This window comes from Solanum stenotomum, chromosome 1, assembly GCF_019186545.1.
Source record: "Solanum stenotomum isolate F172 chromosome 1, ASM1918654v1, whole genome shotgun sequence".
NCBI classification, from domain to species: Eukaryota; Viridiplantae; Streptophyta; class Magnoliopsida; order Solanales; family Solanaceae; genus Solanum; species Solanum stenotomum.
Genome location: NC_064282.1, coordinates 14294956 through 14360392, shown reverse-complemented (window position 1 = coordinate 14360392; position 65437 = coordinate 14294956). Strand labels below are relative to the sequence as shown.

Sequence of the window (65437 nt, the reverse complement as noted above, 5' to 3'; positions counted from 1 at the left end):
ATTTAAAATCAATCAATTAGTACAAATATCAAGTGCACGCTACATATGGTATTGATCTTCATTATACTATGAGAGGGAGAAGTTAATTAGAATTGTTTGATTTCTTCGAAGAACATTATTTCACTACACATAAATTAGGGTAAAATTATTTTTATTAGCATCAGGTGTTTTTAACATATGCATTTTTATTATTCAATAATAATTCATATTAATTATTTTTAAATTATAAAATTAATACATTTTAAATATCCGCGCAACGCACGGGCACGTATACTAGTTATAATAAAAGAAGTCAAAAAATAATTTATGTATAAAAAAGATTAAAATATGCTTTAACTTTGCTAGAAGAATCATATATACCCCTAAATAATTTTTAAGAAAATTAAAAGTCAAAAATATAAATTTAAAACTAAATTTTTCACTTCCATTAAATGAAGAGTATATGTGAGCTCATTTTGTAACGGTAGGGGTATATGTGAGCCGTTTGTATAACGGTAAGGGTATATACGAGTCACTTTCATAATGAGGGGTATATCAGTTCCAAATGGCAAAGTTGAGGGGTATATCATGCCTTTTTCCCTTTAAATTATATTGATGGGTAAGTTATCTTATTAGAAACTTTCTAGTATCTTTTAATTATGATGTAAGTTTTGAAAAATTATTTAAATTATATTGATGGGTAAGTTATCTTATTAGAAACTTTTTAGTATCTTTTAATTATGATGAAAGTTTTGAAAAAAATCTAAATATTCATTTGCTCATATATTATTTGTATTCATTCACTTTATTGTATCAATTGTTATCAGTTTGTATCACTTATATCAATTTTGATGGATACAATCACGATAGATTATATGCGTTTACTTAATTTTGCTTGGTACACTAAAAGTGAAAAACAAAAGTCATGTGTACAGTGATACAAACAACAAAAATACATTATATCATCAAGACAAAGTGTAAAAATACAGTGATTGCCGAGAAATCTCACCTTCATGTTATGAAAATCTAAGTGAAATACAAATATACAACAAAGATCTGCAAAAAGTTTTGAGGTGAAAAATTAAAACAAAAAATGACAGAAGTACAAAAATTTGTCAAAAAAATTCTCTTTCAAAATACATAAATAAAATCTAACATACAAAAAAATTAGAACGAAAAAGGCGAGAGGCAACCGGAGAGAAGAGACGAGAGAATAAAGTAGAGTTATGAATAGTAAATATGATGTACTCCCTCCGTTTAAAAAAGAATAACCTTCTTATCTTTTTAATCTGTTTTAAAAGGAATGATCACTTTTCTTTTTTGGCTATATTTTAATTTCAATTTTCCACGTGGCATTTTAAAGCCACAAATGTAAAGAGTATTTTAGTACATTTGACATAACTTTAATTTAAAATCACAAAATTGAAAAGTTTTATTTATTTTATTTAACTTCGTGTCAAGTCAAACAATGTCATTTTTTTTTCTAAACAAAGAAAATATATATGTAAAATTCCCAATGTAATATGGAAGCTCAGATCCGAAACAATACAGCCCAATGAGGTGTAAAAATCCAAAACTTTAACCTTAGATCCAATTGAGTCCATATCCTAACCAATTGTGAAAGTTTGCACAACAAATATTTACATGTATACGCAAAACTATACAAATAGTTATACACTTTGTCCGTGTCAAAGAGAACAATTTAATAAGATATGAGAATGAAAATTGTACTAAATATATGATGAGCGCATTATATTTTGTGAAAAATTTTAACGGAAGCAATTTTTTGCAAATCCGCCAAGACTTGTAAATAATTTAACAATATATGAAAATAAAGATAGTTTATATACTAGTGTCAAAGTTATGAGACACCCCTCACAACTTGTAAATAATTGAATGCATACATGTTCAACCAATTTAGAAAAAATTATGAATAATTTAACATGATAGAAGAATAAACATTATACTAAAGTTATGACATATTCGTCCCAACTTATTGAAGCGTGATTTTTCATTCTTCCGTGGTTCAATATCACGGCCATTTTCTCTCAAATTCCTAAAATTGGAAAAATGAATAAATACTGACCACTAAATGATCATATTTCTACAAATCATTTCGTCAATTTTATGTTTTAACTTTTCAAGTATCAATATCAAACCATGATTACTATTTACTAATAATAAAAATTACGCAAATGACCCTTTTTAAATATCGTTTGAATTTTATGCCTATTCTTAGAAAATTATGTAGTATAACTCGTGTTGTACGAACTAAACATTATATTATCGATTAAGATCTACAGAATCTTAAATTATAATCTAATATCTTCTCGTGGAATATTTAATTCGCTCAAAGAGACTTCTACCATGTTGTTTAAAAGATTAAAAAAAATGAGTTTCATTTATTAAAAATCTAAACAATTGTCTGAAACAAGGAAAACGGGCGAAAATTTCTCCAATTTGTGGGTTAATTATTATATTGGAAAAGTCTCAAATCATGATTTAAAATTTCCTAATTATGTTTTTGGAGAATTTGAAATTTTATCTCATCGTGATATGAAATTATGAAATAAAACACATATCCGAACGCTTACTTAAAGAAAAGGAGAAACCCTTACACTTGAGCATGTACACACACCCATCCACATGCTATTGTAAATTTGTACTTAAGGTAGCTAGGAATGTCTTTATTACAATGCTCAAACCAGCAATAAATGTTTTTTGGGACACCTACATTGTTGGTGACAAAAAAAAAATTCAATAATATTGTACACTTGGGCACATGGTCTGTCAAATCCCACATGGGGGCTCTTTGTAAGAGATTGATGATTACTTATTTTTCTATTTTCTCTTCACATGATGGATTTTTATTTTCATGTCAGGCGATAAATAGTGTACCATAACTTACGGATATTATTGTCCTCAAGTCCTTACCCTTGGACACTTGTTGATTTACTTTAAAAACGTTATTGTTTTCAATGGGAACATGGAACATGCAACATGCAACACTTTTCACATTCTAAAACCAATAATTTAGTCTATATATGTGTATAAGTATATAGATTACACTTTGCTTTTTGGTAGTATTATTATATATAGAACGGTCTTCTAGATGCATGAATAATGTCATACATTATATATGTTACATGTGTATTATATATAGACTATAATTACGCTGAGTTTATTATCATATGAAAAACAAAATACTTGAATTAATTAATTGGTTGAGAGAAATTTTTATATGAATAAACTAAGTTCCACATATGATCAGATAAGTATGAGACAACTTAGAAGGAAAAATATATCATGTACATGCAGATCCAGAATATTTACACATCTATGATCTATACCAATACTATACAGTGATATGATTAATTATATATCTACCATCTAATTTATGAAGAGAGCGCGGCGGTTTTATAAAGTGATTTAGAAAATAAAAATATAGTAACTCTGCCTAAACTACTAAATCAACCTCTAAACTCTTGTATTCAAGTGATTCAAAATATATACGTACGTTAAAAGTAAAAATATTATCTTAGATAATAGTGTAATTCTTTAGCGAGGATATTCGGTGAACACTCTTCGGCCCCTAAATCCACCCCAATATTTTAATATATATAATTAGCTAGTAGAGATTATGGTATAAACGAAATGAAAAGTATATTTTCAATTCTAATTAGAAGAGTATGTAATTCGAATTTTGATACTAATAAAATCGCCTTAAATAAGAGTATTTTACTTGTCAAAGGTGGGATTTGCAATATGCATGGGCGAATTGAATTAATGTAGAGCCAAAATCAGTAACGTAAATATGGATATGAGCAATAAGATAAAATAAAGGGAAAAATGACAAATATGTCCCCAAACTATCATAAATGGTATGTCAATACCCTTCGTTATACTTTAAGGTTGTATATACCCTTACCATCAATATTTTGGATTGTGTTTACCCTTGCGACTAACGGTTGAACATGTGGCTTCATCTCAACGACTAACCCAATTTTTATTTATTTTTACCCAAAATTAAAAAAACCCGCCCCATTTTTATATTAAACCCACCCGAAATCTTTTTTGAAATAATTTGAATAGCCGCCATCTCCGGCCCTACTCCGCCGTGAGGGGACACTTGTGTTATAATACAGTTAGAGAGAGAGGGGAGATGGAGCACCAGGACAATCAATCTGAGAATGACCCTAATGCTAAGGAGTTAGAGAATATGAAGAAGAGATTGAGGATGAAGCATGTGCTCTTCGCGAAATGCAGGCTAAGGTCGAGAAGGAAATGAGCTCTGCACAAGGTTTTACTCATTTGGCAGTATTTTTCAAATGCTTTGCACTACTCACATGTCTAGAAACTCCAATCCTAACTTAAATTAAGAAATACACCTGGATTTCCCACCCTCTTATCTTCTATATCAAGAAATTTTGGTTTATTCAAACGGCTTGAACTTCGGCAGACCACTACTGGTCGTCGACGACAGTTTCCCGGCGCTTTTAACGGAGCAAGGTCAATGCCAAGTTGGGCGCCTCTCCAAGGTGGACACAACCCACAAAAAATCACTGCATTTCATCAAGAGCAACGCAACGAATCACATTTCTAATGATTCAAATGTTTGTGTGTGAACTTCGGAGAAGAAGGCGGCGACTGCGACGGTGGCCAATCACAAAATTAACTTGATGGTTTTGTGCACAATCATCCATGAACTCTAAAACACAAAAAGAATGGCTAATGTCAGTGAAATTGTTTATTTGTGCAACAATTTTTTGAGAATTATAGAAGAGAAGAAGATGAACAATTAGTATTGTTTGAAGGGAATTGTTATGAAAGATGGGTTTTCATTCGGGTTATGGATGGGTTAGGGAGGATGGGTGGGTTTTTTTTAATTTCGGATAAAAAAATAATAAATATTAGGTAAATTATTGAGATGTAGCCACATGTCCAGCCGTTAGTCTCAAAGGTATACACAACCTAAAATATTGACGGTAAGGGTAAATACAACTTTAAAATATAACGAAGGGTAGAGGGTATATTTGTCCTTTTTCCCTAAAATAAAATTGATCAAAACTGAGAGTAAACAAGTAAGAATATTTGAGATGGAGAAATATGCTCTCTCTGGGTCATTTTTACTAAAATAATTATTATTTCTAAAAAATTAAGATATGCTTATGTACATTCTTTCCAATTTGTTCTTAGTAATAATTATTAGTATTAAAAATAATAATTGACAATTTATTATAAAATCTAAGTGAAAATATGTGCACCTACTTTTAATATTGTGTAATTGTTTAGATGGCCCAAGAGGAAGAGGATTGTTCCACCGCAATGCACGGGTGCCGCAATTTGCTCGTAACTTGGAAAGATTGACATCTGCATAATTGCTCTCACAAATCATTAACTATAAGTAAATGGTAACCAACTGTAAGTTCAACCCTTAATATCAAAGTATTCTATAACGAAAAAAAAAAAAAAGGCTCTTATAGCTAACTTAATTTAATTCGAATCTACTAGTATAACGTTAAGAATTGGAGATCCAGAGATTTTCAAGTTTTAACTGTACATCATTTAATTGCAGTATAGTACCTAGTGGGACTTGTTTATTTTATCAACAAAACAGACATAATATAATTTGTCGTCAACATCCCTTCCAGCTGAAAACCATTAAATCTCATGAGTCACTTTCATTATAGAAATTTTGAATTCAGATTTCAGGTCATGTGAAAAATTGCTAACATTCGCCTTTCATTGTACTCGGTGGTGAGATAGTATCAAAAAATAATAGGAGTGATAGAATATAAAATGAAATAAAAGCAGGTAACGCAAATAAATTGGAACATTAAATCTCAATTACACACGGTATTGTGATTTAGTGAGGAAAAAAAAAAGTTCTACTATTTCTTTTTGCCAAACAATTATTTGAGTTTTCCTGTTTCTGTACGACTTTGCATTATGGCACACTATCAATGTAGCCAATAACTGCGCAACCAGAGTAGCTCACCAATTGTAACGTAAAATGTCACTCCTACTCTCAAATTTAGTCCATAAAATTGCATACGATTACATTAGGCCATAAATTTTCATGTTACTGCAATTCTTTACCTATTTGAAGTTTCCGTATTGGAGTCTTTTCATAAAAATATACCAACTGACATTGGACGAAATCATCTGCAGAAATTCCAAGGAAATCAAAACAAATTAAAAATATATAAGTTTAAGCAGCGCCGCACATTTTGCAGCTACTATCAAAACAGAGTGTTTTGAGTTACAAATTACTACTCACAAATCTACACTAATTCTCACGACATACTTGTCTCTTAACCCTCCTGTATTACAACATTAATTTAGCACATAATACAAACACACAAACATCTAATCATCTTCTCCTAATCCAAAGAAATCATCAAACATAATAAGAAACTGGGGAATTTTTTGATGTGTAGTAAATTTAAGCACAGCCACGAGGAGCAAAGCCTAAACGAGAACCAGCAAGATCAAACACTACCCTGAAACCTTGCTGTTGAATGTTTCCGATAATCGACAATCCACTCATTGTACCTGCAAATGCAAAGCAGAATGTCCCATCACTGTCCACCGGAATCAAGTAATTCGACGCCGGCAATGACACGTCAGCTCCACGGAAATGCATAACCACAGTCGGCACCTTCACTTCCGTTTTCCCTGACAGATCGAAGCACGTATCGAACAATGAGAAATCTGGTGCTCTCTTCAGATCTCTAGCACCCATTCTGAAAGCGTCCCTTAGTGCTACGTAAGCGGGTCGGGTCAATCGAGTCACTGAAGTTCCTGAATCAACTATGACACCACCATCACCGGCGGCGTCTAGCTTGAAAAGCGACGGCCTAATGGCAGGAACCCTAGCGCCGCCGACGCTGATTCCGGTTAGCTCCACGTAGTAAAACGTGTCTAGTTTTGGGTTATTCACCAGTGGGGTAAACACGGCGGTTCTAGAAACCGCTGATTCGCCGAAGACTAGATAGGATGGTCTAGAGGAAGCGGACCGGTCGACAAGGCAGTAGGAGAATTTCCGGCCGAATCTCCGACCAGCTTGAATCGGGAATGATAGTCTTCCCCGGCCGAGACCTAGTAAACCGGCGGCTCCAACGAATAAACCTTCGTTATCGTGGCCGCATCCAAGGGCCACGTTGTTGACACGTGTCCCCCTGAAAGTTAACGTTTCAGTTGAAAAATCACCGACGGTGAAAGAACCGTCTCCGTAAGAAACCTGATAAAGACACTTTTTACGGTTACAGCTAGCAGAATCCAACCGGCGACACAAAGGCGACCCACATGCAACACCAAGGAAGGAAGACGATTTGCTCGGGTCAAAAACCGGGTCGGATTGAGTGTAGCATTTCTTACAAGGCGAACACTGGATCCAAACGACGTCACTTCCCGTATCCAACACCATATAAACATACTTAGGCGGAGTACCAACACCGATTCGCGTGAAGTACTCTCCACTCCCCTGAGACAGTCCAGAAACAACAGAACTAGAGAAATCCCTACCACCAGCATGGGGCTTTCCGGCGCGGCGGCCAACGGTGGCGTTAGCAGCGGCGAGGTCAGAAATTGCCTTAGCTCTATAGGCGTCGCGTTGAAGACGGAGCTTAAACAGAGCATGTGGTGTAGCATTGAAGGATGAAGGAGATACTAAGTCTACATGATGCAACTGTAGAGAGAGAGTATTATCCGGATCCAGGTCGGAGCCATCGCCGGAAAGTAGTTGAGCATCTAAATCTAAGGATTGAAGTTGAGTTAGTGGGAGGGAATGTAAGAGTAATGTTTGGTATTGAAGGGAAGTGGAAGAGACATAAATGGCAAAGAGAGAAAGGAAAAGGAAGGAAAGGGAAATGGTTTTTCCTTCCATTTTTTGTTAACAGAAAAACAGGGGAAGTGAGAGTGGGAAAGGAGGGGGTTGCATTGGGAGTATAAATAATGGTGACAGAGACGGTAGATATTTGCTCTCTCGTGGGTGTCAACTGTACGTAGCGGTGATGTACGAAAAGAGTGAAAAAAAAAAGAAAAAAAGGTTGTTTGTTGTTCGGAGTTATACTTTGGATATTTATTTATTTTAACGAGAACGAAAGTAATAAAAATATCTTAAGCTAAAGTCTAAAGATATATATGCATCTTTCTTCCTGTAAAGTGCATCTGTCTTCCTCTTCTACTTAATTAACACGTCCTCTTTATTTGTACTCCTACATTTTAATTTATTTTTGATTCGTTAAATTTTTCTTATTCTTTTTAACTTTTTTATGATATATTTAACATCATAAAATTAGTATTTTATTAATCACAATTTATATAAGTTAATTTAATGTTGATATAAAATTTAAAAGATATTTGAAATTTATTGTTTAAAAAAAAGTTATAAATATATATATGAGTAAAAATTATTTCATTAATGATAAAATAAATATTATTTTAAATTTCTATTATTACTAAATATAGAAAGTAAGTCACTTAGAACGGAACAAAAAGAAAGTACTAATAGATTATGAGTATATAATTGAACATTATCTGATCGGTCGACGAGAGGCTTGGGAGATTAGAAAGGATTATGTTCTTATCACTTAGGTCTACCAATGAATAGTAATTTGGTAGTCTCAAGATGACTTTTTTCTCTCTTTATAGTCTGTCCTAAAAAAAATATAATAATTTAACTATAAAATATTTATTTTACTCTTAATGAAATAATTTATAATTATATAATTTTTTATCATTTATTTTGAACCACAAATTTTAAAAGTCATTCTTTTTTTCTTAAAATTTTATGTCAAATTAAATTACTGCACATAAAATGTGACGGAGGGAGTGCCAATTTAGGAGTCACAATATCCTACAGACTACAAGTACTGACACGGCGACACTTGTGCCTGCCGTAAAAAAGATTTCTTAATTTTTTTATATAATAAAAGGTACAAAATTAATTTTTTTAAAATTATAAGTGACCTCAAAATCTAATCCTCCGGAAGTTCTTGTTTGGAACCAAGTTCTGAAATATTCTTGGTAAATTATATTTGAGTGATATTATTAGCAAAGTTTTATTATGTGTTTGATCTTAAATTTTTCAAAAAATATATGATTATCTTAAAATATATATATATATCCATAAACTCTGAAAATTATTAAAAACACCTATAAATTTATATTATTATTTTATAATGAATATTTTCTGTTAAAAAATAGGAAAAATTACTTAACTACACACCATTTATTATGTTATTTTCCTATTTTTTCCTACCATTTTAAAAAAATATCAAAAATTCCTTCTTTTCCTCCCATCAACCCCTTTTCCAGATACATTAATTTGAAATTTCATACCCATGATTTTCCTTCCTTTTTTTACGCCACAAATCTCTCCATAAATACATCAATTAATCTATTTTTGAATTTCAAATATTTTCTATTTTCAATTAATGATTTCAAATTATTCAAGAGGTATATTTATTTCCATCACTTTAATTTTTGATTTCTTTTATTATTATTTTTTTTAAAATCATCTTAAAATATAAAAATAAAATTACCTCCGCCCCTGTCCCCATTGAAATCTTATTGAACCTTTGCAATTTTAGTTAATCATATCGTCGTTGAAAATTTTTCTTGAAAAATATTTCTACTGTTGAAAAACGTTCAAAAAAAAAGAAGAAAAAGTTAGATCTGCCATTGCACGGCCATTGCTATAAAAGATACAGATTTTTAATGTATCTCATTTATTTTGAGTCTTAAATTAGTCTTTGTTAGTTTTATCATTAATCTGATACATCACTGCTACAATAACCTTTGTTTTATGCAGTGTATCATTTTCATATTTATGGTATTGATACATAATTCTATTGTTGTTGAATCTTCGATCAGTGTTTATCATGTTTAATATAAATGTACTTGATACATAAAATTTGTGTTATGTATCACACAACAGAAAAAGAAGATAATTTGGAACAATTACATGTATAATGTATTTTTAAATTTTAAGTTATAGTATTTCTCAAACAAAATAAGATACATAAATAATATTATATCACGTACATGACAATAACTAAAACAAAGATACATAAGTAATATTATATCAATACCTTAAATATGAACATTATACATTACATAAAACAAAGGTTAATATGATACATAACAATTACCAAACAATATGTATAGATCTCAAACCTAAAATCTTATGGGAAACACTTTCTTATTTAATGTATCTAGTAGATATACAACACTTATTAATTTAAATTGAAAGGATCTTCATGATGTATCTTCTCAAAATTTTCGATAATTCTGAATCAAAATTGAAAGGATCTTCAATGAACTAGGAGAATAATTTTGAAACTCAAATTTTTCAACAATTTTGAATCAAAATTGAAAGGATCTTCAATGAACTGGGAGAAGAATTTTGAATCTCAATTTTTTTGACAAAATTGAATCAAGATCGAAAGGATATTCGATAAACTTGAAGATTCACAAAAGAAATCGTTTATCCAACAACAATTCCATTACTTTTGTATCTTTCATAACTCACCTCACTTATCCAAAATTTCGACAAATTTTTTTATGAAACAGAGAGAACGATGAACAAGGAGAAGAAATATAATTTTTGAATTTTTTGGTTAGTTATACTATATGATTAATTTTTGACAATAATGTGGAATGGAATAGTGCAATTTATGAGATCTTAAATTTAATTTTCAGTCCCCCCCCTCCCCCCCTTTAATTAGTGCAACAGATGGATACTATGGGATCTTAATTTGATTTTTCAGCTTTTTTTCTTAATAAATGCAACAGATTGATACATAATGTATCAACAATAATGTATTCGGATCCATAATTATGTATCCGAAATGTCTAAAAAACATGATATTTGTGTAATTAGAAAAGTAATAGGGATAAAAGGTAATTAAGGTTTTACACTATGGAATTTATGTAAGTTATACAAAAAAATAACCTTATAATATAATGGAAAAATTACTTATATACACACATTTACTTACCTTAATATCCATTTATCCCTACCTTTTTTTAAAATTTCAAAAATCCCTTATTCCCCCAATTCATAAAATCTTCCGGATACATAAATATTTCACTCCTATTTTCACCCTATACCCACGTTTCTCACTCCCCATTTCACTCCTCCATTTTATTCCTTAACTCTTTCCACTTCTTTAGAAGTTACAAATTTCAAATTCTTTTTGATTTTCAGAAGGTGTCTCTCTCAAGTTTATCAATAAATCTATTTTTGAATTTCAAATCTTTTCTATTTCCAATTAACGATTTCAAATTATTCAAGAGGTAGATTTCTTTCCATCACTTCAATTTTCGATTTCTTTTATTATAATTTTTTCATCTTAAAAAATAAAAATAAAATTACATTCGCCCCCTGCCCTCATTGAAATCTTATTGAACCTTTGTAATTTTAGTTAATCATATTGTCGTGGAAAATTTTTCTTCAAAAATATTTATTTTCTTTTAATGTTTCTACTATTGAAAAACGTCAAAAAAAAAAGTTGGATCTGCCATAGCACGGCCATCACTATCAAAGATACAAATTTTTAATGTATCTCGTTTATTTTGAGTTTTAAATTAGTCTTTGTTAGTGTTATCATTGATCTGATAGATCACTGCTACAATAACCTTTGTTTTATGTAATGTATAATGTTCATATTTAAAGTATTGATACATAACTCTAATGTTGGTGAATCTTTGATTAGTGTTTATCATGTTGAATATAAATGTACTTGATACATAAACTTTGTATTATTTATCACACACACAAAAAAAGCTATTTTGGAACAATTACATGTATAATGTGTTTTTTTTTATTTTAAAATATAGTATTTCTCAAACAAAATAAGATATATAAATAATAATGTATCATACACTAATTTTTTAGTTATGATACGTTAATTCAAATTTATACTAAATGTATCTGATACATAACAATAACCAAACAATAATGTATCGATCTCAAACTTAAAATCTTGTGGGCAACACTTTCTTATTTAATGTATCCAGTAGAAATACAATACTTATCAATTTAAATTGAAAGGATCTTCATGATCTCAAACAAAATAAGATACATAAATAATAATGTATCATGCACTAATTTTTTAGTTATGATACGTAAATTTGAATGTATAAATGTATCTAATACATAACAATTACCAAATCGTAATGTATCGGTCTCAAACCTAAAATCTTATGGGCAACACTTTCTTATTTAATGTATCTAGTAGAAATACAACACTTATCAATTTAAATTGAAAGGATCTTCATGATGTATCTTCTCAAAATTTTCGATAATTTTGAATCAAAATTGAAAAAATCTTCAATGAACGAGGAGAATAATTTTGAAACTCAAATTTTTCAACAATTTTGAATCAAAACAAAAAGGATCTTCAATGAACTGGAGAACAATTTTGAATCTCAAAATTTTCGACAATTTTGAATCAAAATCAAAAGGATATTCGATGAACTTGAAGATTCACAAAAGAAATTGTTCGTCCAACAACAATTCCATCACTTTTGTAGCCTTCATAACTCACCTCGCTTATCCAAAATTTCAACAAAAAAATTTATGAAACAGAGAGAACGATGAACAAGAAGAAGAAATTTAATTTTTGAATTTTTTTATTTGTTACACTATAGGATTGTGAATTATTGACAATAATTTGGAATGAAATAACGTAATTTATGGGATCTTAATTTGATTTTCAGCTTTTTTCCCCCCTTAATTAGTGCAACAAATGGATACTATGAGTCATGAGATCTTAATTTGATTTTTCAGTTTTTTTTCCCCTTAATAAGTGCAACAGATTGATATCTAATGTATCAACAATCATGTATCCGGATCCTTAATTATGTACCCGAAATGCCTAAAAAATATGAGATTTATGTAATTACAAAAATAATAGGGATAGAAGGTAATTTAGGTTTTACAGTATGGTATTTATGTAAGTTATACTATAATGGATTAATAACAATCAACAATAACAAAATAACAGTACATGCAAAACAATACATTAATCGCATACTCAAACTTGTCATTGATTCAGTTATAATTATAACCCATTAAACACAAATTGTTCTTTAATCTCAATTTTATCACTCAAATTAGAACTCAAACTTTTCCGAAAGAGGTAATAACAAATATTAGTTGAAATTGATAAATAATAAATATTTTTTTACAACTTAACCCAAATACTAATTTTTTTTCAAGTTATATAACCAAACACCACTTTCCAATTTCCCCCCAAATATTTATGGGGTCAAACGAATTATTAGTACACCTATTCATTCAATTAAGCATAATCAATTGTGTCCTGGGCAGCAATAATAATTTTCATAAGATTTTGCCAAATGGGACGATTAACCTTGCCCGTCATTTCTATTCTTACAAAAAAATATTCTATCCGTCTCATATTATTTATTATTTTCTTTTTTATACATATATTTCTTGATAAATCATAAGTAATAAAGGTATTTATAGTTTTATACTAATTTAGTCTATTTTAATATATTTTATTTATATGTTTTATCCATCATACCAAAATTAAAATTAGAGGAATATTTTTTGGAACTTTCCGATATTTATACTTTCAAAAAAAAAAATTAAGAGCAAAATAGGAAAAATTAATCAAGGAACAATAAATAAGTACTTTGGGACAAATGTTTTTACTACTTCTTCCGTCCTTTTGTTTTACTTGTCAAACCAATAAGGAACAATAATTTTTCACAATTTTATTATATCATTGTTTAAATATAATAAATTCAATATTTGAGAAATGACTATAATAAATAGCCTAATAAAAATAAATTAGGAGTAAACGAGAAATTATATTTGATTTTAAAATGAACAAGTAAAAATAGACGGAAGAATATGAAATGTCATCTTCTAAACGATTATATATTCATTCAAATTCATCTTGCACGTGCAAGAATCAAAGTCCAATTTCTCTTATTCAAGCTAGCTAGCTTAGCTTCTTCCTCCAATTTCTCTTATTCATGATTTTGTCAATAGTATATCTACTTATTCAATTTTATATTAATCATAGATATTAGCTAATTAACTACAAATTTTTTAAAAAACACGTTTATATATATAATGCAATAATCTTTACGTTAAACCACCAAGTGTTGGATGGCCTTCAACGAGTACTCCTCACTCCTCAGTATATCTATGCAAATTCCGTTTGTCCCATCTTTTTCAGGCACATAACATAAGAATCCATTTGTATTTCTTCATCAAAATGTTAATAAAAAATAAACAGATTCTCAAATTTTAACTTTTTGTATACATTCATTGAATATAAATAACTTTTTCTTGTACTACCTATTGTACCTAAGTATAATAATAGGATACCCGTTTTTTCTTCATTTATGTAACTTCTAACCGTACCTCCATAACCCCGCCTTCAATTCTTTGACTAAGTGGTTACTACTGTATTTTTTTGAGTACTGCATAACATGGTTTTTAGGGAAAAAGGACAAATATATCTTCGAACTATCGTAAATGGTATACATATACCCTCCGTCATACTTTTGGGACATTGGTGCCCCTGCCGTCTAAAATCTAGAGCATATATGCCCTTCACTCTAACGGAAGACTAAATAGGGACACGTGGCGCAATCTTATCCGTCGATAAATGTCGGATCGGTGGATAAAATTATGACACGTGTATGTCCGTTAGTATAAAGGATATATATGCTCTAGTTTTTGGACGACAGGGGCACCAATGTCCCAAAAGTATGACGAAGGGTATTTGCATATCATTTACGATAGTTCGGGGGTATATTTGTCCTTTTTCCCTTGTTTTTATATATAACAGTAGCTCCAATTATCGATGATCGCTTATGAATTTAAAGACATGTTGCTATATGATGAAATTGATAGACACACTAATTTTAGGAAGCAATACTAATAGATCTCGATTCGTCTCAATATATGTGAATTGGGTAGGCGAGTAAAGAGCAACATCACATCTCATAAAACTACTTTCTCTGTCCCTAATTACTTGTCCACTTCTTCTTTTTTAATTGTCCCTAATTACTTGTCCATTTTAAAAAATCAAGAAAGAACAAAATATTTTTATCTATTATACCCTCAATTAAATTCTTTGAAAAAAGTAGAACTTCTTCAAAATCTTAAGTTTTTAATTCATCCACTTCATAATTAATAGGAGTAAAATAGTAAATTTACTATATCGGTAATTATTTTCTTAATAGATGTATCAATTCAAAAGTAGACCAGCAATTAGGGACACAGGGAGTACTTACTAACCGATACCTCGAAAGGCATAAATGCGCTGTCCTTTTAGACCAAATATTGCAATTTCGATGGACAAAATCCAAGCGTGTGGACATTTTCACTTATAATAATTATTACTCATATCACAATTTCAATATAGGTTAGGTTNTAATAGGGGTAAAATAGTAAATTCACTATATTGATAATTATTTTCTTAATAGGTGTGTCAATTCAAAAGTAGACCAGCAATTAGGGACACAGGGAGCACTTACTAACCGATACCTCGAAAGGCATAAATGCGCTGTCCTTTTAGACCAAATATTGCAATTTCGATGGAACAAAATCCAAGCGTGTGGACATTTTCACTTATAATAATTATTACTCATATCACAATTTCAATATAGGTTAGGTTAGTTTGGTAGATCTCTCAATTAAGTTTGTGCAGTAACATTTATAGATTGATAGCTTTGTTCTATACTCCATAAAAAATCATAGATATGCCTAACTTGATAAATAGTTTGACGAAGATATTTATCATTTTATGTTCCATTTCCATAGTAAAATAAAATTAAGCGTGTTGGAATAAAAATACAACACATGAATTTGTATAATATATTTCAATGTACCACCAAAAGTTTTAAATTTGAGCTATATAATTACTATATTATAAATGTTTTTTAGTGGCAATTAATTTATGGCATTAGCTTAACGTTGCTAAATATATATTTTTAGAGGCAATTAACACTCTTTGTAAATATCCCTAAAGCTTATAGCGACATTGAATTCAATGACAATTAACTAATGCAGGTAAAAACTTTAGCAATCTTTGTTAATATAACTATTGCCGTTAAAAGCTCTTTTTGTTGTGAACTAAGTATTACTAATTCTGTATTAATTTATGTGACATCATTTCACCGAAAACGGTTTTTAAAAAATAAAAAAAGACTTTATTAGGATTACCAAATTGTCCTTATTAAACACTTTAATGCTTAATTTTAGTTGATTTTTCTTCACAATAAAATGTTTAGTGGAATTCAATAGCAATAAAATGGGGATAGTGTTTACATAAATTTAGACAAAAAATATTATAAACACCGAAAATAGAAAAAATCTTTTTTGCCAGAAAATTTGACCAGAATGGTAAAGTAACATATTTCACACTATTTTATTTTACCTTTTTGAACATTTTTACCCTTTTAACTTTAATACCTTTTAATTAAAAATAAAAAAAAAATCAATTTATTTTAAAATAAAAAAATATTATAAACTTTTTAATTTTCTGGCAATTTAGCATTATCCCCAAAAATATATCAAAAAGCTCTCAATTTTCGAGGCTCTAATTAAAAACTTTGTGGTTAGGTAGGGAGGCACTTGATATTGGTCAATTAGCAAGAAAACAAAACCCAATTCAAGAAAAATAAGCATGATGGAAAGTTGATAATACTACTAATTTGCTACACCTTAATTATCAATTAAGAATAGTTTTAATTAATTTGTTCACTAAACAGGGTGGACCCCTTAGCATATATTATGTTCACAAAAAGAGAAAAAGGTAGCACTAGACAATAATGGCAAAAGGATTCTTCACCGCAAAGTATAGAATAATTAATTGCACATCACAAACATACCAAACAATATTACATCCCTAAAGGCTTCGATATCTCATCCAACAATAAAGAGTACTCCTCTAAATATAAATCAAGATATTTTATAAAGGTAATAGACATTCCTAAAAATACGATTATTTTTTAACGAATCATGTGTCTTAAAATAATTATTAATATTAAAAATACGCTTAAACATATATTTTGAAATGATCTAAGTATATTTAAATCCAAATTTATCTCACAAAATTACAGACTCGAACACTCACGACTCACCTTTCTACTCTCTCTATTGACATCTCAGAGTGTCAACTCCTTGCAAGCAACCTCGACAGAAAAGACAACGACAAAAGAAATCGTATTCCACATTATTCTTTTAATCATCTCCCTTGAGATACAACAATAATGTGATATGGTATAAGTTAGGTATCAAATTTACCCCAAAAATGAAGGTCCATCAGACATGTCTAGACTTTGTGCTAAGAATATATTCATTGATGATTTAATTAGTTTGTTGTACATCAAATTTCCACTTGCTATATTTTTACACACTTCTACTCTCTAAAAGGGATTTTTTTAGGTGATTTAAAACGTTGTTAAGAAAATAGAATAAGCAAACCAAAATTAGTTTTGAATTGGATGAATTTGATTAAATATGACCCATTGCTTAATCATCCAACTTGACCCATCCTATTTGACTCATTAATAAATTAGTTTTGACCTTACAAATTTACTCTAGCACACCTATTTTCATTATATCAAAAATAATTATTAGCGTAAATTAATTAATAATAATAACTTTATTGTCTTTAAAAATGTATTTTTAGCGGCAATTAGCACTATTTGTTAATGTCCCTAAAGCCTTTAGCGATATTGAATTCAATGACGATTAACTAATGTCGGCAAAGGAGGTAGCCCTCTTTGTTATTATATATATTTATTGCTGCTCAAAAGTGTTTTTATTGTAGTTATTGTAACACCCTTGGGCCTTGGCATCATATATATGTTGCCAAAGAAGTAGTACTATAAAATATGGCCAGCATCATAAGTTATCAAGTTAAGTATTTTCTCCTGGGAAAAAAATATCTCATTATATTAAACCAATTTATAGCAGCATGATATACATTGGGATTCTATTTTTTGGTCTTCAATAGTTGAAAATGAAAGGACATAACAAAGAAAAACCAGAAAAGGAAAAGCAATATAACTTTGTGAAGCTTCTGCCGAAGAGCAAAGTATCTGATTCTCTGAAGAAATATGGAGAGCTAAAATTAATTAATTGGATCGCCTTTGTCAAAAAACTATAGTTATATGCAAATAGCACGATAAAGATGATATATACTTTAAATATATACACAAACTATTAAACCCCTTACTCGTGACATATATTTATATATATATATGACTTAAAATTATTCTTTGTGTTAGGTTGGAATACCTAATACACAACGACATTTCTTGAATTCTAATATAACTTTATTAAAATTTTTGACTCTGCCACTAAGTGTCATGTTAATTTCTTTGGCTTGCTTTCGTAATTTATTATAGTTCTTATTTTCCTCACCCTTTACTAATAACTTTTTGATTTGGTACTTTATTCATGTAGATACATTTCTAGAATCTAAAATATAAATTAAACAGGGATATGCAAAAAAAAGTTTGTCAAAGAAAGGTGTATAAACATTAACACATGCAGATAAAAAAACAAATTGTGTTTATGACCCACTTTTCCACTTGCCATGTGACAAATTACATAGTACAAATGTACTGAACTCTATTTATTTTCTATATTTAATTAAAATATAAAAAAGTTATGATTGTATGAATTGAAAGTAGCATCTGCATATAGTGGACTTGTCTTTTTAACAATTGGATAGAATGTCATTATTTGTCTCTCCACTATATATAATTCCCCACTACTCATGCTCGTACGCACGAAGTTAGACTCTAAGTTACTCGTTCGACTAAATTTAATAACTTTGATTTAAAATTTATATATATATATATATATATATAAACTTTCAATTTTGATTTCGTCTCAACGTTATTCTGCACTGAGGATATATATGCTTTGAATAGTCCTTGCCTTGCACATGTCATGAACAAACTTTACTCCAGCAAGTCTACAACGCCTATTGCTCTCAAAGCTGCTTGTTTTATTTCAACACTAATATCCTTTAATCTGAACAAGAAAATAAAAGAAAAAATATTTAGAGAATTTGAGTTTGCCCTTTGTTTTTCAGAAAATAAAAGTTCAAAATGACAAAACGTCAAGACAAATTGTGTCATTGAAAACGCACTGAATATTATTTCTGAAAAAATTATGCAAAATAGCAAACATTTAGTCTATATTAGGTACTATAGCTACGTTTAAGAAAATTGTAATTTGCGGCTACGGTTTCTCTAATTTTTGCTATTCGCCTGATTTGTATACGATTTATGAAAAATTCATAATAAATTACCTTGTTTGTATACTGGTAAACGAAATGTAGAAACGGAGATCTGAAAATTTTCTAAATGTATAAATATAGACAAGCGAAATATACAAACCGCAACCTTCATAGCAAACAAAACTATAGTTATGAAACACAATTATCGAAACTATAATTGTAGAGCCTTATTATGTCTATTATGTTTGCTATTTCTAGAATTTTCTCACTATATCTCTCAAGGTCAACTCTCCCCTAATTCTGGGCCTTAGCCCAAATCTCTTTAAAAGGCTTCGAGCTTATCGGGCTGGTTCTTGTGCTCAGACTCTTCCCTACCTGGGCCTTAGCCCAAATATCTTTAAAAGTCTTCGAGCTTATCGGGCTGGTTTTTGGCATAAGACTTGGCCTACCTATTTTCGCATCCTAATATTCTACAAAATGTGCCTCGCTGAACATTAATTCGATTGCTAATGGAAAATATTAATGATCAACCGATTTGAAGGAAAATCATGCAATACAAATACAATGATGGGAAAATTACTTATATACACACATTTACTTATCTTAATATCCGTTTATCCTTATCTTTTTAAAAAATTTCAAAAATCCCTTAATTCTCTCAATTTATAAAATCTTCCAGATACATAAATATTTCACTCCTATTTTCAGCCTACACCCACATTTCCGACTCCCCGTTTCACTCCTTCATTTTATCCTTAAATTCTCTCCACTTCTTAGCAGTTAGAAATTTCAAATTCATTTTGATTTTCAGAAGGTGTCTCTCTCAAGTTTAGCAATTAATCTATTTTTGAATTTCAAATCTTTTCTATTTCCAATTAATGATTTCAAATTATTCAAGAGGTAGATTTCTTTTCATCACTTCAATTTTTGATTTATTATGATTTTTTAAATAAAAATAAAATTACCTCCTCCCCCTTCCCTCATTGAAATCTTATTGAACCTTTGCAATTTTAGTTAATCATATTCTTTTAATGTTCCTACTATTGAAAAACGTCCATAAAAAATAGAAGAAAAAAGTTGGATCCGCCATTGCACGGCCATAACTATCAAAGATACAGACTTTTAATGTATCTCGTTTATTTTGAGTCTTAAATTAGTCTTTGTTAGTGTTATCATTGATCTGATACATCACTGCTACAATAACCTTTGTTTTATGTAATGTATAATGTTCATATTTAAGGTATTGATACATAAATCTAATGTTGGTGAATCTTTGATTAGTGTTTATCATGTTCAATATAAATTTACTTGATACATAAACTTTGTGTTATTTATCATACAAAAAAAAAACTATTTTGGAACAATTACATGTATAATGATTTTTTTTTATTTTAAAATATAATATTTCTCAAACAAAATAAGATACATAAATAATAATGTATCATACACTAGTTTTTTAGTTATGATACGTAAATTCAAATTTATACTAAATATATCTGATACATAACAATTATCAAACAATAATATATCGATCTCAAACTTAAAATCTTATAGGCAACACTTTCTTATTTATTATATCTAGTAAAAATATAACACTTATCAATTTAAATTGAAAGGATATTCATGATCTTAAATAAAATAAGATACATAAAATAATAATGTATCATGCATTAATTTTTTAGTTATTATACGTAAATTCGAATTTACACTAAATGTATATGATACATAACAATTACCGAATAATAATGTATCGATCTCAAACCTAAAATCTTATGGGCAACACTTTCTTATTTAATGCATCTAGTAAAATACAACACTTATCAATTTAAATTGAAATGATCTTCATGATGTATCTTCTCAAAATTTTTGATAATTTTGAATCAAAATTGAAAGAACCTTCAATGAACTAGGAGAATAATTTTGAAACTCAAAATTTTCAACAATTTTGAATCAAAACTGAAAGGATCTTTAATGAATTGGAGAAAAAATTTGAATCTAAAAATTTTCGACAATCATGAATCAAAATCGAAAGGATATTCGATGAACTTGAAGATTCACAAAAGAAATCATTTTTCCAACAACAATTCCATCACTTTTGTATCCTTCATAACTCGCCTCGCATATCCNCCCCCCCCCCCCCCTCTTAATTAGTGCAATAGATGGATATTATGAGATTTTAATTTGATTTTCAGCTTTTTTTTGCCTTAATAAGTGCAATAGAGTGATACATAATGTATCAACAATAATGTATTCGGATCCTTAATAATGTATCCAAAATGCCTAAAAAATATGGGATTTATGTAATTACAAAAATAATAGGGATAGAAGGTAATTTAGATTTTACACTATGGTATTTATGTAAGTTATACTTGGACAACAATGTTATGAGGTACAAAAGTATAAGTACCAAATGGTTAGTCAGCACATCATCTTGGCATTTTCTTATAACCTTCATGGGCTCTCATTTCTTGCTTTTCTTATTGGGTTTGGCAATCACTATCACATAAATTTGCCTTCATTTATAAGAATGGATGAACAAAAATTATTACAAGAACACACATACTATAAATTTAAACATGGACTAAATTTATGCATGCGTTACTATAAATTTTCTTGTATAAATTATAGGAACCACATATTATAAGTAGTAAATAACATCCTATCCCTTCTAGTTTTCTATTTATCAAAAATCCCTTAAAAATGATGTTTGCGGGATACATAGCGTTGTGCACGGCATACATTAGGTTTGATATATTCCACATAGCGGGATACATAGCGTTGTGCACATGATACATTAGGTTTGATACATTTCACATAGCGGGATACATAGCGTTGTGCACGGGATACATGCAGGATACATAGCGTCGTGCACGGGATACATAGCGTTGTGCACGGGATACATAGGTAAATAAGGGATTTTTGAAAATTTTAAAATAAGTAGGGGTAAATGGATATTAAGGTAAGTAAAGGAGCGTAGTTAAGTAATTTGTCCAATTTTCTTTATTTTCACACGGTGTCTAGGAGTCCATATTGCAGCCCCACAAAATTTGGATTTCGCACTGCAGGGCCCATTTAGGTGCATTTTTGAACCCGAGACCTCTGGTTAAGGTGAAACACCACTGCACCACAACCCATGTTAGTATAGTTACTATACTTGAGTGAAGAATAATTAACAAGTAAAATAGAAGATTTATATCAAAATTATTTCTCCTTAGAAGTTTATAGTCGATTAGTCTCTCCTCGGCTCTACTATATCGAAATTCTTAAAATGGTTAAGAAAACCTGAACATTTAGAATCCAGGTGAATTCATTTATTTTTCTTCATCTATTTTCTCTTTGTTCAATACATTGTCAAACAAACATACTCCTTCCATCTCTATTCGATACATTTTCATGAATTAAATTATTATATAACTTACGAGAATTTAACTTCATCTAAGTATTTAGATTTTTAATATCTTATGTGATAATATTCTCTACAAAATTTCTTTTAAACACTCACTTAACATTATTGGTAGTCAAAATATAGCTTAAACTAAAACAAATTTATATCATCAAATTGGTTCCATGGTCTAGCGGTTAGGACATTGGACTCTGAATCCAGTAACCCGAGTTCAAGTCTCGGTGGAACCTATCATTTTTTTGTATTTTCTAATCCCAAATTCACTAAAAATAAAAGGTTTTACTAGCTCCATTATTAATATTTTTTCGATAAAATTAACCATACATATAGTTCGAAGAAATCAATCATAGTAAGTCTATGCACAAAATTAATTGATACATAATGAGTTTCCACCTATCCAACATATAGATGCATCTCGTCATAATTACAGAGGCTCGCGATCTAACCAAAATAAAAAGCCCTCTCTAATTTATTTATTATTTCTGTTAGTTCTCAAGACACTCCCTGTTAGAATATTTGATTTTCATGTTTATTGATGCAAATTTCGTCAATATGAGTTTTTCTCAAAACTTTATCGAATTTTTACTTTTGAAAAATGAAAACTAATCAATTGTAAAAATAAATAAAATATAATAATTTATAATAGTTCTTATCTATGACGTATAATAGATTCTCAAAGGAAAAGTACTACTTAAAGGAAACATGATTGATATCCACTCAAATGCGCGTTGATTTCGGCTATAATAATCAACTAGAGAATCATTATCAATAAGACTTATTTGTGTAGTGTATAATTCTTTGCTCTTTTAGTTTTTATGTAAAGCCAAAAAATTATATTAATTACTTGCATTTACTCCTTGTATAAGTTGATAGTATGGTTGATTTATTCTTACTTCACATGTGAGACACTTATTTTAAGGAGTAGTGGAGATTGTGCCTTCCTTAATCAGTAATTTTTTGTTTGAATTCCAAGTATAGATAAACTCTTAGTAGTGAAAGTTTTCCTCTGAATCGGGTCTTACACGGCTCAAATTCAAATTAGTTGGACTCTAATGTTTTTTTTGGTTGGGAAACTTACATAAATATACTATATTAAAAAAATATTTACCATTTATAGAAATAATACTTTTTTTCACTTGATCACTTGTAATACATTTCTAATACAATTTTAATACATATTACAAAGAACAATTTATTATTCACTTATAATACAAGTTTTATTGATGGATAATACATTTATCACACATTTTAATATACTTATAATATAATGTGTCAATTTCTTTCAAATAAGCATAATATATTTTAAAAAAGACAGTTATAATACATATATATTGCATACATGATTCACTTTTAATACATATTGTAGATTTAACATAGTATTACCATGCATTGCTATAAATGGTAATAAATAAATAAAATATCGTTAAAATCAGTAATTATTTATTAAAAGGTACACATCCAAATAATTTTTCCTTTTTTAAAAAAAAAATCCAAAATATAATTGACATTTTCCTTCCCTTAGCGTTAAATTTGTGACACAATACTCTCTATAAATTATAATATTATTTATTCATTTAGACTAGTTTAAATTAAATGAACTAAAAGTAATTGGGTCTTTTTCTTGACTTGTCTGCCTACCTATTTGACAAAAACAATTCATTTTCCTAATTCTTTCTCATCCAAACAACAATAAAACGTTTTGTTTTCCGTCCAAAATAATAACACGTTAATGATAATTTCTTTGAATATAAGTCTTGTAGAAATTGTATTGTATTGGAATCACCGCCGTGATTATACTCTAATATAATAAGTTACTATAAGTTAAGGTACCAAATTACATGTGGCAGGACGTGATTTTTTCTAATAGTATTCTACCGCTATTAATGAAAATTTTGATTATGTTATTGATAATATTTTTATTTTTTTAAATGATGCGTTGTGAAAACATTCTTTATTTTCTTTTTATTTCTTTGTTTAAACACGTGTGTCTATAAAATATGTGAACAATTTTCTGTGATCCTCATCCATAGCCATTGGCTCCTCTTTAGTTTCTTGCCCTACCTAAAAGTATTGTTCATCTTTATCCGTATGGTATTGATTTGATATATCTTTTAATGGATAATAAAAAAACTGATAAGCTATGTATATCATTTTTAAATATAATAAATTTAATGTTTTGAATTTTTTTTAAGTTAATAATAAAAATAAATTAGTATTTAAGTAATAAAATATGAATATATATTTTAATATAGTGGATGAAGAAAGTAGTATCTGGCTAATAATACACTTTTTATTAGAGAGAAAATATTTGCTTACAAAATTTGTTTTTTTTTCCAACAAAATAAATTGATTCCTAGAATTTTAAGTGCTAAAAAGAAACTGCTGTTTTTACTAGTTTATTCTTAGTTAAACAATGTGTCAATTTCTTACCAAAAAGCATAATATATTTTTAAAAATAGTTACAATACATATATAGTGCATATATAATTTACTTTTAATATATATTGCAAATTTAACATAGTATTACTATGCATTGCTATAAATGATAATAAATAAAAAGTATCGCTAAAATCAATAATTATTTATTAAAAGGTACCATCCAAGTAATTTTTTTATTTTATTTTTTTTAAAAAAAGGTCCAAAATCTAATTGACATTTTCCTTTTCTGAGTGTTAAATTTGTGATACAATACTCTCTATAAATTATAATATTATTTATTCATTTAGACTAGTTTAAATTAAATGAACTAAAAGTAACTGGGTCTTTTTCTTGACTTGTCTGCCTACCTATTTGACAAGAACAATTCATTTTCTTAATTCTTTCTCATCCAAACAACAAATAAAACGTTTCGTTTTCTGTCCAAAATAATAACACGTTAATGATAATTTCTTGGAATAAGTCTTGTAGAAATTGTATTGTATTGGAATCACCGCCGCATGATTATACTCTTATAAATTACTCCGTCCCTAATTACTTGTCCACTTTTAAATTGATATACTTATTAAGAAAATAATGATTGAATATAGTAATTTTATCATTTTACCCCTATTAATTATGAAGTGAATGAATTAAAAACTTAGGAGTTTCAAGAAATTCTACATTTTTTAAAGTAATTAATTGAGGGTATAATAGGTAACAAAAAATTGTTCATTCTTGATTTGTCAAAATAGACAAGTAGTTAAAGACAACTAAAAAATAAAAAGTAAACAAGTAATTAGGAATAGAGGGAGTATAAGTTAAGGTACCAAATCACATGTGGCAGGACGTGATTTTTTTTAATAGTATTCTACCACTATTAATGAAAAATTTGATTCTGATTGATATTATGTTGTTTTTTTTTAAATGATGCGTAGTGAAAACATTCTTTATTTTCTTTTTATTTATTTATTTAAACGCGTGTCTGTACAATATGTGAACAATTTTCTATGATCCTCATCCATAGCCATTGGCTCCTCTTTAGTTTCTTGCCCTACCTAAAATTATTGTTCATCTTTATCCTACGATATTGATTTGATATATCTTTTAATGGATAATAAATAAAATGATAAGCTATGTGTATATTATTTTTAAATATAATAAATTTAATGTTTCAAATTTTTTTTATAGTTAATAATAAAAATAAATTAGTATTTAAGTAATAAAATATGAATATATATTTTAATATAGTGGATGAAGAAAGTAGTATCTGGCTAATAATACACTTTTTATTAGAGAGAAAATATTTGCTTACAAGATTTGTTTTTTTTTTCAACAAAATAGATTGATTCCTAGAATTTTAAGTGCTAAAAAGAAACTGCTGTTTTTACTAGTTTATTCTTAGTTAAACAGTATCTAATCTCCCATCACAACTTATTTATCTTGAATTCGATATACAGTTATTTAAAATTATTTACTTATCATTTTAGAAATTTAAGATAAAATTGATTATGTTTTCATTACTTGTACTAGTAACTGTTCACTACAAACACCTTAAAGATAACACATAAAAGAGTAAATATGAGTATTTTAAAATATAAATAAGAGTAGAATAGTTTAATTTTTTTTATAATTAATTATTTCTTAAGTGATGGATAAAAGAGAATCACACCAAATCGCTTGAGACGGTGGGAGTTTTTCAGTTTCCTTTAACACAACAAATAGTTTCTTGTTCAAATAAAAATCTACCCATCTAATTAAATAAGGTTAAAATATTTATTTTTGAAATAATATATTTTTTTTATTACTTGAAACACCACTAATTTTAAATGAAAATAAGAAGGCAAAAACATTACCTACTATGAACATGATGGGTAGTGTGAATTGACATGTTTTTCAAATAAAACTGTGACTTAAAGGAGCTTTAAAATAGTCCACACGCATTTGACACCAACTTGTTGTTGGTAACTGTTGTACTTCACAGTACTATAACTTCCTCTACAAGAATGTTCTCATCATTAGTTCCAACCTTTTTTTTTTTTTTTCTTCAGCCAAGTTCATGTCTCTCTCCTTTTAGATGATGGTAATTGTCGATACTGATTGATGATTAGTATGGTAATAATAATTAGCCGAGAAGATTGTAAATAATGGTTAATGAAGATGATAACGTCCAACTAAGTAGATTTAGGAAAGATATAGCAAAACTAAATAAAGAGTAGTACTCCATATAGGTTACACTAGTAATAATGGTGGTGATTATCGTTACATGATTATTATAGGAATAATCTGAAAATTATAAATGGTGATTAATATTGATGGTAAGTGGTAAAGGCCATTTTTTTGTAATTAGTTGAGGATGATCGTACTGATGAAAATGGATGGATTGTGATAAAACACCAATTTTGCGAATGAATTACATCTTAATAATATTTTAAATTTATAAATCGAGTTCAAAATGATTACGATTAAACATAACCAAAAAAAAGAAGGCAATTACATAGCTCTCAATATACATTTTCCCATAAACGGCTCTACCACCACACAAGAGATCAAGAAGATGTTTGTGAAAAAGAATGTCACAACACTGAAACTTTTAAGACAGCTTTGAATGATTTCTGCATCAGCTCGTACCTTAATATTCTCAAACAGGATCTTACATCTTTTTTNGTGATTAATATTGATGGTAAGTGATAAAGGCCATTTTTTTTTTTTGTAATTAGCTGAGGATGATCATACTGATGAAAATGGATGGATTGTGATAAAACACCAATTTTTCGAATGAATTACATCTTAATAATATTTTAAATTTATAAATCGAGATCTAAATGATTACGATTAAACATACCAAAAAAAAAAAAAAAAGGCAATTACATAGCTCTCAATATACATTTTCCCATAAACGGCTCTACCACCACACAAGAGATCAAGAAGATGTTTGTGAAAAAGAATGTCACAACACTGAAACTTTTAAGACAGCTTTGAATGATTTCTGCATCAGCTCGTACCTTAATATTCTCAAACAGGATCTTACATCTTTTTTTCGGTGTGTGTGTTTGTTTTTTTCCTTTTTCCTATTACAAATTCTTTGTTTACTAAATTGCTTATCTTTTTGGAACTTTACTATATGTTGCTTTCTGAAAAATATGTTTACAGATACCTCAACAACCTTCGTGGCCAAAAGCACTAAAGAAAAAAAAATCCATCTTTATCTTCTTCTTTTTTTTCTGTAGTGGCGTAGCCAAAAATCTGACTAAGAGTGCTAAAACTTTTCAAGTAAATATAAGTTGTTTGACAAAAAATAGTAGCAACTAAAGTTAGAAAAAAAAATTGAACTATATGCGTTAATACTGCATAAAATTAAGTAGCAAGATCCAAATTCCAAATTTTGTTAGAAAAAGCAAGTAGAGAGGAAAAAAAGAGTAGTACTATTATTAATGATGAACATGTACTAATTGTTGGTGTAGGCCCACTGCACTGCAGACCCCATATGCCATATTCAAAACGTTGTGGTCACTTTCTTCTCTTTGAAAATTATTTTTTCCCACTTTGCCACGACTACCAACTCTATCCTTCACATGTTTTTGTCATGATCAATAAATAACAACAATTACTCTACAACAAACATATAACCACACTTTACTCTATCCAAATAAAGGGGAGAAAATTCTTCCAACTGCTACCTTTTACACTACAATTATATTTTTCCAGTACAATTCTTCAACTAACAAAGTCATATCATTTTCATGCATGTATCATCAACTAAGATCAATAAACCCCAAAACGATAAACTAGGATTCTCAACAAGGAAGGGGAAAACATAGATTACATCAAGAATTCTAATAAATTTAGGTACTATATAGTACCTTCTTTCGTGCATCTTGGATCTTCGATGATATAAATGATGAACAGTATGCTAATGGTAGTTAAGCTTGCAATTAATTAATCTTAGCCTTCATTATGATAGAAAATGTGTACTATAGACAGTCACGGAAAATTTGCTACTACTTTGTCCATAGATAGTTATTTTCCACCTATCTTGAACTGATGTATACGAAATTTTCTGCAGAAAATAAAATAAAAACTACGATATGGATTCTTCACTACATTTATATCCCTAACAACTGGAGTATATATATATATATATAAAAAAAAAAACATGATACTGTTATTGCCCTACCGGTGAAAGTTGCCTTAACGAGTTTGATTCACTGGAAAATGCAGCCAGCAACTTTTCTTTAGTCAGCTGATCAGATCCACTAGACTTGAGGACAAATGTGTGATACACAGTACCATTCCCCGCGGAAAGTTTTGATTCAACAACGTTGATTTGTGCCTCTTTGAATATTTGGATGACTCGAGATAGTGGATGGGTTTCCAGTGAGCAGCTCACCCTTACAATGACTTCATCATTGGCAGCTTCTATGTTGATGTTGGGTCCTCGGATTTGAATATCTGAACTCGGGCTGTCTTCTGAAGCGATTGCATCCCTTGAAGTGTTTCCTAGTGTCAGCTCCCTCTCAGATTCCATATCTCTAAGTTTTTTCTGCAGCTCAGTTATGTAAGCAATGGCATCCCCTAAGAGGGAAGCTTTGTCCATCTTGGAGATATTCGGAACAACAGCTCGTAAGGCATAGAACCGCTGGTTCAATTTTTCCCTCCGCTGCCTCTCCGCCTCTACATGATTGAGAGGCTCTTCCCTTCCGTTGGCTGGCTTTCTTCCACGTTTTCGAGGCCTCTTTTCATCCACTGGGCCTGCACGGTCTTCCTTGCACGGAGCTTCAACATCTGAATGTTCAGACTCAACAGTGTGTGCTGGCGAAACAATGGGTCTCGAGGTTGCTCCGGTGAAATCAATTTGCATTCTAGCAGCTGGCTTTTGATGTTGGAAGTTGTTCAAGCGGAATTCTTCCCTTCCACCATTGATTAGGTTGTGTCCTGGGGTTGGAGGACCATAGAGCTCCACAGGTTTTCCCGGCTTCACATTACTGAATTGAGCCCAAGAAGCAGGATTTAAACCATTCCGTGCGTTCACAAATGGCATTCTGTTACCATTTTGGTAGGTGTCCCATGGCCTCTCCTCCGCTTTCCTAACAGCAAGTTTTTCCCTAAAGTGAGTACCCGAATTCAAATCATGCCCAAATAGCTTAGGATTTCCGTCTGTTCGTTCAGTAACAACACCTGAGTTGGAAAGGCGGGGATTGTTTCCCTCTTTTTTCTCAGGTACAACTGCTATACCTGCTGCTTGCTTATCCCTAACAAGTGACAAAAACGACGAGAAGCAAGATTTTATATTCTGTAATAGCTCCAAACTTTCCGGAATTGATCTCACTGACCCCAATTCCACAACTCCTACATCAGTTGGAATCAAAACAATAGTTTGCATACCAGCAGACTTAGCTAACAAAGATCTAGCACAATACTCTAGATTAGATGTCAATGCATCTGATAACCACAAATGCTTACCTGATCCAAAACACTTCCCCGGACCTCCCTCTCCTCGAGGGAACGAAAAATACATCGAGGCAAGGAAGAACATTTCAGTATCAGTAACTCTATCTAATCCAAAAGCATAGTTATCTTCATCTGTTCCACCAAATAACATATGCAACTTTTGAAGTACCCTCTTCCTCATCCTTTGTTGACCCTCATCGTCGAGGCGTAGATTGAAAATCCTTTTAACTTCACGCTCCTCTCCTTCCTTAGGCTCTCTGCAACACCCATCCCCCCACCCTAGCACCAATTCCCCTGACTTAGACCGCGAAATTTGCCAAAAGATGGCATAATTCCAGCTAAAGTTAGCGGCGTTTGGGCATTCCACGAGATCTGAAAGCTTATTCTGCAAATTCTGATCATTCCCTATTGCCATTAAAGAACATTCTGCTGAAACAGAGCCAGACATCAAATATTCAAAAGCTTCCTTTCCTAAAACAGCCGCCACCGTAGCTTTATCCTCACCACTCCACAACATATTCCCAGTAACCATATCTATCTACCTAGTAAAATAAAATCCCTTCAACTACAAAACACCCAAAAAAAAAAAGATTCCAAATTTTATATTCCTAAGATGAAACAAGAACTAAAAAGACAATTCTTTTTCTTTTTTTTTTTTTCTCCAAAGCTTCAACCTTTAACACATTTTACAACACCAATTAACCAATCTAAAATAAACCCATCTTAACTTGATTCAAAACAATTGATCTTCTTCTTTTTATTGAAAACCCAATTGTCCATACCTCAAATTTCAGATCTCAAAAGCTTGAAAATCTAAAGGGTATCAGTAACTATCAGAAAATACCCAGAAAAGAAACAAACTTTGACATAAAAATGCATATATATGGACAAAAAAAGAAACAAAGATTGGTTAAAAGCAGCAAACAAATACACACCAGTAACTCTGCACTGCAGTTGCAGTTAAGAAACAGAAACAAGCAAAACTTTTGAGCTCTGCAACAAAACTGATGTTTTCAATTGGGAGAATTATTATAGTTTTTTCTCAATAAAGAGAGATTTGTGGTTTTCTCAGGAAAAAAAATGAAAGATGATGTTTTCTCTATTTTGTTGCAAAGTAAAAGAGAGAGAAGTTAAGGGGAGGCAAAGTTTTTGGGTTTGTTCTAAATCCCAACTGTATGTATGTGATAGAGTTTAAATGTTTAAAAATCGTTAACCGTGGTTGGGTTAAATACGAACATGCTTTTTCGTGATTGGGGAACAGTCGCCATTGAGTACTTTTATTTACGGTTTTCTTCTTTGTTGGAAAAATCTTTTGGCTAGAAAATTTAGTTAAAATTTGATCAGAATGATATTTTAGTTATGTTATTTTATCTTTTTTAACTTTAACACATTAAGTAAAAAATAGAAAAAAGATTAGTTTATTTTAAAATTAAAAAAATATTATAGTTTTTTAATTTTCTGGTCAAATTTTTTGGCTATTTAACACTTCCCTTATTTATTTTTAATTTTTGTAAATGGAAATTTAACTTTGACACGTGGTTAAGAAAGGATGAAAAAACATGTGCACACTTTAAATAGCACCTATCTAGATTTTTGTGCGTTTGGTTGAGAGTTTTTTTCCTTTTAGGTTGGTCAAATTTTTTATGTATAAAATACTTCTTCCGTTCATTTTTATTTTATTGCCGGTTGATTTAGCACAGTTATTAATAATTGATATAGGTTACACTATATCCTATTAAATGATATTTAGTATTAGGTTTTGAAAAATAATTTGATAATAAATATTTAATATTAAGGTTAAAACATGAAAAAACAATTTATTTATTTTTAGATATTGTCAAAAGTGACCAGTATTTAAATAAAAATATATTTTAAGAATAAGTGACAAATAAAAGAGAATCGAGATTGTACATTTTCTTTAGGAAAATAGAGTAATTTTTTTTTTAAAGTATGAGAAAAAGTGAGGGAAAATAATTGTGTCCTACCCTCTTTGACCCGTGATGCAGAATTAGAATTTTCATTCGGATAGTTCATAGATATGTAGAAATATGTATTAAAAAATTTACATATATATAATTAAAATTATATATATCCATGAGTAATTTTATGAGCTGTCTTTATCAAACTTCATATTCACCATTACCCTCGTAACCTCTATCCTACCACCCCACACTCCTTTCATAATATTATCTACGTTATAAATAAATATTTTTAAAATAATAAATTGTTTTATTAAGTAACAAAATAAAAAATAAGTATGATATTCATTTATTTTTCTATAAAAAATTTTAACCATACCAAAACACTCCTAATATAATACTTCTCTCTATTTATGATAAGCACGAGTCACCATCACTATCAACTCTCTCCATCTCAAAATGTTTATTCACTTCTCGAAATAATCATATCATTAACTTTGTAAAATGGAATGAAAAATCACATGCGTCCTCATTATGGATTACTATCAGATCTGATCTGATAGTATTTCCCTATTTGAATTAAATCACAAATTGCCCCTCTTATATCTATAATTTTAATCCAATTCTGCTAATCCATATTCTCATCTTTAGCTAATCATGATCAGTTGATGACTAGTACTTCCTTTGTTCAATTTATTTATCATATTTATTAAATATAATTAGTTTAAAATACTTATTGATTTAAAAAAAATACTCCCTTCATTTCAAATTAATTAAATTATTGAGGTGTTTCACACCCTTTAAGAAAAGAAGATTAAGACATAAATTAGGCATAACTTTCCATTTTTACCCTTATTAATTATTGTCAAATTTATGATTCAAATAACTAAACATTAATTAATAATTAATACCAATACTAACTAATGAAGGGTAAAATTGGAAGAATATTTTAAAAGTAGTCTTGAAATTTGAACAATTAAGTTAATTTGAAAAAAAAATAAAAAAGTCAACAATTCAATTAATTTGAAATGAAAGGAGTAGAGAAGAATTAACTATTTTTTTTTCACTTTTATAGTTGGTTTAATAAATGTGGAGAGTTATTTAAATTAGGGAAAAAGGTCTGAAAAATACTTCAACTTTGATCGAAATTGTTGTTACGATACCAAACTTTGAAAAGGACCTTTTACCCCCTGTACTATTTAATAGTGTATTTTAAAGGTATATATGTGTCTACGTGGACATCATAAATATTTCATCATTTTAAATAGTAATGTATCCACGTGGAGATATATATATCTTTAAAATACACTATTAAATAGTACAGGGGTAAAAGGTCCTCCATAATCTTAAAATAATAAAATAAAATTAATGAGTTATAAAACATAAAAACATATTTTAAAGCTGACAAAAAAGTGTGTATTAAATATAAATAAAAGAAACATAAGAATTAAAATAGTACTCTATAATTTATTTAGCTATGACAGTTGGTCAAATAGACCATCGATAAGTAAAAGCCAAGCAAATTAGGACGGATGAACGAATATTATTGTCGACAATTCCGATAATAAGTAATGACATGCATGCGTAATTTTATAGAAAAATTATAAATATAAAGTATAATAATTTAGTGCTTTTTTGTTTGATACCGCAAACGGACCTAAACTTTTCTTTAATTTCACTTTTATTTATTATAAATAATAACATATTTCATACAATTTTATAAATTAGTCTAAAGATGGTAAATATATATAGATTTTATTTTTATCTTTTAAGATATAGAAATTGTTTCAGATAGACTAACACTTTATTTATTAATTAATTTTTTTTATAATATTTTCATTCCTCAATGAGCAAGAAAGTGATAATATCATGTGAATATATGATGAAGTAAAAAGGGCTAAAGTGAAAAGCAAATCCTAGGTAACAAAAGAAAGGGATTAATATTAATTAGGCATTTGATTTTTTCCAACACACCAGTAGGCCAAATTGAGTAGAATCTAAGGCTCCTGTAACTTTTTATTCCTAAACCAATGTGCTTCATTAAGATGTGGGGCTACCCTAATCACTATTCTTTTTATTACTATAATATAACAATATTATAAATTAACCTATAGTTTTCAGTCATGCAAGAATGTGGACCCCATGTGGGTCCCACTTGTTAAGTTCATAATTCATGTAAGATTTGTGTATTTTCAGAAAGAAAAAAAAATTACAGTAATATTTTGTCAAAGGGAAAAAGTTTAAACTTACTCATCTGTTATTAAAAAAAAGGGGAATTACTTAATTTTGTCTTCCATTATTTTATTTTTTATCTATTATAACTTTGGTAAATCTAAAATAGTTCAGTTTCAAATAGTACAAGAACAAATTTGATTATTTTGATGTTAAAAAGTTTTCTAAAAAAATAAAAATTATTACAATAAATTTATGTCGTGAAATTATAATTCTTAACTAATCTTGAATACGATACATATATCTTTACATTTTTATCATTAATAACTCGAACTCACAATCTTAAGATTGAAAGTAAGGGTGTTTATAACAAAGTCTCTCTTGTCCCCTTATAAAAATATTAAACTGCAATTGCAACTTTAATCATGGCTAATATAGCTCAGTTAATTTCGGTGGTTGTGAAAATGGATTAGAGCTATAATACAAACGTGATTACGTAAGTGGTAATCAGGGATTAGTAGTGGGATTATAATGGTGATTGATTAAATACGAAAAAACGTGAACAATCTGAACAGGAAGAAACTCGTGAAAATGTAGATGAGACTATTTCATGACATGTGACCCAAAAATAAACTTGTAAGACTAAAGTTGCTTTCTATCATCTCAATTCTCAATCAAAACAATTACAATATTTTCTGCTTTTATCCTATTTCGTACAAATTTATATTACTTCCGTCCATTTCATTTGTCATATTTAAATAAATAGATAGATATTTATATTTATCTAAATTGAAAAATTAAGATATAAATAACTATTTAGCTTTTTAGCTATCTATATTACTAAAATTTATAAGAAAAGATGTGTCAAATTTATATTGAAAATGTAAAAGTAAACGGAGTGAATATTTTTTTTTGGGTGTTGAGAGTCAAATAAAAAAATTGCGGCATTCCAATTAAATGTACACCGTTTCGTCTAAGTACGACTACACACTAGGCTTGACTTTTAAGTCAGATTTGTAATGTTGATATATATATATTTTTTGTACATACAATGCTAATTTAATATTTACATATTCGGATCTCATTTTTTAATTTAAAAGTTGGAATAAATTAGCTTGCACATTTTTTTTCTCTGCCACTCAAATCTCTATTTGAGTGCGATTTCTATCTTTTAATTGCTGACTCGACTTGATATCTTATTACTAATTACTTTACTACTACATATAAGTAATTAAAACCACATATGTCTTCGACGACGTTGGTGCTTTTAGTCATTAGATTTTAATAAAGGATAATTTGGTCATTTGACATTAAATTATTACTTTAAATATTTTATATGTATTTAGAAATTATCCAAAAGATATTATAAATCATAATAACGAGAAATAACGAGTTAAAATATCTAAATACAAATATTAAAAATTGGTCTAGCTCCCAAAATTCCATCAACATTGCATAAATTAAAATAAAGATAGTAACACAAATTATGTGAAAATTACAAATTATTATAAATCAACAACTTAAATATTTTAAAATCTAATAAGAAATTGGTTATTCTCGAGTATGTATCTGTACCACATCGAGACCAAAAAATAATATAAAACTTTATTCAACTTCATGTCACAACTTCTAACTTATTCAACCTTTAATTTTATAATGTGTTTATAAAAATGAAAACGAATATGAAAGAAACGAAAAAATAATAATCAGAGTTTATTTTTAAATATATTTTTATACATTAAATTAATAAATATAAAACATATTTTTACCCAACTCTATGTACCAAAAAGGAAGTAGCAGTGCAGTAAGTAGTTTTGGGGGTGTGGATAAACTCACGTGAAAAGTGGAGAAAAATGCGTCACGCAGCGCCTGCTTGGCCGTCACGCCTTTTGGGTTTTTCTTTTATGACTACATTTCACCAAATAATTATTCCTTTGTCCCCTAATAATTATGAAGTAATGTTTTTAAAAAGTTTTATCTTTTTAAAAATAATTAATTGAGGATATAATATGTAAAAAAATTTGTCTTTTTTTAATTTATTAAAATAAACAAATAATTAGAAATAATTATAAAAAAATAAATAAATAATTAGGGACAGAATACTTTACTAGTACTACTTATTTAATATTCTTGTGCAAAAAAGAAACTCAACACGTTCACCACAGTACTATACTACTAATTCCTCTTTACGTGGCACTCATTCAACGAACTCACTAACACGTGGCCTCATCTCAATCACCTCGAATTCGACCAACAAATAAACCACAAAAGTAAACCAGCACCTAGAATCTTTTATATATTTAATACAATTTAATTCCATATATATATATATTAAAAGGATGAGACATGAAACACACCTAGTAGACTATAGTAAAATTTCTTAATCATACATCTATCATATATATATATATATATATATTCTATGTGTCCCTATTTATTTCTCAAATAATTTTCTAATTTGAATTTCATTTTTACTTACGTATCAAGTAAGAAATTCTATTATATTTCAATTTATTAACATTTAGTTAACGTCTTTAAAAAATATAGTAATTAAATATGTTTAACATTTTATTCTTTCCGTTCCTATTTATATGTCGTCTTAACTGGAAATAGTTAGTCTTTAATATTTGTTATTTCATAAAATCAATGTATAAATGTCACTATTCTTTATATCTCACTGAGAATATGAATTTGATCAATATAAAAAAAAAACTAAATGTTTAATTCATGCTCATTGGTCAATTTATTTAATCAAAATAAAGTAATTTATGTTTATTTATTGAAAACTTGACTTCAAGTGAATAAGAGTATAATCATAAACATACATAATTCTTTAAGAATGTGAAATTTAAAATGGTGACATATAAATAATAAACACCCTATTAATGATTGTTTTTCTTAACAAATGTGTCAAATAAAAACTTGACAAGTAAAAAAAGTAGAGGAGTTTGTGTTACTATTTTTTTGTTAGTTGTGATTTGTTGATAGGCAGACGTAAAATGGTGGTGAAGAGCACGTGAATGAGTTGTATGAGGCACGTGATGTGCATTGAATTATGCATTTATTAAGTGTATAACTAAGATAGGCGTTGGGCATGTGGGGCATGAATTTCCCATTTTTAGTCTTTTAGCTTTTTAGGTGATGCTGATGTAACAACAGAATCGTGTCGTCCGTGTTCATTTCAAATTACAATACCAAAAACCCATGTGAATCCTCGCTAAAAAACAATTTTAGCCACCTATTTTTTTCCAATTTCATATAACAATCTACTTATTTTCTCTTTTACTTTTACTATAACTACATATATTTATGTAAATGTAAATTTTAAGTGATAAATATTTTTTTTTTCTCAATTTATATGATAAAAATAAAAGGAGAAAAAATAAATATACCTTAAAACTATTGTAAATAATATGTAAATATCATTCGTCATACTTTTGGGACATTGGTGTTCCTGCCGTCCAAAAACTAGAGCATAAATGTCATTCACTCTAATAGAAGACTAAATAGGGACACGTGGCACAATTTTATCCGTTGATCCGGTATTTAATAAATGTCGGATCAGTGGATAAAATTATGATACATGTATGTCCGTTAGTATAAAGGATATATATGCTCTACTTTTTTGCCGACAGGGGAACCAATGTTCTAAAAGTATGACATAGGGTATCCGCATACCATTTACGATAAATCAGTAATATATTTGTCCTTTTTCCAAGATAGAATTTCAAAAATCAATAACCAATTTTTTTTATTGATCTTTTAATATTTTAAATTATTAATTATTATAATTTATAGCAATTTTTATACATTTTTTTAATATATGTTGCTTTCTTTGTTTCATTTTATGAAAGTTAACTAAATTTTTTATGTGTCTTTTTAATATTTTATGTTGTTAATTATAATGTTTTATAATATTATTTATGTAATTTGTAAATATATAACATATTAAAAAAATAAGACAAGAAAATAAAATGGAATAATCACAAAAGTTCCTTTAAACAAATCATCAAATTGACCCTTTGTCTAGGAAGCAAACCTGTTAACTATCACTTAATTCAGATATTTTTTAAAATATTATTAATAATAAGTAAGTTAAAATAAACGAAGAAAGTTATACATATAAGAAGCACTCCAGCTTAATATCAGACCTCTTTTGATTCGAAATTTAATAGAAATGGACAAGAAAAAATGGGAAAAAATTCCACCCCAAATTTTGCACAGCTAAAAATTAATAAAACATGCACAAGAATTAACTTTTGTGAACCATTGGACAAAAAAATTTAGAACCAAATTCAATGACTAAAATGCCACCGCTAAATTAACTAATATTCCATCAGTCTAACAATAGTCGTTCACTATATTATTTTGGGATATCCAACAATACTTGTCCACTTTATGAAATCAATGAACAATTTGTATTTAATTCCTAATTTATATTTATCATTAATTATAGCTATTTCCCTATCATATTTTCCATACATTGTATTTAGGAAATCACTCCCTCCGTTTATTTTTATATGTCATTTTTTTAGATTTTACTTGCATTAAGAAACTACTTAAGTTTACAATTCTACCTTTATTTGATGTTTTTCTGAAGTCAATTTTTCAATAAATGATAAATAAATCCATATTTTATTTTTAATTTGTTTGTTAAAATTTCTTTTTTCAAAATAAGATTTTATAGAGTAATTAATCAATGTGTGAAGTAATTATAATGAACATTAATTACTTATTAGTTTTCCGAAATTGGTCAAATATCTATTTTCTAGACTAATTAACTATTAAGGGTATAATAGGAAGAATATTGTAATTTATGCATTGATTTTATTAAATGACAAGTATGATGGACCAACTATTTATAGTAAGGATGATATATAAAAATGAATAGGGGGAGTATATTTAAATTGTGATATAATAAAAATTATTCTTTTATTTATAATTTTTTTTAAATATAAAAAATTAATAATTGACAATTATTGTTAGATAGAGGGAGTATCTTTAAACACACATGTTAGATATCAACTAACACCATGCATCTATGGGAGTAGAATTTCATTTACAAAATTACATATATCAAGAAATATATTTATTTTTTTCTTGTTTATAATTTAGGAAAACCAGCCGATGGAAAAAATTTAATATTCCAAAAGAAATTTCTACTTTGTTATGTGAAAAGAAGAGAAAGAGGTCACACTGTTCACGTGCTCCTTGAACTTAATGGCGTGAGAACATCACGTGATCCACCCAACCGCGCGCACTTGGTCAAAAGTTATGTTATGTTTTTTTTTTTTTTCCAAATAATTAATTGAACTTGGTCAAAAGTTTTACGTGCAGATTTTAAATGTCCTCCAACCTTTTGGTTGTCTACTTGCAAAATTACAAATCCCAACTCCACAATTGGCCTTGGATTATAAAACTCTTTGGAGTAGTATGGTACGTGAGATAAGGTGTAATATGAGATATTTTTTATCTCCAAATGTGGAGTACTTCTGGTCTCCTGAAGATATACGGGCAAAGTACGTATAAGTTCATTGAATTTGAGAGGATATTATTTTTGGAATCAACTGTTTGATACAGACTTGTAATGCAAAATGCATAATGAATAAATTTATAAAAATTGCTTGAATGGGTGTATCCACTTTTCTCAAACAATCAATTGATGAGTGGATCCCAAATTTAGTCTGAAAATGATAGGGTTAATACCTCAGATGGTCACTCAACTATCCAGTCTTTCCTCAGAAAGTCACACACATGGTGACTTTTTAGTGAAAATTAAAAGTTGAGTGACTTTCTGAGGCAAAAGTGGATAGTTGAGTGACCATTTGAGGTATTAACCCGAAAATGATAGGACGTTGTTTTATTCTTCAAGGGAGATTTCGTCGTTTTTAAGCCAAATGCTACGAATACTAAGGTGTTTAAATGTGAGGGTAATATTAAAGTGAGAGAAGTATTGACAACACTTTTAAATTTGGTGTAAATTATTAGTTTCGTTCACTAAGTATTGACAATCTTAAAAACACTAATTTACTTAACTAACTAAATTTAGATACACTTCCGATCTGGATCTGTCACATGACATAACAAGTGGTCTTAAACTCTTATAGGAACATGAAATTTTTAATAAAAAAAATCGAGAGATACTCCTAAACTTGGCGAGAATTTAAAAGAGTATTTTACTTATTTTACAAGATCGAATTGTATTTAAGTTCAATTAACTAAGTAAAAATGTATTTTTAAGACTGTCAATGATTCGGAAATGAATTATTAATTCACACCGTTTTTAGGATGGTTTTCCATGCTTCTCTAACAACTGAAGGGGGCTCTCTTTTGAAGTACATGGCCATGTCAACACCAAAAAAAATGAGTGTATCGGCCTAAACTACATAATCTTAAGTGGGGAAATTCTGCGGATAAGTAAACGTATACTAGTTAATTATTTAACATAGCTATAATTTGAATTAATTATCATTCGTTACTAATTTTCAGGAAAAAATTACGCGGCCGAGTTTCAATTGTATAAACGAGTAATTTTCGGAATTTGTATAATATAATTTGTATAATTATTTAAAGTTTAGCTGTTTGTGTTTGTATAAATTTGTTATTTCAAGTTTATACAAAAATAAATAAAAATCAATTGATACTAACCAGTTTATACAAATACGAATGAAAATAGCTAAATTATACAAGTAGACGTGAAATATACAAACGTCCACGCGAATTATACAAATGAGGTCGCCCTTAGCATCTTAAACTATAGCTATAGCCCGTAAATATGTAAACTATAACTAAGAAGCCTAATTAAGTTTATTATAGTTGCTATTTGTGAAATTTCCTCAAACTTAAATTGTTTGGTGGGCTCAAACGTGATCCAACAGCATCCATCTAATGTTTGTATTTTCAAATCCAAATTTAATTATCTTTGTCATATTCATATATCATTCCCTTAGCAATATTAGAGTCATATGCGTAATATTGATCATAATATATTTTATTGTACTTACGAGATTGACGATTACCATGCCAAATCTCTAATTACACAAAATATTTATAAATTATATATGCCAAGGGAGAGGACTGAGGAAATAATACTGAATTTGTATCATTCGTTTGGCCTACTTATGATGCATTATCATTTATCGTTCCTTGATGAGTGAATTTTTTTTCCACAAAATACCTGGTAGGCGTTAGGTATACTATATTATTAGAGCTTATAGGTTGAATATCTTCAGGATATACAATTCACGTATTGTATCTTAATAGCACCTTCAAAGTTTGCAATTATGTGAATTGTATATCACTTAAGTATACAAAATTTTATGCATAAGTTCTGTAAATGGACCTATAATTTTCTGACTCCACTTAGATAATCATGTATAAGTCCTTGTTTTCTGCGTTGGGCTATTTGTTAACAGGACTCTATTTATTTGAACCCAATGGACATGTCCAAAAACTTACTTGTCAGCCCTGATTTCTTCTTGGGTTTTTGGTTGGACCTATGCACAAACCAGAAACAGTTGTTTTTATTAAATAGAAATATTTACTACTAACCTTTATCGTGAAATCAGTTATATTACCAGCTAATCGAGGCGAACATTGTTTACTGTTGAGACTTCTTAATTAAGCTTAACGATGAGTAACAACGAACAAACATTATTGTTTTTCATGAATATGAATGGAAAGAAAGACGAGCATTCATCTTTTTAGGATTAGCGAGATGTGGATGATCATTCAATTTTTAGTAATTGGTTATTGTAATTGGCTACCATAGTTATTCAACTTTGTTCAGAGTCACTCAACTTTGCCAAGTTAGTATTCGTAGTCATTTTAACTATAACCCTTAATAACAATACTAGGTTCGCTATGATAATATATATATATATATATATTTCTTGAAGAATTGAGAAAAGAAAATTCTAAAAAACATGAACCACATAGATCATATAGGAAGTATTTTGTTAACATAAGACAAATCAGTGATGAATATGTGGAAATTCAATTATCAAATTAAACTCACAACTTGCCCAATGGCCAGTCCAGGTAAAGGTAAAAAAACATGATAGGCCCAATAACAAAATTAGATGCCCAGGCCCATTAAGAAAGAGGCAGCTTAAATTCCAAATTCCCCCTAATTCTTCCTTCACTCAGTTGTTCAAACTTGCCAATCGCAAATCCATCGCTGGGAAAAAGGTAATTCTTCAATCTCCATTGGTTCTCTTCCATTTCTTCTTTTCAATTCCCACAAAACCCTAGTTCTATCTATATACTATACGTATTTATATAGGTTATACGCTTCCGGTAATACTCTTTATCTCTGTAAAACCCTAAAATGGAGTGGAACCCTGAAACCGCACAATTTCTCTCTCAATGCTTCCTTAATACGCTATCTCCGTTACCGGAGCCTCGCCGTCGAGCTGAAACAGCACTTTCTGAGGCCTCCGAGAGATCTAACTATGGTCTCGCCGTGCTTCATCTTGTAGCTGAGCCTTCTGTTGATGAGCAGATCCGTCAATCTGCTGCTGTTAACTTCAAAAACCACCTCAAGGCTCGTTGGGCTCCATCACCTCCTAAAGAACCCAATCTTCCAGCATTAAACCCCATTTCCGACCCTGAAAAGGAGCTTATTAAGAGCTTGATTGTTTCTCTTATGCTTAAGTCCTCACCTAAGATACAATCTCAGCTCAGTGAAGCGTTGGCTGTGATTGGAAAGCATGATTTCCCAAAAGCTTGGCAAACTTTGTTGCCTGAGCTTGTTGCCAACCTTGATACTTTAACACAAGCAAATGATTATGCTTCTGTTAATGGTGTTTTAGCTACGATTAATTCTTTGTTTAAGAAGTTCCGTTATCAGTTTAAGACCAATGAGTTGCTTCTTGATTTGAAATACTGTCTTGATAACTTTGCAAAGCCACTTTTGGAAGTGTTTAAAAGAACTGTGAATTTGATCGATCAAGCAGTGGCGTGTGGGGCTGCAAATGCCGCAACCCTCAAACTCTACATAGAGTCTCAGAGGTTGTGCTGTAGGATATTTTATTCGTTGAATTTTCAAGAGTTGCCGGAGTTTTTTGAGGACCATATGGATGAGTGGATGATCGAGTTTAAGAAGTATCTCACTGTGAAATACCCTGTGCTTGAGGACACTGGGGATGATGGTCTTGCTGTTGTTGATGGACTGCGTGCTGCAGTGTGTGAGAATATTAGTCTCTATATGGAGAAGGAGGAAGAACTGTTTCAGAAGTATCTAAGTGGGTTTGTGGAGGCTGTATGGAGTCTTCTTGTGGCTTCATCTGCATCTTCTAGTAGGGAACGACTTACTGTTACTGCAATCAAGTTCTTAACCACTGTTAGTACTAGCGTGCATCATATTTTGTTTGAAAGAGATGACATTCTGGAGCAGATTTGTCAGAGTATTGTTATTCCCAATGTCATGCTGAGAGACGAGGATGAGGAGTTGTTTGAAATGAACTATATTGAGTTTATTAGACGGGATATGGAAGGGAGTGATCTTGACACAAGGAGGAGGATTGCATGTGAACTGCTCAAGGGCATTGGTATGCATTACAAAGACAAGGTCACAGCGAAGGTTTCCCTTCAGATAAAAAATTGTTTGGGTTTGTTTTCCCAGAATCCAGACGCAAATTGGAAATATAAGGATTGCGCTATCTATTTGGTTGTCTCCCTTGCCACTAAGAAGGCAGGTGGTAGTTCAGTATCAACTGATCTTGTAGATGTTGAAAACTTTTTCGGGTCAGTTATTGTACCAGAGTTGCAAAGTAGGGATGTGAATGCCTTTCCAATGTTGAAGGCAGGTGCATTGAAGTTCTTTACTATGTTCCGAAATCAGCTGCCAAAGGCTGTTGCAATGGCATTACTTCCAGATGTCGTGCGTTTCCTTGCTTCAGAGTCAAATGTGGTTCATTCTTATGCTGCGAGTTGCATTGAGAAACTGTTGCTAGTTAAAGATGATGGGACACGAGCAAGATATACAGCTGCAGATATTAGTCCCTTTTTGTTAGTGTTGATGACTAACCTTTTTAGTGCCCTGGAGAAGCCAGAATCTGAGGAGAATCAATATATAATGAAGTGTATCATGCGAGTGCTAGGAGCTGCTGAAATTTCTCGTGATGTTGCTTCAGCTTGCATAACAGGTCTGACAAATGTTCTCAACAGAGTCTGCGAGAACCCTAAGAATCCTATTTTCAATCATTATCTCTTTGAATCAGTAGCTGTTCTTATTAGGAGAGCCTGTGAGAGGGATCCTACTCTTATATCTGCTTTTGAAGGGAGCCTTTTCCCTAGCCTCCAGATGGTCTTAGCTAAGGATGTGAGTGAATTCTTTCCTTATGCATTTCAGCTGTTGGCTCAGCTTGTTGAATTGAATAGACCTCCTGTACCTCAGCACTACGTACAGATCTTTGAGATTCTCCTTTTACCCGAGTCATGGAAAAAGTCCGCAAATGTTCCAGCTCTTGTCCGATTGCTCCAAGCATTCCTCCGGAAGGCACCCCATGAGCTTAACCAGCAGGGCAGGCTGTCTAATGTTCTGGGTATTTTCAATACACTGATTTCATCTCCCAGCACAGATGACCAAGGTTTTTATGTGCTCAACACGGTTATTGAAAATCTTGGGTATGATGTATTATCACCTTTTATGGGCCACATTTGGGTTTCACTTTTTAACCGGCTGCAGCATGGCAGAACAGTGAAGTTTCTGAAGAATCTTGTTATATTTATGTCTCTATTCTTGGTCAAGCATGGGTTACAGAATCTTGTGGTTTCAATGAATGCTGTTCAGAAGGATGTATTTCAGACTATTGTGGAGCAATTTTGGGTGCCGAACCTCAAGTTAATCACAGGGTCTGTTGAGCTCAAGCTGACTTCAGTTGCTTCAACAAAACTAATTTGTGAATCTTCAACATTATTGGATTCCAAGGTTCGAGGCAAAATGCTTGACAGTATTGTTACTCTTCTCTCCAGACCGGAGGAAGAGAGAGTGTTGGATGAGCCAGACGTTCCAGACTTTGGGGAGACTGTGGGTTATAATGCTACTTTCGTTCATCTTTATAATGCTGGGAAGAAAGAAGAGGACCCTTTGAAGGAAGTGAATGATCCAAAGCAATATTTGGTGGCTTCCTTGGCGAATCTTGCTGCTCTTTCCCCTGGAACATATCCACAGCTTATTAGAGAAAATCTTGAGCCAGCAAATCAAACAGCTCTTCTTCAGCTCTGCAGCTCCTACAATCTTTCAATAGTTTAAGAAGAATCCATGTGGTGGTATGCGTTCTTCTTTGTACTTTTTGATTCTGTTTAATTATCATTTTACGTTGTGGGATAACTATACCTCATTTTTAAGGATCAAAATTTAATTGTACACTTGGAGTTTTGTCTAGACTGTGGTACCCCTTTAATTATTAGACCCATTGAACAGAAGATTCCTTGAATTTGGCTTAGAATCCTGTGTTCAGGTTGTCAGCAATCATTTATTCTTTTGCTGCTCTAATTGAAGGAAGTTTAATTGGTATAATAGATATGCATGTTACTGATAAAGAAAAGATATAGTAATAGATATGCATGCAGATATTACCTAATTATCAAGTAATCGGGAAGTTGTTTGAGTTAAGAGTCTTTTATTTTTTCCTACTCTGCACTTTTAGTTAAAACTATAACAAACGAGTGCTTATTGAGTTGTAGAGTCTGGTCATGTTATTACATTAAGTGCTAAAAAGGTAAGGCCGTTTAACTTGTAAAAAAAGGCAGGACGTTTACTTTGTTTGATCTAAGCTGCATTTCTTGTTGTGGGAATTGTGATAGTTTAGTGCACCAAGTTGTTGTTATCACATGTCCCTTCTGGTTGAAATTTGTTTCGTAAGTGTCTGTTGCCTGTTCATTGAAGTTAGTTTGCAGTTCGAGATTCTTTTCTGTGATTATGATGGAAGTTGTCAAGCCCAAGCCGTTTGCCTTTTGTTTAAATAAGCTTTAAGTTTATTCATGATGCTGTCCCACAGGTGTAGGAGAAAGTTTATTTTTATTACATATGCTGATGAACTTAGGCTTTGTCCACTCCCCAGGGCTTTTGTTCTATGGTAAAGATAGTACATTGCGGGATGTTCCATAGGCTCACATCATGAGTTCAAAACTTGGTTGGTGGAGAGAAGGTCTAGTATTTAAGTGGAGAAGGCAGAGGAGCTTACCCTTTATCCACCAACTTTGAAAGCTAAAAAGCCTTGTTTCTCAGTTATTGGTAGAAAACATAGTTCTTATTTTAGAATATAGTAATTTGTGACTTATTCGAAAGAACAATTTTATTTGGTATGCTGTACATTAACCAGTTTGCACCAAAAAACTTACAAATAAAAAGCTCTAAATGTAAAGGCTAGTATGCTTTGTGAAAGGATTAATCTTTTGTGTTTGGTTCCTCGCCCATGGTTTGATACCCATAGATGCTTCTTGAAATATCGCCCAAGCTGCTTTTAAGGACACATGTCTGCACACTTTTGACAAACTCATGGACGAACCTTTTTTTTTTTTTTTTGAGAATTCTTCAAAAAAATAAATTCTATGCCTTAGTTCATCTTTGTCCTCATGTTTCAGAAAATGATCCAAGTTGACTTCTCTTGTTTGTATGTTTTTTGTTGTGCTTCTAGCCTCTGTGTTCTATCTCTCAATTTCCACATTCCTTTCTTTAAATCTAAAGTTGGAGCTTCTAAGTAGGCAATGTCCATGCTTCATCCAGCCTTAGTTTTGTCAGTTATTCTATTTGCAGGTGTCAAATATGAATCTTATTGCTTCTTTCGTCAATCAGGAATGTGATGCTTTTATGATCTTTGCATTTTGGCGTTTGCCTAATTTACTGACTAAACTTGCCTAGATGCTTTGCATTACCTATCTCACAATGCATTGGCATTAGTATGTACTGTCATTACGTTATGACTGCGTATCGTTTAGTTTTCTTGTGTCAGAATATTTCCTACATTTATCACAGAAAAAATCCCAATAATTTCAACTACAAATACAGGATTCAGGGGTTTAGTGCAAATATTGTGTTTGTGCCTGTTTTTGTTAAGCCACTGCAGGATTGATGACCTTATACTAGGTAGATGTTTATCTATTAGGTCACTGGCCACATGCCACATTTTTTATGGTCAAGGTCAGTTCAGGCGTTTGTATCTTTGTTTATAATCACTTCACTATGCTGCATGAAATCATATGCGACTTCCAGGCTTTTTATTCTTTATAAATTTGAAGTCACAGTATGGCAATTGATGATTTTCTTTTGTGAATCTTCTGGTGCACTAGGTTAAGTTGAAGTTGTTTGGGTTCAATTTTGTGATGTTGACATTGGATCTTCGTCGTTCTCCTTGTATTCATACTTATCGGGCCCCCCACACACAAAAAAAAAGGTTGTACTTCTATTTGTGCTTAAGACATCAAAGTGGGTCAGGCACTTAGTTTTTACCTTGGTTGTCTAATTTTGTCTCATAGTTGCATTTCATCCCCTCATGTTTTGGTTCCTTTATTCTGTTTCGGGCTATGACTTTGCTTCTTAAGGTTTTAATCTGTTGTTTGGCCTCTGTTTTCTCATTTCAATACATACTTGTGATCTACGTTATATGCCTAATTATTCGGTGGTTGAACTCTCAGGACCTGTGGTCAAGAAGACTGGTTTGTGGAGTACATTGGAATCTGTTGTTTGTGTCCTTGCACTTGTCTGATTATGTTGCTTATGGATCTGATGAAGCATGTCGCACTTGTCTATCTGATAGGGTGAAGCTAACAGTTGATCGAGTTTGCAGCTCGTCTGTTACTGTTGTGGAGTCAGCATTATGCTTTGAGTTTTCATTCTTTCATCTTCCTGTCGTCAGTGGCAGTAGCCTCTATTGCCACGGACATTTTGGCCGGAGAAAGTCTCTTTTTTGTTTTTGTTTTTAGGGAGGTGGGAGTGTCCGAGCATATGTGATGATGGGGGATTTTCTTCATTTAGGATTTTGATATGTTAATGTGGTAAAGTAAAATAGAAATGATCAAACACCTATAATATTCGGGATTGAGCTGTTGTCATAGTCATTTTACCGTCTTGTGCTTGTCAAATTTTGTATAATGGTTGCTAAGATTTTATTTTCAAATTCATTTTGAGAATGTGCTCATTGTTTCAGTGTGTAATTAACAGGACTAGGAGATTGAATAGCAATTAGTATGTCAAGTTACCATAGAACAACATCATCAAATGAAAGTTAATGTTTTCACAGGCATACTCTACTATTTCTTCCATGCAATCAATTTTGGGCCTAAAAAGCCAAAAGATTCAAATTTTATCAGTGTCTATGACCACATGTGGGGACTGAATATTATACCCTTTCTTCCTACCCAAAACTAAATTCTTTTGGGATCACATCTTGTTAATTTCAAATCATACAATTAATCGTTTGATCCTTCAAATGGTTGATACTTAAGTTTCGAACTTATGCTTAGCGGGACTAGAATTTGAAGTCAAGTCCGAGAAATGTAAATTTAAAAGTTAAGTATTATTTAGAGGTATGACGAGGACAAAAAATAAAGGCCAAACACAAAATACGACAAAAGTGCTAATGACCCATTTCAAATTATTTCATAAAAGCAACCAAAATCGTTGTCTTTTATTTGGAACGTAACCAAAAAAAATAAAAATTTCCAAACGTAACGTCATCTCTTTGGCACTTCATTTTATTAAGTTTTGACATATTTAAAATCCCTCATATTTGCGGTAAATCTTTTATAAAATATTGTCAGATTATTATGTTCTTTCTTCTTTTTTTTTTTTCAAAATGTAAAATTCCTGCTTTAGTATAGTGTTTAACACACGTTGCTTTAGAGATTGTTCCAAGAATAAGAGACAATCCAAACACGATAATATGATAGACATTTTTCTAAATAGGCCGTCCAAATTATCAGAATACCACATAAGTAATGAATTTAATTTCTCTTTTGACCTTTCCAAGTAAATATTTTCCACCTTTGGTCACCCTATTGTATAATATTCTTTGAACTTAAAGTCCGGTATAATTAAAAAGGGAAAATCATATCATATATATATATATATATATATAAAAGAGAACCCTAGGCCCGCTTACGTGGCGCCACCACAAATTAACATTCCCTTTTAATTTATTTATTTCAAAAATTAGCCTTCTCCTTTCATGAAAAGTTGTGACTTTTATGAAGAGTTGTGACTTTGATGAAGAGTTGTGCCTTTTATGAAAGGTTGTGACCTTTTCGAAGGGTTGCAACTTTTCCAAATAGTTGTGACCTTTATGATAAGGCACAATAAACATTTGTTCACAATTTCCTTTGTTGTCTATAAAAAGAGGGATTTCCTCTCATTTTAAGACAACAAAAAATATGAACTTCTTCTTCTGCACAATTAAATATTCGTGTACTTTGCTCCTGTTGAGTGGCTCACTGACACCATTTTTTTGTATCAATACACTGATGAATAGAATCGTTCTATCCTGAGAGGATCTATTCCTTTAAACCTCGGGTACTAGAGGGGAATAATTTCCTTAAGGGGACATTGTGCATTTAGTGGACTCAATGTTTTCCTTTCTGTTTCATTCTATTATTACAGATCCTGGTATGTTTTTTTACAGTCATTAATTTATGCTTATGTTATTAATTGCTATTTTGAGTACATGTTTTAAACTTTGTTGTTTATAATTTTGCAAAGTTATTGTTATAAATATTTGTTAGTACATATTAAATAACACACGTTTATTGAGTATTCGCACAAGTTTTTCTACTGAAATTGTTAAAGGTACAATAAAAGAATTCTTTAAAGATCTATGTTACCATCTCTTGAAGACAAAATTCATATTTGGTATGCCATTGTAAGGACATAAAGACCTTAAAAACTTTATCGCACCTTCATGTAGGAAGTGAACCAGGAAAAGAAGACAAGAATAAATAAACTTCTGACACGGGTTCTAGGATGTGCCGGATGACCTATAGAGGAATATGACTAGAGTGGAGTCTCTCTTAATCCCAAAGACATAGATAACTACACAATAAATTAATTGCTCATATTCAATATGAAGTATGGATAGATTCTCAAGTTAACCATAAGTTGTAAATACTTTCTTGAAGTAATAGATGTGTTTCTCGACACTGCGATTGAAATAGACGTCTAGTTTCAAATTGAACTCCATCACTCTGGTATGTTGAGTTTTAAAAATCACCCAAACAAACTGAATAGTTTTGTGTAATATGTTTCCCTTTCAAGTATATATAATAAGTTAAATTGTTGTCCAATATGATACATTATGCCTTTATTACTTATGATACATTTAAATGGGGAACTTTAAAATGATATATGTAAAGCAAAAGGTATGACTGAACTTTCTACACGTTAGAATTAGAATATTTATTCACTTTTTTCAACCTTTTAAAATTTATTTATTCCTTCACCAACGATTATTTATTTATTAGAAAACTTAATATCTCAGGTTGATGTTCATTTGATTCCCCAAAAATATCAAATAGTAACACTTTCTGGAAGCGATAAATTATAAAATCAAATTAAAGATGATTGATTGAGGGATAACTGATAAAATGTTGTAATTATCATTTTCATTTACATTATTAATGTTCATTACTACGTAATCTTGCATGTAAAATAATATATTGTTTTAGTTTTAATGACTGATAGGTTTTAAGTATTATTTTATAAATTCTGTGATATTAAATTTCCGCGCAAGGCGCGGGTAATTTTACTAGTTGTATATAATAGCAAACTATTAATTCAAAATAAATGTTATAATCACAGTTTGATTTAATTGTAACTCGTAGCAAAGTGTTGCCATTCTCCTCTCTCCCTAAAATTTTCGCTCGCCACTCTCTCTCTCTCTCCCTCGCCTCTCTCATTTTATACAAACACAAATGTATAAATTGTGTTTATGTTTGTATAAAGCGAGAGAAAACTGTATATACACATGCAAATACATATATTTTCGTCCTATACACTTATAATTATACAATACAAATCTTCCCCTGCCCAGTTCTCTTTTACCTTTCTCTCTCGCACGCTTATACAAACACAGATTATACAATGTATAATTTGTGTTTGTATAAAGCGCGCGAGAGAGATTTGGTATACAAACGTTTTATTTCGATTCAATTGTATACAAATACAAATTTTATGCAGATATACAAACACATAAAATTGAATTGCGAGGTTGCCAGTGATTTATAAAAACAAGAGGCTGCCAATGATTAATACAAATGAGAGGTTGCCAGCGATTTTATATAAATCTGATGCCCCTAGCGATTTATACAATCTGATGCTCCATAGCAAATATAAAATTTGTTATGGAGCGCAATTATGCAAACTATAGTTATAAATATGATTTTTATTTTTGTTAAATATGAAAGTTAGTAGTGTATAATTTTTCCACACATTAGGGATTTCTCTTTCTAACATCATGCTAATGACATGCTGAGAAATACTTAAGGGGTTGTTTGTTTCATAGATTATATATATAATGCTGAGATTAATAAGAAATACTACTGATATTATATGCTAAAAATAAAATTAATAACCGATACCAAATTTGTACTGTTTTAAAAAAAAAATGTGTACTTGTTTTGAATTGAAAAATGATTTCTTTAATGATTTACAGTACATACAATAATTTGGCACTCTTTTCTTAAGTGACTTTTAATGGTGTGACACCACATCTACCCCTTTTTGATTAACTTTATAGAGTTAGCTCATAAGGTATTAAAGTTCAATAATATATTAATCATGATTAACCACTTTTATTCCACATTGTCTTAATTAAAAATAGACTTTGCAAATGCTGTGAATCTCCTCCACCCTTGCCTGATTTCCATTTCAAATACTATATTTTAAATTGTTTGAATTTTGTATAATTTTTCCGTACGTTTAATTGGGATAAAAAGAAAAATAGAATTGTTAATTTGAGGAGTGGAAGAAAAAAAGAAGATTAGTTAAGTTATGTCTTTTGCTTCATATTGGAAAAAATGAAGTAAAAGTAGTAAAGATTAAATAATTGCTAAGGTAGCTTTTTAGTTAATCAGAACAAAATTATATTTCACTTTCAACCAGAAAATTTATTATATCAAGTAAATTATGAATAATTCTCAAAAGAAATTGAATCAATTAATTGTTCATCTTGGAATTAAACATCACTTCGAGGTATGATGGAATAAATATGATTTAATTTTTACCGTGAATTAGAAGTCTCAAGTTAAAATTCAAAAAACAGAAAAATTATATATATAAACAAGGAAAAATTACGCGTATAAGCAAATATATACTAGTTAATTACTTAATATAGTTATAGTTCGCCTTAATTACAATTCGCGACCTACTTTTACCTATAATTACGCAACTCAACTTTTTAGTTTTGTACTATTCGCTTGTATAATATAATTTGTATAACTTTTGTATAATTCGGAATTTGTATAACTGTTTACACTTTTGATGTTTGTAATTGTATAAATTCGTTATTTCAAGTTTATACAAAAATAACTAAATTATACAAGTGTACCCGCGAATTATACAAATCCGCAAATAACTATACAAACTACGCGGCTTAAATTATAGCTATAGCCCGTAAATATGCAAACTATAGCTATGGAACATAATTAAATTTATTATACTGACTATTTGTGAAAGTTCATAATACGATACGAGTTCGGATAAACCGAATTTCAAATATTCTTTTTAACAACTTTTCTTTTGAGCAGTGTTTTGGTTCTTCTAAAGTTGAGTAGTAAGTGGTAGAAAAAAATTTGTGGAAGGAAAGTTGCCAAAACATTATGTAGAAGTTTTTAAAATCCATAATTATGTAGCCAACTTTTGAAGCACCAAACTTAGGTGACCCAATGAGAAGATACTTGTAATTGACTAATTAAGTAATTAATTCTTCAAGTAGTGAATATACCTAATTTTGACCAACACTTGGACATTATATTAATTCACCAAAATAGTAGGCGTAAAGTTACCTCGCCCTATTAATTGTGTGCCAACACAGACCAATCCCTTTTCTGTACAAAGATACTTAATATTTACTATCTCCGTCCACTTTTATTTGTCATAATTTTCATTTTTAGAGCCAAACGATAATAACTTTAACTAACATTTTACGATATTATTTTTCTTCATACTGATGTGCAAAAAATTAGAATTTGTAGTATTTTTCGTATAGTTTGAATGTCTAAATTTTTTGTTTAAAATATCAAATTAATGTAATATAATTTAACTTTGAAAATTAGTCAAATTGACTTTCAAAAAGTGCAACAAGACAATTAAAAGTCGATCGAGTATATGTTTTCATAAAACTAAGAGTTTTCTAATTATTCTAGCAAAAAATAGCTTAGTAAGAGCTTTTTTTTTTTTTATATCAAACACATTAATGGCGTATCATTAGTTTTATATTTTATCCTTGCACATGGTTATATGTAAAATTAATTTAATTAGCACTTAAGAGTGTTCATCAACACGTAATAATATTTATATCTTATTTGTAATCACTATATAATCCAAACAGATTCTTAATATATATAAACTTTTATCCCATTGTTATTGTTGAAATTACTGCAAGACTTTCTCGATTGGAAAAAAGAAAGTGTTTTTCTGAGCAACATGTATGAAAATTGAACCCTTGGAATTTTATTTTTCTATTAGTAGACACTCATGTATATATAGTTTGTTTGATCAATTTTATTTGTTGTTTTTACAAAAAATCGATGATCTAAAATAATTGTTATTTTATAAAATTAAGATATAATTAGTTATTAGCATTGTTTCTATTTTTTTCTTACTCATAAATATGGAGAGATATTAATATGGTGCAAAAGATAGAAATATTAAATAAGGATATTAATTTAATCAAATTATCCCTAGTTAATTTTTTAAAAAGGTGTAGAAAAAATTAAACATGACAAGTAAAATAGATCGAAAAGAGTAGCTCATTATTAAGATGTACTAATAATGAGAAAAAATAACAAATATTCTGCAAATCCACCTTCCAATAAATTTCCCCAAATAAAAATCTAGTGAAAACCCACAAATTTGCTGAATGGGTCGTTGGAAGTCGCTAATACCTTTATTTTGGAAAAACAAATTGGATTTTTCCTCTTTTTGGGGGGTCAATATTCTTCTCTTATGAACTCATGATCATGTTTTTACTATTTATATTCTTCTGTTTGTTGACTAATTCACTTGTTTTAACTTTTTCTATAATTGCCCAATAAATCATATCTTCTCTCTCTCATATCCTGTTTGTTTGGTATTTAGATATGCCAAGTGCATGTAAAATAAGTAATAATTATGCTATTATATTATGATATATGGAGTCAAAAAATTTATTAAGTTTTATTGTCTATTATTTTCTTGACTATATATATATATAAATTAACGTAATTTGTCTATAAAAAGTATTTGAATAAACCACTTCAGTCTTCTAGCTCCACCAGTATATTATACATCTTGAGAGTCTGTTTGGGATAGAAAATTAAAATTGTGAAAGATCAATCCTAAAACTCTTTAGATATTTGTTATATTAGTTTAAAACAATTTAAAAAACAAGATTAAAGTGAGGTCTCAAGATTATATCATGAAAATAGTTAAAACCAACCTTATATCTTCTTAACATCTAATCCTAACGCATAAGCTTTCTTCAATATTTTTGGAATAACAAAACAAAATCAAACCAAAATGCCACCTAGCTACTTTTGCAGTTAGCCATTTAATTAACACACCTCAAGCCATAATTAGTTATTCTAAAAAATTAAATCCTTCATGGAGTGTAGGAGTAATTTCTCATAACATTAATAATTTACTAATAATCTATTCTCTCTAATCTTCTTCTCACTTTCGTGGCTGATGCAAAAATGAATATCAATTTTAAGTGAAAATGTGGTCCTAAGTATTAGGAGTTTAAAGAAGATTCCATGCCCTTAGTTAATAAGTTATTAATTATGAAATTTATATCAGAAATTAAAAATAAAAACATTGGGAAAAGGAACCAAAGAAGAATATTCCGTTCAGACATAAAAAAAAAAAAAATCTTTTTTTGAAAAAATATGTATTTGGTTATATTTTTTTTATTTCTCAGTTTTCATTTTTTCAAGTGAATTTCTTTTTCACTCGTAAAAATTCATTTTTTTTATAGTGAAATTCATGGCTAAACACATCTTTAACTTTCAAATATAATTTTTTAATTTGAAAATTTAAATATCACCCGATTCATGTCCAATTGCCTACAAATTTAAGTCAAACAAGAATCTTATAGCAATAAAGACTATGGTAAGTTTAACACTATTTTCTCCATTTCCCCTTTGAACTTTCATCAAATGCACCGCATTGTCTAATATAATTATCTTAAATAATATTAACGATAATATAGTCAAGTATAAAATCTTGCTAATCCAACTGGAATCTACTGATGATAAATTAAGATAAGATATGGTTAATTCCACTTTATTTATTATTATAATCATAATTATTTATTCTGTGTTTTGGAGTGATTAGAGAATTAATCCAAGTCCTTAACCTTTGAAAGAGGCCAGGAGTCAGTATTAGACAAAGATAATTATTTTTCCATTATTAACGATGCATAATATATTCTATTCTTGGTTAAGTTTAAACAAATCGAATTTCAAACTGACTTTTTATCTATGTGCTTCTAGTGGAAAATTTACCCAATAGCATTTTAATTATAAAAAAATTACTTATCTCTCATGCCAAGAATATATATTTGATAAATTAAGCATCTAATCATGTCATTACTGTCCAAAAAATTTCTCATGATCCCAATAAGTTTAATTAAGAAACTATCATGAAACTTTATATTATATTATTTAATTCAGAATTCATGTGGTACACTCACTTTTCTTTTATAATGAATTTAGTCGACCAATGAAAAAACTAGGGGTCAAATTAATTATAATTTGATTCTAAACACTAGTTTATTTTTCTTCATTATGGTCTTAACTTACCTACTAATGAAACTTCTGTACAATTTTCTATGAATTTTATAAAGTAAAATAAATAATATTTGATTAAAGAAAAAAAGAGAAGGTGTTGACAGAAAGAGGGGTTAGGATTGCAAAATCACAGTTGCTTAACAAAAATTAAAGTCAGAGGAATCAAATCTCATTTTCAATATTGTAAAAAGTTTTTTGCTTAAAAAAAGTTTGTAAAAAGTTGGGGTCTTCAAAACACATTCTATACTTTATCTCTTAATATAGTAAAATATTCTTTAAAAAGGCCTAAAAAAAGAAGTATAAATAGACAATAATGAGGCATCCTATCATTGATTCATTTCACACTTAGCTTCCACAAACCCCACATGTATTATGTACTGTTAAGAGATGCTTAGGTCTTCTTAAAGAAAAAGAAATTAATTAATAGATGAGGTTATCATCAAAGAATGTGAAAGCAGTAGATGAATTGTTCCTTTCTTGATCGGAGGTTTTTAGTTTGAGCCCTAAGTATGGAAAAAATTCCAAATAAATCCTACTCGACATGAATCCAAATTAGTTAGACTCTAATACGAATATAATGTGAAAAAAGTTGGTGGCCGAAAATGCAAAGTAAAAGTGAGTTTCCAGGAAACAAGGGTTCATGACGCAATCCTAAGAGAAGAGAGATGGTTATTAATTTTATGATTAAATATAATTTTACCATATAATTGCTCCATTGTCTAAACTAAGTGAAACACTAAAGCTTAATATAAGGACGGCTTAAACGATTAATTAATGAATAATCAATTAATAGTACTTAGGACCCATGATTTGGACTCCACCCTTTCCCACTCACAATAATTATTCTCCCTCCGTGCGCTATAATTATATTTTAATATTTTATGCATATTATATTGTCTCCTTCTAATTTCAATTTATATGTATGTAACCGTTCTTACACTTGTATTTTTTGAGTGTATTATGGTTCTTAATTACTATTTAGTTAAATTTTATTAGTTGCGGAGTTAAATATTCTTCTTATTACTCGTTTAATTCAAGCTAATGATAATTAATTATAACATGGAACAAGCTTCATTATATATAATATTCCATTCGTGTAAACTAGATGTTGATTTGAAATTGTGGATTAATTTATCCCGTTCAACCTTACGTCATAATCAACTTTTATAGCATATAATTCGTTATTCTATCTGTCCATTATTAATCATATCTATATGTAAGTAATTAATATGAAGTTGGGAATTTATTTAAGGAAAATAGATTTTAAAAGACATTTTTGTGATCCAGCTAATAAGTCAAATTTTACCACAAAACGATTTACAATTTATCTGTTATATTTTTGCTAATTAAAAACGAATTACCAATATATATATGGGTAATAATTTAATTTAATTTTCTACATATCATGTTTAAGATAACAAGATTTTAAAAATATTTTGATAGATTCTATATATCCTTAGTTTAAGACGACAAGAAATAAAAAAATCAAACAAATAAATAAAAATAAAAATAATTAATTAATATATAAACGTCTTTTGATATTAGAGAAAAAACTAACTTGTACAATTCTGTACGGGAAGGGTAATGTCAAGTATTGTCAACATCACTTATTATACGAAGTTAATTTATTTATATACACCTATTATTTATATTTTTAGGCTTTTAGCAAATAGTACTATATACCCATTGTTGTTGTTGTTACAATACAACTTATATTATTTTCGGCTAAATTCAAGAAGTTTGGGAGAGACAAATAAATATGTCCATTTAATGGTCCATTACTTAAAACACACGAATTAACTATGATCAATTTTTTTATAGATAAGTAATATAATTTATTGTTAATTCTACGTAACCACAAAATATTAAAAGAATGGTTAGTTACGAGCAATTTAACTCTTTAGTTTATAATAAAAATAAAATTAGACTATTTTTGAAAAAAAATCGCAATCTTCCCGGCCGTTATGTAACTAACACATACATGAGTAAGTTGGGGTCAAATTTTGCGAATAATTCTCCTGGAGTTGAGTTATAAATATTTTCTTTAAAAAAAATATATATATTTTCTTTCACCTTATTCCCATTAACTAAGCAAATTATAATATATTCCATCCGTCCACTTTTAATTGTTAATTTGTTATGATTTCCTTTTTTAGAGTCAAATTATAAGAAGTTTGACTAATATTTTAGTATTTTTCATCATATTGATATGCAAGAAATTGCAATTTATAATCCTTTTCGTATAGTTTTTGAATATCTAAATTTGTGTGTTCTTGAGCCATGCGTGCGAATTTAAGTGCAATGTTTTAAAATTATCTTTGTAAAATGAAGGAGGAACGATGGGTATAGGGTGTAGAGGAAGTTCGAGATTTTGTTTTGGGTTTTAAATTTATATTTTTGGTAAAAAAAATTAAGATTATTTTGATCATTTTATAAAAGAACATATTATGATCACTTTATTATCAACACAATAATTATTTATTTTCACTTTCAACAATTTTATATAAATATAATGGCGCAGCTATTTATTCGCAAAATTATTTTCTATTTTCTCCGTTCATTTTTACTTGTCACATTTTGATTTGACACACTCATTAAGAAAATAGTTATTAATTTAACTATTTTACCAAATATAATGAAATATATAATTGTTTTTTCTTAATATGTCAAATGTGATAAGTAAAAATGAAAATTTATTTTAGAAAAAAGTAATAAGTAAAAGTGAACAAAGGAGTAAAATATAAATCTTGATAGCTATTTATCATTAGCAATCCCAAATAGACTCTAAATTTATTTATTTTTTGATATTTTTTTTAGAAAAACGTTAATCTAAATTGTCCGTCTCCTTATTTGGTGCCCAAAAAATACAGAAAGAACGTGTTGCATTTTATAGAGAAAACGTGGATATTACTATCTATGAAATCTTAATAAAAGTAACACACTATACCCATTTTTGGAGGCTTAGATTTTTCGAATAAGTGTATTATTTCTTTAACTACAAGAAATCAATCTCTTAATCCTTTCTGTATTTAACTACATTTGCAAAATAAAATAATTAAAAAATATATTTTTTTTAAAAAATAAATGGAAAAAAGAAAACCTGATGCCTTGTGTTGAATAAGAATATCCTTTAATTTGCCTTGAAAAAATCAGAGTAGTAAAACAGTGACACCTCTGAATCACTATGCCAAACCCACGTGGCGACCAATTATTACTGAGCCATGATGACGTGTCAAGTAGGACCTATCTCCTTGCACAATTATTACTAGGGAAAACTACATAAATGAGCCATAAAATTCAAAATAATTACAAATTCAAAGTAATTCCTGAAATACTCATTCTCTCATAAATAATTACAGTCCATACCACCATTCATTAAGGGTGATAATTTTCGCTTAAGTGAATATATATATTGTATTGATATCATTAAGGTTTGTTGTTAAGAAATTATTTATTAGTCAATGATACTATAAGAGTATATATGTATATTGTTGTGGTATCATTAAGGTTTCTTGTTAAAAAATTAATACTCTTATAGTATCATTAACTTAATGAGTAATTTCTGAACAAAAAACCTTAGTGATATCAATACAGTATATATACACTGATTTAATATCAATTCAGCGAAATTATCAACCTTAATGATATCAATACAGTATATATGATACTGATTTAGTATCAGTTAAGCGAAATTAGTAAAGGGGTATATATTGTAATTATTTAATGGGATATGAATGTAAAGAGGTATATGTTTGTAATTATTTTACTTTTATGGGATATTTGCTTATTTTCCCCTTATTACTACTGCCGAGGTTGCACCCACCTCCTGCACAATAAGGGGTTGTTTGGCAGGGAGTTATGTATGATATTATATTTAGAAAACTATTTTTTTAAAGATAAGTCAAACGAGCCCTAAATCACATTATGAAAGTCTAAGAGAAAATAATCTAGATGAGAACATGAAGGAGTGGTCTAGCTACTTTTGAGAACCAATTCTGATTCATGCATAGATAATTGACTTCAAAAGTCATCTATCTTGTAAGGGGATTGTTGAAGCAGTATAGAGACGATAAGAGAGACTTATACATGGTGTTTATTTACCTAGATAATGCATATATTAGTGAAGTCCTAAGAAAGGTCTTTTGGAGATATATGGAATCTAACGATGTTTTGTGATTTACATTTTAAGGATATTAATGTATGATGGAGCCAATATTAGAGTTAGGACAATGAAAGGTGACTAACACTTTTCGATTATGATGAAGGAGATGATAACATAGAACATAAATTACTTTTGATTTTAGATTAAAAAACAAATTAAATAATTAATAAGTAATTGAGTGTTGTCATATTTTATGTGGGAGACTGGGAGGAACTGATCTAACTTCCTCCTCTTTTCTTATCATTTTAGTTAGGCTTAAGTCATTCACGACCCCTTAACGTTGTTCGCATATTTTATTTAGACACCTTTACTAGGACTATTACCTATTGAATACTTAGACTGTTCAAAATATGTACCTATTAAACACAAAATGCTGACATGGCAAAAAATGTGTTTTTCACTTCCTTTAGGCGCGTGAAAACTTTCGGAATATTGTTTTATTTTTACTTTTTCCAAAAAAAATTTACATATTTTCTTCTTTAATTGACACTTGGCATTTAAATAAATTAAAATATTTTTTTAAATATTTTTAAAAATAGTAATTCTTAATCCAAAATAAAAGAAAGAGTACCCCTACCCTCTTCAAGTCATCTTCTTCCCCAAATTTAAATTTTCAAAGACAACTACAGAATCTCCATTTTTTATTTTGTTTTTTTTTTCTATTCTATTTCTTTTCAATATTTATTAAAAAAACTGAATCAAGTAACTGATATTGCAAGAAAAATAATGAAAGCAGATTTTTTAACATTGAGATGAAAAAAGTTAGCCGACGTTCCATCTCCATTTTCAATCACCTTCGAATAAATATCGCCATTCAAATTAAATTGTAAACCCATTAAACTTATCAAAAACAATATCAAATAATTCCATAAAATTATTTTAGGTCCTCTTGATTTCTCCTGCAATCGATTTCAAGATGATTAACTATTGACAAACTTCCTTTCTACATCACTCTTGTACCAACTCTTCGAATATCTTTCTCTATCACGTATTAGGAATGAAAAATAATTTTTGATAAAATTAATTTGGGTTCTCTTGATTTTTTTTTGCAATCGATTTCGGTTGAGTAACCATTGACAAATTTCTTCATCACTATTGTATCAGTCTCTTCAAATATCTTTCTCTCTCACGTATTAGGAATAAATTTTTTTAAAAAAAACAACTAAATCTGCAAGTAATTTGTAGTGAAGTTGGTTTTTGTGGTTTGAAGAAAAAAATTGTGAAGAAGAAAGGGGGTTGGGTAGGGTGGGGTTGAGTAAAATGTGTTATCATTTTATTTATTTTTTAATTAAAAAATAGATATAAAATTTATTTGAAATAACTTTAATTTTTTTTAACATAAAAAAAAATTCTATAGTTATTGGTGTCCAATGACATGTCATCTTTTAATTAGTCATTTTTGCCACATCATAGCAAGTGTATCACACACATTTTTTTTTTTTTTACTGATTATCAAAAAAGGTCTAATAAGAACAAGTTTTGGATAGATAAAAGTGTTCATTAGATTTTAATCTTAGTTAGGTTGTCTAAGTAAATTATGCGGATAAATTTAAAGGGCAGCAGATAACATATTATTTAGTTATCAAATTGTATGCTTTTATTGTTAATTATGTAGTTAATTAAGTTTCAAATTAAAGATTGTTTGGCAGTGCCACCACGTTACCGTGGAGGCGCGTCTACCAAAAACATGAGGCAGATGAAGCAAGCTCACATTTAGGTGGGGCCAGAGAAGTAGAATGGCAGGTTGAGTAAATTAGGTCATTTATAAGGTTTATTTAATGGTAAAAGAGATATATTTTGCCGGGCTTACTCTCAACCAACAGAGGTTGCCTGCCATTGTGCAGACAAAGAAAGAGACGGCTTAGATCCCCGTCATAACGTCGTCAAACTTAACAGTTTCCGTTCACTGTATTAATGGAAAATATATTTACCATTAAATTACAAGTTTGCTTTAGTGCGTTAAAGCGAGTTGCTTTTAATATGAAATAGTAATGAAAAACATCTCTACCTCTTTGTCATCGAAAAAATGAATGTTAAAACGACTCAAACAGAAATACATTTAATCATAACACATAAAAATATTCCTAGCTTTTAATGTTCAATATTATTATTTATATTTTTAAAAATGAAGATTTTGATAGGTAAAAAAAGGAGATGCACAATTTTTTTGTAAGAAAGTGGAAGAGATTGAAAATGGTGGGAATGAGAAGAGGTAAAAATAAATTGAAAATATATTATGGAGAGGTGATTAAATATGACATGATGAAGTTGTAATTTATCAAAGATATAATCTAAATTAAGAGGTGTGGAGATAACTGATTAAAGTAAAAAATCAATATGTAATTGCACGTTGTCATATTCTTTAGGTGAGACTGTGCTTGATGGTAGTCTAGAGAACTCATGTCATTGTATTAGATTTATTCATATAGATTTTTACTTTTTATTATCTATTAGCAACGACAAACCTTAAACATTTAATAAAAAGAAATATATCGAAATAAATACATAAAAAAGTCAAAGAGTATCATGAATATATATACACACACATTTTCTTTATCATGCTACACACCATAATTTTTTGACGAAGGAATATCAATCGACACTTAAACTCCTTTAATACATGTAGGTTGTAGCTTTGCCATTGCATGTTATCATACTTCATAGGATATTATTATTTCTCTCGTATTTCTTTTTATTGTTTTTTGTTTTAGCTATATATTTTCTTTCTTATCATATTCTTTTACTCACAACTATTTTAATTTGATACACTTAAAATAAGAATCTTTTAAAAATAATTTTTTCACTTTTAAGGTAAGAGTATGATTGTGTTTCCTCTATCCTCTTTGGTCCCTAGTTGTTGTAAATGTAAAATAAAAACCAATTAAATTTCGTGTATATTAATTAAGGCTGCTATGAATAGTGAGGGGTTTCGTTCGTAAATACTTAGCAGACGTTATGTGAGGACCACAGCACTGTTACAAGTCACGTTTAGCTTAACTTAACTATGGTTAAAGTTGACTTTTCATAGTACAACTATTCTTCTTATTCCATTCATGGCAAAATAAATAGGTATCCCTCTGCTCTATAATTAGCATAGTTTAATGATATATTGTCCATCAAAATAAACTCTCTTCAGTTAAAATAATATTATTTGAATAAAAAATGGAACAATTATCGATTCAATTATAGAATTTATATGACGCATTATATGTAATATTTGTTTGTGCACATTTTATAAATCCTACTATTATTTTATGTTATCTTTCTCCCATATTTCAGTTATGTTACAGAAAGAACTACTATAAACAAATATAGCTCATATTTTAATGAACTTTATTCGAAATTATATAGTAACTTATTCGTTTTTTTATTCTTATTAACAGTTATTAGTACAAAAAAAAAGAAAGATGAATAACTACTTCTATTTTCTTATTTATACAAGTTCTAAAAGCAAATTAAAGGGATTACCTTTTGACATGTAAAATGAGAGTGATATTTTCCAAAAAGCTGAAAAGACAGTAGAGGACGGTGAGTGGCAAGATCGCAGATTTTTCTGATGTCACTTCACATGTTTTTTTTTAATCGAAATAGAAAATACATGAAAAATAGTTTCTTCTTAAAATAGTAAGAAATTTTTTAACTTCTCTTTTTGTGTGTAAATATTATTAATTTTTATTTTTTCGCTTATTTAATTAAAATATCTCTGAGAATAATAACATTTTTAATGAAAAATTTCAATATAAAAAATAGTGTGCGTTTTGTATCATAAACGATACATGAAGTGGTCGTTTGATAGAATATATTGGGAAAAATAACGCATGCATTCTCTTTGTGTATTACTAGTACCTGACCTGGTTTTCTTTTCCAACCTATCAACTAATACTTCTCCCTCAGTCAGAGGCGAACCCACATGGTCATATGGGGTACACGTGCACCCGTTAACTTTAGAAAAACTCATGTATAAATATATGTATATTTATCTTGAAAAACTGACAGAAACTAAATATCATTAATAGTACCCCATAATAAGTATGAAATTGTGCTTTGTATCAGTGGTACAAGCTAATAAATCCACCGGTTCAATCCAAGTATAACGTTTTAAAAAAGTTTTTAGCTTAATATTGGTGCACCTGGATTTTTCAAATCCTGGGATCGGCTCTGCCCTTCGTCCACTTTATTTAATTGTCATAATTTTCTTTTTTAGAGTCACACGATAAGTGACTCTAAGAACTTTGACCAATATTTTACTATGTATTTTTTCATCATATTGATAGGTAAAAAGTTGCAATTTATAGTACTTTTCGTATAGTTTTTTTATATCTATTATTTTTTGTTTAAAATATCAAATTAATGTAATCTAATTTAACTTTGAAAATTTGTCAAGTTGACTTTCAAAAAACGCAACACAACAATTAAAAGTAGACAAAAGTAGTACATTATACTCTATTGTGTGCATTATTAGTACAATAAATTTCTAGATATTAGTTATGCAATAATTTTAATGCATGCATTAGAATGATTAAAGATTCAATTGCCCATCAAAATCTTGTTTACATCTTTTCCACTATAATTGTGGAGGGTATATTAATAAATATTTTTTTATACACTATTTTTAATTTATCAAATTAAACTATGCATAAAAATAAAAATAATCCACGTATAATAAATACAAGTATAACTGATGCAAATATTTTTAATA

The 65437-nt window shown here is 29.5% G+C and overlaps 3 protein-coding genes and 1 non-coding gene across 4 annotated transcripts; 2 read left to right on the top strand and 2 right to left on the bottom strand.

Annotated features, from left to right (window-relative positions):
* Window positions 1-6153: 6153 nt before the first annotated feature.
* On the bottom strand, window positions 6154-7963 carry LOC125862357 (aspartyl protease family protein 2-like). The gene has a single exon (XM_049542410.1). It carries the CDS (start codon window positions 7865-7867, stop codon window positions 6425-6427), a length of 1443 nt encoding a protein of 480 aa, XP_049398367.1. The 5' UTR covers window positions 7868-7963; the 3' UTR covers window positions 6154-6424.
* Window positions 7964-22793: 14830 nt separating this feature from the next.
* Window positions 22794-22865, top strand: TRNAQ-CUG (transfer RNA glutamine (anticodon CUG)). The gene has a single exon. It is a non-coding gene; the product is annotated as a tRNA-Gln (tRNA).
* Window positions 22866-29022: 6157 nt separating this feature from the next.
* LOC125862311 (transcription factor MTB1) lies at window positions 29023-31671 on the bottom strand. The gene has a single exon (XM_049542362.1). The coding sequence runs from the start codon at window positions 31031-31033 to the stop codon at window positions 29216-29218; it is 1818 nt and encodes a 605-aa protein (XP_049398319.1). The 5' UTR covers window positions 31034-31671; the 3' UTR covers window positions 29023-29215.
* An 11069-nt stretch (window positions 31672-42740) lies between these two features.
* Window positions 42741-48656, top strand: LOC125862257 (exportin-2). The gene is made up of 2 exons (XM_049542291.1): window positions 42741-45866; window positions 48234-48656. Exon 1 carries the CDS (start codon window positions 42922-42924, stop codon window positions 45847-45849), a length of 2928 nt encoding a protein of 975 aa, XP_049398248.1. The 5' UTR covers window positions 42741-42921; the 3' UTR covers window positions 45850-45866; window positions 48234-48656.
* The last annotated feature ends 16781 nt before the right edge of the window (window positions 48657-65437 follow it).

Excerpts from the sequence above, each read along its gene's own strand:
- LOC125862357 (XM_049542410.1), bottom strand. The coding sequence starts at position 7,867 with ATGGAAGGAAAAACCATTTCCCTTTCCTTCCTTTTCCTTTCTCTCTTT.
- LOC125862311 (XM_049542362.1), bottom strand. The coding sequence starts at position 31,033 with ATGGTTACTGGGAATATGTTGTGGAGTGGTGAGGATAAAGCTACGGTG.
- LOC125862257 (XM_049542291.1), top strand. The coding sequence starts at position 42,922 with ATGGAGTGGAACCCTGAAACCGCACAATTTCTCTCTCAATGCTTCCTT.